This window comes from Mesoplodon densirostris, chromosome 1 (assembly GCF_025265405.1).
Source record: "Mesoplodon densirostris isolate mMesDen1 chromosome 1, mMesDen1 primary haplotype, whole genome shotgun sequence".
Lineage (NCBI taxonomy): Eukaryota > Metazoa > Chordata > Mammalia > Artiodactyla > Ziphiidae > Mesoplodon > Mesoplodon densirostris.
In genome coordinates, this window is record NC_082661.1 from 92643 (window position 1) to 163704 (window position 71062).

Below are 71062 nucleotides of genomic sequence, written 5' to 3' on the forward strand. Positions count from 1 at the left end.
CCCATTTCCACCCCATGATTTCTGGACCTTAGAGCGCTGGCCATGGGAGACAGCACCATATATTAGACACTGATTCAGAACATATGCAACCTTCTGGAGAACCCTGTCCCAGCCCTGCAAGATACTGCCACCTAGCTGGCATTGTAACTGAGTCTTCAAAAGACCAGTCCGCCATTCTGTCAAGCCAGCTGCTTCAGCATGATGGGAGCATGGTAAGACCAGTGAATTCCATCACAACTTGGGCCCACTGCATAACTTTTTTTTGTTGTTAAAGGAACTTCAATCAGAAGTAATGCTGTGTATGAGACCATGATAGTGAGTAGGAATTCTTAACTCTGCAGATGGCAGTTTGGGCCGAAGCACTGTGTACAGGGAAGGCAAATCCACATCCAGATTTAGCCCTACCCTCATTCCTTCTGGGGTTGCAGGCATTACTGATATTAACCAAGGCACATAGTTCACTTCTCAGAATACACAATGTTAGACTCTTTTAAAAGGTCTTCAATAGCACTTTTATCTTCCTGATAGGTTCTTGATAGCCGATTCAACTGAGAGAGATAATGGTCTCCTCAGACAATTTTTCAGATTCCACTCCAGCAAATGGACACCTTATATGGGTCTCTGTCTTGTCCCAGGCCTTAATCTCTTAATTCAAGGCCCCTTGTGAAACCATACCCTGTAATTTACAAGGTCCATGTAGTAGAAACAAAATGATACACCAAGAACACCAGGGAAGCCACAGATAGGGAAACAACTTGCTGATGCACAGGCACTTTGAGGGACGAGGGTGACTGATAGTGAACGTTAGATGTCACAGGCCAAAAATTCAACCCCTGTTACACACCAGACACCCTGAATTTGCACATATGACACATGAAGGGCAGAGCAGTAGTGCCTGGGCAGAGAACTCAATACTTCCATTGAAACTTACACTTACTTTCCACCAATCATTTCTGAGCTCCCTGCCCCTCTTTCTCCCTATTTCCAAGATAAATACACCACTTTGCCTCCTGTCTCCTTGCTTGGCCACCCTTCAAAAAAAGCCTTTTTTTTTTCTGCAAAAGACTTGTCTCAATATTTGGTCTTTTCTATTGTGTAGCAGGAAACAAGCCCACACGCTTGGTTACAAATTTGCTGACATCTCCATGTACTCCAGGACTGTTCTCACAGGCAGTGTGGACTATGGAAAAGATAAATAGAAAACTCCACTTAGTAAATGAAATTCACATTTGGAGATAATAAAATCAAAACCATATCCCATAAGGATAAAACCAGAAAACCTCTACCTGTTACTGATACATGCTGGAGGAAAATCAACATCAAGTGACAAAAGCCAGTCAAGTGAGCTGTACACCACTCTGTTGAATGTCTCCTTACTGTTAGTCTGGGTGTTTTCATTGGTTTTCAAACCAGAGTCCCAAACCTTCCAAGGAAGCCATGGTTTAAACCAACATGGTGAATGCAGGCCCACATGCCATCACTTTTGACTAATACAAGTTTTACAACCCAAAGACTCTGCAGGCTAGCCTGTCACCATCCAAACCAACAGCTGAGGCAAAGGGACCTAGTAATTGGCCAAATTAGAGGGCCTGTCTAGAGGGTAATGCCAAAGCTCCACAGCCACAGATATTTTCATTGTCAACCGGACACCCTGTTAACAACATACACCCAAATCAGGCCATATGATTTAAACCTATTTGCAACAGAATCCAACTCATCACCCATCTGGGAAAAACCCTGGAGAGTTAAAAACTCAGATTTGGCCATCTTTAATGGAGCCTTTAACTGTGCCAGTTGAGTGCTGGCACTTTGGTTCATGATGACAGTATCACAGGTGCCAACATCACCTTGGCTAGCTGCACACCCACAGCCCCTTAACTTAAAAGATATTTGCAAGGCCCAACGTTGCCTTCAAATTAGACAAGTTGTTCAGCATCTTTATAATGCCAAAGAGTCAGAAAAATAAGACTCATACCACTCCAAGTGGGTGTCCACTTGAAAAGGATCCCCCAGCCTCACATTCTAGACAATATTGCTCTATCCAGGAGCTCAGTGTTGGAGATGACATCGCCCCCTGAGGTGGAGACAACTCTGTCCTGGACACTAAAACCTCTGCTCCAGGGATGCCCAAGACTTGCCCCATCCAAGGTGCTGGCAAACTAAGTCCAGGACATTCATTGCTTTTCTTCCTGTGACATTAGGGATTCTATTGTGTTTCTTGAGCTCCCAGTCTGCTTATCCCATGATCCAAGTATACTCTCGCTCTCTGCAAAAACATACATCCCTACACTTGTACGCCTAAAGGGAAATCTGGGAGAGATTACGACTGTCTGTACCGTTCTACAAATTAATGGAGACTATTGCCTTTCCCAGGAGTTAACTGCCACATATCAGTCAATTCCTCAACCTGCTTGGGAAAGGACAACACACTCCCCAGTGCCTCTCCTACTCGCTGCCCCAGCTTTCCACCACTAATTCCCACCTGGAGTCTCCTACCATGAGCACCACGACCACTGCTTTCTACTAGTTAACACACAAATACAACGAATCTCTACACTGACTTCACTAACTCCATACTCTCCAACAACATAGTGGCCAGACCTGCCACACTGACCCGAGAAATTGACCCTATGCTGTTTAGGGCAATGTATGTCCTACACTCTAGAAGTCTCCTCATTTATTCAGGCCACTCCAAAACCCCAAATAATTGAGCTCAGTATTGACTCAATTTTGTGGCCCTAGCTAGATGAATTTACCCTCTTAAACAGCCAATTAAGTCCACACTCCCAAGCACCTGCTGAGTTGTACCCTCAGACTCTGCACTACTGTACACCTGCCCTAATTGCCCTAGGGCCAGGTAGCAGAACAGTCAGGGACAGCCTCAATGCCCCAAAGTCCACTGCAAATATTCACATTAGCCAATCCTAAGCCTGCTTGCAATGCCTATCCCCTTCCTTCTTGCTGAATCCACAGTACAGGCACTGGTCCACAGTTCCCCCTCTCCTCTGTCTACCTCTGAGTGGCCCTGCGTGGTGTGCTGTTTCTTCCCAGGAAATTGTAACTAAACTGTAAAACTCTTTCTGCATTCTCTCTCTTGTTCTGCAACCTCATGCAAGGCAATAGGATTAAAACAGGGTCAGAGTGATAACGGCCAATTGTTAGGCCACACACACACACGAGTGTCAGCCTCCCATGCCTATTGGGTCAGTTGAGATGTACATGACCCAGCTCCTTACGGAATACCCAACACGATGGATGTCAGCTTGTTCACACTGGTCACCAGCTCAGTAGCATACACCTTACTGGCTTTTCCTCCTCTCCTCTGTCATTTCCCCCACTACCTCATTCCTGCTTTTTGCAATCACTTCCCAAATAAACTGCTTACACAAGCTCGTGTCTCACCTGTGTTTTGGAATACAAAACGAAGACAACAGGAAAACCAAGCAAGGCAACCCAGCCCCTACTCTGATCAAGTCAAAGACAAATATAGGGACTCCATCCAAAAATAAATTGATACCCACCTTAACACTCCCACCAAGAATTAAGGAGTGGACAGCTCCCCAAGCTAGCAATCCCAACACAATCACCCAGCAGAATCAATTATCACCACCAGGAGAGTCAGTAGTACTTCTGTTGTGGTTTTCAGAACATCTGATTTGTCCATTGACAGCTATCACTTAATGCTGGGAACATCTGCTTGGTGGAACCTGAGTCAGATACAGGATTTTAGCTACAAGGGATACTGGTTTCCATTGCTGTGTAAGAAATTACTGCAAACATAATAGTTTAATAAAAAGAAATGTACTCCCTCACGTCTGGAAGACAAAAGTTCAAGATCAGTGTCACAGGGCTGAAACCAAAGTGTCAGCAGGGGCAATCTCCAGAGACTCTAGGGAATTATCTATTCCTTCCAGCCTCTGCTGACTGCTGGCATTCTTGTGGCCACATCACTCTATATAATCTATCCCTTGGTGGTTTCAGGAATTTCTTCTCTAAGTGTCAAATCTTCTTCTCTCATTTATAAGAACACTTGTGATTGCATTTAGAGTGTGCCTGGACAATCCAAGAAAATCTCATCAAACAATCCTTAATCTGTACAACTCTTTCCATATAAGGTAACATACACAGATACCAGAGATTGAGATCTGATATCTTTGGGGGCCATTATGCAGCCTTCCATATCTGGGAAAGAGCTTTTACCTTTCAAGCTTATTTAATGAGCAAAGGCCTGCTGCCACAGTGTTGGACTGGTTGCATGTTAAGTGAGCCAGTATATATTATCTACTATACTCCCCCAACAGCAAAATTAGTCCTCTGATAAACTCTCATCCACAGACCCAGAAGACAAAAAAAGGCATGGCAAGCCAGGAAGGGGCTCAGCCCTGACTTGGAAGAAACAAGAAGTTTAGCAACTCTTGGGACAAACACAAGGTAAGCTGAGAAGGAGGCTGAAACTGAGGGACAGGAGGTGGAAGGTGGTGGGGGGAGAAGGTATCAGAGAAATAAAAGAAGGAAAATAGGAGGAAGAAGACTCCAAAGTTTCCCAATGTGACAAGAGCTCCTGGGAAACCAAGGGCTGAGTGTTGGGGAGAAGTTGTTGAGGTGGAGGCAAGGGATCAGGACTGGGAGAAGAGATAGCTACCTGTAAGATGTGAGCATCTGCTTCAGTTCAAGGTGGAGGAAGGAAATGTGTTCCAGAGGAAATGTGGGTGTGGCTTTCATCTAATGGAATGGATCACAATTTGACATATCGTGAATCCCAAAACTTTTTTTTAAGGATTTCAATCAATTTGAAATAAAAGGTTTAAAAACAGTTCAAATGAAAAGAGCCCTCTGGGAATTCCTGGCTGTCCAGTGGTTAGGACTTGGCACTGTAACTGCCAGGGGCCAGGGTTCGATCCCTGGTTGGGGAACTAAGATCCCACAGCCTGTGTGGCATGGCCAAAAAAAAAGGAAAAAAAATTTTTTTAATTAAAAAAAATTTTTTTTAGAGAGGAAAAAACAAAAGAAAAGAGCCCTCTGGGCAGGAAGTAGGACTGAAGCAACTAGTTAGTTATAAAATCAGGCTTTGTCTCATGGAAAAGGGAAGATGACTTCACTCAGCACAGAGCCTTGGAAATCATCCCCTGAAACACTGTACCCTAATCAAGGAACTGATGGTGTGTCCTGCTAGGCTTAGCCAGTGATGGCTAAGTGCCTCCCCATCCCACTGCCCCTTGAACGGACTTGCTGTTGGTATCCCAACTCTGTGTTACCACTGCCTGTTGAGTGTTTGCAGGGCAGGTGACTGGTCACTTCAGGTCACACATCTTCAGATTCAGAGCAACCATGAACATGGAACTGTGCCCGAAGAGCCTATGTGTACCCAGACCTGATACAGATGACAAGATCCTAGATTTCTGAGCCAACGGCTTTATAAAATGAGATTTGGGGGAGACTTAGTAGAGTATGAGTATTCTTTGCATGTGGAAGCTATGTGAACTCTGTGGCCATACAGTGGACAGCATCATACTGTATTTTCCAAAGACGGTCGCATTAACATGTCCCATCCTGCACACTCTTCTGCAATGTGCCCTTGCAACATTTCCATCAAAGACGGAGAGTCTATCTCTCCACTCCTCAGAACTTTCATGGGCCTTGCAACTTCTCTGAATATGAAAAGGCAGAAGTGGCACTGTGCTGGTACCAGGAGTAGCACTGCCAAATGTTCCTTTGGAGGCAAAATCATCCCCATTAGAGAACGGTTCGTCTACAGTCTTAAAATTTTTTTTCAATACACTAATATTTCTATCTGAAAAATTGCATTCACATTACCTGATAGTTTTCGTTTCATTAGAAATTCTCTGATGTACATAAAGTTGTTTTATTGAAAACTCTGACACATTAAAGATATTTATAAGGCTTTATTTTATTCTCAGTGTTCGATGAGTTCTCTCTGATAAAGGCATTCCTACATTTCTTGCATTCTTTGTCTCTTCATATGACTTGATTTTTCCATCAATTGACTGGGGATGAAAGATGACACAAGAAATTGTGTTGAATTTTCTACACAAGGACTGGTAACTTCTCACAGAAGTCTGTCTCAAATTCATAAAATGAACTGGCCACAATGGACTGGTAGTGTTGTAAATAGATTACACATGGGAGGGCCCAACAGTGAATATTTATTTCTCACTCAGGTAAAGCACAAATGGACATTTCTTTTTGGTAGAGTTGGGAAAATTTCTGCTGTCCATCATCAAGTTTTTCTGTCTTAAGTCATGGTTGCCATCTCCACCCGGTGGCTCCAAGGCAAACTGGGGTGGGGGTGTGGGGAGCAGATTTGCGCTTCAGAACCACAGGGCATAAAAAGTCAGCAGGAATGCATGGAAGGTTTTTGTTTTTTTTTTTCTTCTGGCCTGGCCTAGCATTAATGTTTACTGCTTGTGTTCAAATTCTCCTGGCCACAGCTCAGTTATATGGTCCCACCCACAGTAAAGGAAGGCTGAGAAATGCAGGCTAACTGTGTGCCCCAAAGAAAAAGAAAGTGAGTTTGGGTGTATATACAGCCAGTCTCTGCCATACATGATTTCTCCTCTATGTGAGTCCTCTGATGTTTGCTGAGGTGTGATTTCTGGCAAAAGGTTTTTCCACATTCATTACATTCATAGGGCTTCTCTCCTGTGTGAGTTCTTTGATGTACAGTGAGGGCTGACTTCTGGAAGAAAGTTTTCCTACATTCTTTACATCCATAGGGCTTCTCTCCTGTGTGTGTTCTCTGATGTCTATTGAGGGTTGACTTTTCACAAAAGGTTTTCTGACATTCGTCACATTTATAAGGTTTCTCACCTGTGTGAGCTCTCTGGTGTACAGTGAGTTTTGACTTCTGGTAGAAAGTTTTACCACATTCTTTACATTCATAAGGTTTCTCACCTGTGTGAAGTCTCAGATGTACAGTGAGTTTTGGCTTCACACAGAACGATTTCCCACATTCATTACATTTATAAGGTTTATCTCTTGTGTGAGTTCTCTGATGTACAGTGAGGGCTGGCCGGTGTCCAAAGGATTTCCCACATTCTTTACATGCATAAGGTCTCTCTCCTGTGTGAGTTCTCCGATGTGCAGTGAGTACTGACTTCTTATGGAAGGTTTTACCACAATCATTGCATTCATGAGGCGTCTCCCTATTGTGAATCCTTTGATGGACAGTGAGGGCTGACTTCTGGCAGAAGGATTTCCCAAATTCATTACATTCATAGGGCTTTCCTCCAGGGTGGATTCTCTGATGAATAGTATGGTCTGATTTATGGCCGAAAGATTTCTCACATTCATCACATGCATAGGGTTTCTCTCCAGTGTGTACTTTCTGACGTTTAGTGAGATTAGACTTTTTATAGAAAGTTTTACTGCATACATCACATTCAAACGTTTTCTCTAACTGAATTCTCTGAAGCTGAGTGGAATGTAATTTCTGGCAGAAATTGTTCCCACTTTGATTACATTTATGCTGTTGCTCCTGGAGATCAGCTCTGTGAAGATTCAACTGTGTTGGTATCTTACAGAAGGTATTCCCCCATTTGTTACATCTATAGTGATTCTCCCCTATGTGAGTTCTCTCTTGGGCAATGAGAGCTGACTTACCACAGGCCTTCCAATATTTCTTATATTTGTAAGCCATCTCACCCATATGAAACATCCTATGTGTAAAGAATATTGCTTCCTTGATGAAGTCTCTCCCTTGTCTGTTGCATTCAAAAGGTTGCTGCAGAGTTTGATTCTTTTTCTGATGACTAGGGTACTTAGCATATCTGAGGGATTTCCCAGTTCTATTACTATCCTCCAGTTTCTCTCCAGCATGCATCTCATCAGGCTCACTAGGGAGAAATGTGTTCTTACACATATTCAACATTTTTGGCTTCATTTCTGAATAGTTACCATCATTTATCATCAGTTTTGAAATATGAATTGGGCTCAAATTAAATGTTTTTCCTAAGTCAGTTGTCCCCTTAGTTGATGTTTCATTGCTGGTGATTACAACTTGCCACAAACGTCTACCATGATTTTCTTGGCTGGTCTCAATCACGTCATCCACAATCTGGACATCTAAAAGGAGATAAAAATAATTACAGGTCATACCTTTGAATCACATATAAGTATTTCCTATGGAATGGTTTGTAAAGGTAAAGAAGTTTCTTTTCATCCTAGCAGGATATGATTCTTTAAAAAATCAATAACGGGGGCTTCGCTGGTGGCACAATGGTTAAGAATCAGCCTGCCGATGCAGGGGATACGGGTTCAAGGCCTGGTCCTGGAAGATTCCACGTGCCGCAGAGCAACTAAGATCCTACATGCTGTGCACCCCAACTACTGAGCCTGTGTTCTAAGGCCTGTGAGCCACAACTACTGAGCCTGCATGCCACAGCTATGAAGCCCACATGCCTAGAGCCCGAGCTCTACAACAAAGAGAAGCCACCACAGCGAGAAACCCACGCACCACAACGAAGAGTAGCCCCCGCTCGCCACAACTAGAGAAAGCCCGCGTTCAGCAACAAAGACCCAACGCAGCCAAAAATAAATAAATAAATATTTTTAAAATTCAATAATGGGTACTGATTTTATAAGTATGTGATTTTTCTCCCTAATGAATTAATGTAAGAAACTTCATTATAGGTTTTCTAATGTCAAATCATTGGGTTTTTTGTTTTTGTTTGGTTTTGCTTACTTTTTTTCCTTTCTTTTAAATTCTTTTCAATGAGGAAGTATTAGGTCAAAATATTTACTTTCTGTCTAAGTGTAGATTTCAGCTGACAGCTTTTCATCTACCATTGGCTTTCCATTCATTATCTCTACCTTTCTTCTTATAATTGTGGGTAACTTGTGCTAGCCCTTTTCTGATAGCTCAGCTTTGAAGATGGCATGATTTTCCTGTATAAGCTACTTACAGGATATGGGAGAGGGCCACTTGTCTGTCACCTAAACAAGAATACTGCTTAGAGACAAAAACTTTACAACTATGTTTGTTTAGTTTTTAGTTCTCCCTCGGGAACAGCTATAGGCACCTGTGGGTTTTTCAAAGGCTTAATCTTTTTTTCCATGCTAGACAAGGGAGCTTTCTGCAAATTCCTAACTTAACACTATACCCTTGGCTTCTCAGAACCCTAACAAGTTCACGAAACTCTAATTCATCACTTTGTGCAACTCCTTCCTGCTGGTCTGAAGGATTTAGGTTCTACAACCCAGCATGTGCCCACCATCTTCAAAAAGCTTTTTCTGGGTGCTTCTGAGACCAACAGCCAAGGCATTTTCACCTCACTTCATGGTGCGAGTGACTACTTGATAATTCACTGCTTCTGAAGATATTAACTTTACTGTACTTTACAGTTTCAGCTGTCCCTTAGTTGTATTTAAACTGGAGTCCCATGTACACTTCTCATTCTTTTTTTTTTTAACAATGATCTTCACAAGAGAAAGTAAAAAATGTTAATTTCAAACTCCACTCCCAAAGTACGAAATTCTTGGTTTCACTGGCCTTGGACCCACAGTCTCTAGTTTATCCTCCCGTGTCACAGGCCACCGCTTTCCACGGTGAACAGTTCTCTGGGTCCTTCTCAGCCTCATGGTTTCTGATGTAGTGATTCATGAGACCTGGACCTGGACCACTTCTCTCGTGGTCTTAACAGGTCCGTAGGCCACCCCCTCTACTCCTACCAGTCTTGAGTTAATGATTTCCTAATTTGCATCTCCAGCAGTGATGTCCACCTTCTACTCCAGATTTTACACGCATGCATATGTTCCATGTCAAAATGGAATACAGTAATCTCAAACGTAAGCTCTACCAACATAAACACTTAACCTCCCCTAAATGTGCCTCCTTAACACCCTTCTGGAAACACTATCCTCTTATCTTCCTCTCTCTCATCCTTGTTTAACACTTTTGTGGCTCTGATTTCACTACTAAACATGTACATTTGTTTCATTTTTCTCTTTCAACAAAATATAAGCTCTATATAAACAGGACATTTTGGGACTTCCCTGGTGGCACAGTGGTTAAGAATCCGCCTGCCAATGCAGGGGACATGGGTTCGATCCCTGGGCCAGGAAGATCCCACATGCCACAGAGCAACTAAGCCCATGTGCCACAGCTACTGAGCCTGCACTCTAGAGCCCGTGAGCCACAACTACTGAAACCTGTGTGCCTAGAGCCTGTGTTCCGCAACAAGAGAAACCATAGCAATGAGAAGCTCATGCACCACAACGAAAAGTAGCCCCCGCTCACCACAACTAGAGAAAGCCCGTGTGCAGCAACAAAAACCCAATGCAGCCAGAAATAAAAATAAATAAATTAATTTTGAAAAGGACATTTCTTTGATTACTGCTGTTATCCACACATTTACAAAATTTACCAGTGTGTAAAACTTCCCAATTAACATGTTAAAAGAATAAATGAATGTACTACTAAATGCCCAAAAGAAAACAGTCTCTGAGAATGAACAAAAAGGAAGCCTACTGGGACTTCCCTAGTGGTCCAGTGGTTAAGAATCCTTCTTGCAATGCAGGGGATGCCAGTTCAATTCCTGGTCGGGGAACTAAGATCCCACATGCTGTGGGACAACTAAGTCTGTGTGCCTCACCTAGAGAGAAGCCCATGCACCACAAGAAATCGAAGATCCCACGTGCTGCAACTAAGATCCAACACAGCCAAAAAATAAAAAAATATTTTTAAAAAACCAAAAAAGGCAGCCTACTGAGAATCTAGGGACAGTGACTAACCAAGAAAAAATTCCAAGAGGAGGCAGGTGGGCACCGGTTTTTGGTAAGTCTAAGAAAATATTCAGCAATTAACAAAAAGGGGGAGGTTTACATCTGAGAGCCATATTTGGAGACTGAACAATGCATGAGTCTGATACATGCAGGCTACAGTCTGTCCCAAGGTATGAACTTGGAGAAAACCACTGTTGAAAAATAGCTCAGCATGGCCAACATCTGCTGTGCTCTCCTCTTCCCAGCCTCCCTGCTCAGTATGCACTGACTGACCTGGGAAACCCTGGTCTGGGGTTTCTTTTACAGTCCATGGTGCTGCTCCTTGCTCCAACTTGATGATCACCTCAGGTTTGGTAATGCAATGCCCTGTTGATGAGAAATAATGTAGGACTTTCACCAAACTGTTCATGTTTCACGGGCTCTTAAAAAATGCCAACAGCACAGCTACAAGAGTCGTGCAATGAAGGGCCAATTCTGAACCTCTGACTGGAGGGGTGAACACACGTTCTTCCTGGCCCGGAATCTTAAACCTAAGTAGCATTTCATTTCACAAACTGTACATTTACCAATGAAGAAAAAAGTGCTTGCACTTGGCAGTTACTAGGGGAGTTTTGCTCACCCAGTGACACCAGGCTACTGTAGTTCTCCAGCATGATATCCCTGTATAGGGTCCTCTGAGCATCATCCAGGTCCTGCCACTCCTCCCAGGTGAAGTTCACAGCCACATCCTCAAATGACACCAACCCCTGTAATGGTACATTTTTCCTCAATTCAAGGCATCAGCCTGGGTCAAAAGAACAGGAAGTCTAGGAATTCATTCTTATGTGTGTGTTTTATCTTACACAGGATATACCATACCATGCTTTGTACTCTATATTGTGGGATAAGGAGAAATCACAGTAGAAATACCCTACGTCTGTGTTAATTTAGTAGTTCTTCAAAGTACTATCATAGTTTCCCTTATAAATCTGGAATGGTCCTCATTGCCAAAGATACAAGGAACATATGAGCTGGTATGGAGACATAAGTACACATACTTACCTGGAATAATGTGTTAGATGAACCAGGTTACACACATGTTTAAGGTAGCCTGGGGTATCAAGGGAGAAGAATAGTTGTACTTTGTACTGTCAGGTTGCACTTCACTGAAGAGCTAAACATGTCAGCTGTTCAGTGTGAACCACAGGTTCTCATGAACATGAGGCAAGAGCAGAAGTCAAGCTGAGAGGGCAGAAAGGACAGACGCCACTTTAATAGAAGTACAAGCAGCACCACATCCAGGTGGGTGCTCCTGGGCTGAGATAAGAGATAAAGACAGTAAAGGTATTCAAGGAACTGATCATAAAGTTACCCTGCATTTAAATATATGACCTAAGTCCATCAATAAAAAACCTTATGTGCTCACCATTTTTTTAAAAATGTACACATGCATCCTAGAATTTTCTTATTACCTAAGGAATTGCTTATGTCTACCCAAGAGTGAACATAACCCACTTCCTAAACAACAGGGAGTGAATAATGAGGGGCTGATAATGAGAGGTAAGCTACATAACCAGATGTGCCCTTTAACAGTCATCGTCCAGCAGGAGAATGGTGAAGGGCTTAAGGGAGAATCAGAGGAGGAAAAACCAGAAGGAGAAATGACCAACTATACTAGGTAACAGAGGTAACACAGGAAAATGAATACAGAACAGGGGACTGATTCCAAAACAGAAAAAAAGAAAAAGAATTTGGTACTCATTTGCTCTGAGAAGGTGAAGGGAAAGCTTTACTACCAGGCTGTCTGCACAAGCTGGTAGATACTAGCGCTATAAACTGATATTGGGATAAGGACAAATAATAGGATTTGCAGAACAGACACAGATCTTGGACATAGCATGTTTGAAGTTTGAAATTTCTGTGGTCAAATATGTGAAGATGTGCAACTAGCAAATGGATATATGCTCTTGAGCTCAGGAGAGAGATACAAGATGAAGAAAAGGATTTAGGAAACAGCAATATTTTAGTGGTAGCTGAAGCCATCAGAGTGAATAAAATTGCTCAAAGAGAACCTAAGAGATTGAAACGAGAAAACGAACAAGTATGGTGTTTTAGGAAACACTGATATTTACTGACAGAGAAAGAAAAACAGACCATGACAACGGAGAAGAAATTTTTAATTATTCTAGCAATAGAGAAAGCCTCAATATTAAGAAATCTATTAATACAATTCATCACATTTGTAGTTTGGTGGAGAAAATTCTAGATGCTAAGTAGACATCTATAAAAATATCCTCTCATTTGAAATAAAAAAAACGTAAAAGAGGATTCACGGGATTTTTCCTTAACATGATAAATGTGTATGTCTTAGCCACAAGTGAAAGCCAGCATCACACTTATGGGGAAACATGCAGAGCAAGGATACTTCATCACCATAGTTATTAACACTGTATTAGTAGTGTCAGTCAACACAATTAAAGAGAGAAAAACAGCACTGAAAATGATGATGGCTTCCATATAATTCATACTTGGAAAACTGAAGAGAATCACATGACATCCAAATGCTCCACATAGGAAGATTTAATAAATTAGTAGCTTATATAACTAGTATAAGGCTTTTATATAAACCTTCATATACATGAGGACACTCACACAACCACAATAACAAGAAGACAAAACACCTAGCAATACATTTAACAAAATAATGTACAAAATTTATGAGGCGGGGGAACCCTGAAGGATACAAAAAAAGAACTAAACAAATGAAAAGACATACCATGTTCACTGATGCAAATTAGTACACATCATGGCAAGCTGATTTAAAAGTTCATGTGGAAAATTAAGAATAAACATGTGGTAGGTTATATTTCTCTCCAGCTAAATTCAGTGCCATTGACTGGGTGGCTTAAACAACAGAAAACTCTTTTCTTACAATTCTAGAGGCAGGGAAGTCTAAGATCAAGGTGCCAGCCAATTCATTTCCTGGTAAGGGCTCCATTCCTAGCTTGCAGATGGTTGCGTTTCTGCTGAGTCCATATATGGCAGGGAGGGAGGGAGAAGGAAGGAAAAGATCTCTCTCTTCCTTTTCTTATAGGGCCACTAATTCTATTGGAGTAACGGCCCCACCCTACGACCTCATTTAAACTTGATTAAATGCATTGGGAGTTAAGGCTACAGCACATATATTTGGGGGAATATAATTCAGTTCATAGCACTCCTTGCAGTGCCTTTCTCTGAAAAAGGATGTATATATCCCCTTGCGCTGGAACTCACATAAACAGATTTGTAATTCCCCACCTGTCTTGCTTTGACCAATGACATATGAATGGAAGCATCACTCCTAAACAGAACCTATTTAAGAGTCACACAATGATCACCGTATCTCCCCTTTACCATGTTCATCCTCAGCAATATTACAGAAAGAAATACTCCTCTGTCCGGGATGCTGCATGATGCTGAAAGGAACAAAACTAAAGCTGACCCATGAAGGACAGGTAATAATAGCACTGAGAAAGAAACCTTTCTTCTTGACCGAACTGGTAACTGAACCAGCACCAAACCAAACAAAAACAAACACCACCAACAATGGCAACACGTAGTGCAAAGAAACTGTGAGGATGGTGTTATAATGGACCATGGTGTTACTTAAGATAACTGGTAGTTATATACTTACTGTTACTTAAGCCACATGAGTCATACTTCTTAAATCAAATAATGTTTACATCATGGACTTAAAATCTTAGAAAAAGAGGCAGGAAATCAAAGTGTTAATAGTAAATCTCAACTACTAGTCACCGCTTCTGATAAAGCAATATAGGAAAACGATGAGCTAAGGGGAGGAAAAAAAACAGATTACAAGGAGGGATGAAAGAAAATAAGCAGAAGCTAGAAATTTGGGGTCTTGTAGAGTAGGAAAACTCTCAAAAATTTTTTAGCTTTTATTGTGTTAAGGCATAAAAAGTTGCCTCTTTCAGTTCTTACAGAAAAAAATACAATGAGAAATACTTTAGGAATCAAAGGTAGTTATACTGAACTGTATGGCAAGTAACAAATGAAGAATATAACTATGATAGTCACTGTTAAAACTTAAGAATGGCTTGAGCTGGCCCACAATAAATCCCTTCTGTTGCACAAAATGGCACAGACTAAGGATGAAATACTTAAGAAAAAACAAAAACTTACAGTCTAAAAAATATATAGATACATGAATACCAAAAAAAAAGATAGAAAGGTATGTCTCAAAAAGCTCAAACTGGCTGAAATCAAAGATATAAATCCAACTACATTTTTTAGGGTTGTACTGTCAAAAACCAACCAAACTGAACTAAACAATACTGACAGTTGAAGATTTAAAGAGGCTGCTTGAGACTATCGACAAGAAGCATATCAAAAAAAGCAGCCCAGCTACTGAGGAAGGCATATTTATTTTTTATTTTATTAGTTTTTAATTTTATACCTAATCTTACATTATTCCATTTTTATTGAAGTATAATTGACAAATAAAATTATATATATTTAAAGTGTAGGGGGCTTCCCTGGTGGCACAGTGGTTGAGAATCTGCCTGCCAATGCAGGGGACACGGGTTCGAGCCCTGGTCTGGGAAGATCCCACATGCTGCGGAGCAACTAGGCCTGTGAGCCACAACTACTGAGCCTGTGCGTCTGGAGCCTGTGCTCCGCAACAAGAGAGGCCGCGACAGTGAGAGGCCTGCGCACGGCGATGCGCGATGAAGAGTGGCCCCCGCTCGCCACAACTAGAGAAAGCTCTCGCACAGAAACGAAGACCCAACACAGCCAAAAATAAATAAAATTAATTTAAAAATAAATAAATAAATAAAGTGTATAACCTGCTGATTTGATAAATGTATGCATTATGACCTGACTACAATCAAGTTACTTAACACACCCATCACCTCACAGTTACCCTCTTTGTGTGTATGTGTGAGAACACTTAAGATCAATTCTCATCTCCAAAGAAGATATACAGACTGCCAACAAACACATGAAAGAATGCTCAACATCATTAATCATTAGAGAAATGCAAATCAAAACTACAATGAGATATCATCTCACACCAGTCAGAATGGCCAGCATCAAGAAATCTAGAAACAATAAATGCTGGAGAGGGTGTGGAGAAAAGGGAACACTCTTGCACTGCTGGTGGGAATGTGAATTGGTACAGCCACTATGGAGAACGGTATGGAGGTTCCTTAAAAAGCTAAAAATAGAACTACCATATGACCCAGCAATCCCACTACTGGGCATAGACCCTGAGAAAACCATAATTCAAAAAGAGACATGTACCAAAATGTTCATTGCAGCTCTATTCACAATAGCCCGGAGCTGGAAACAACCTAAATGTCCATCATCGGATGAATGGGTAAAGAAGATGTGGCACATATATACAATGGAATATTACTCAGCCACAAAAAGAAACGAAACTGAGCTATTTTTAATGAGGTGGATAGACCTAGAGTCTGTCATACAGAGTGAAGTAAGTCAGAAAGAGAAAGACAAATACCGTATGCTAACACATATATATGGAATTAAAAAAAAATGACATGAAGAACCTAGGGGTAGGACAGGAATAAAGACACAGACCTACTAGAGAATGGATTTGAGGATGTGGGGAGGGGGAAGGGTAAGCTGTGACAAAGCGAGGGAGGGGCATGGACATGTATACACTACCAGGCGTGAGGTAGATAGATAGTGGGAAGCAGCCACAGAGCACGGGGAGATCAGCTCGGTGCTTTGTGACCGCCTGGAGGGGTGGGATGGGGAGGGTGGGAGGGAGGGAGATGCATGAGGGAAGGGATGTGGGAACGGATGTATATGTATGACTGATTCACTTTGTTATAAAGCAGAAACTAATAAAAAAAAATTTTTTAAAAAGATCAATTATCATGGCAAATTGCAACTAAACAATAAAGTATTATAAACTATGGTCTTATAGTCACCATACTGTACATTAGTTCCTCATAATTTATTCATCTTATAATTAGAAGTTTGTACCCTTTCACCAACCTTTACCATTTCCCCCATCCTGACAACCACCATTCTATTGTTTTCATGAACTCAACTTTTTCTATTTTTCCTTCCATAGTTAAGTGATACCATAATGTAGCCTTTCACTGTTTGGCTTATTTCACTTAGCATAATGCCCTCAGGTTCATCTATCTTGTTGCAAATGGCAGAATATCTTCCTTTTTAATGGATAAGTAACATTCCCCTAGATATATATACCACATTTGCTTTATCCATTCATCTGATGACTGACACTTAGGTTATTTCTGTATCTTGGCTGTTGTAACACTGCAAGGAACACGGGTGTTAAGATATTTCTTTGAGATACTGATTTCATTTCCGTCAGAAATATTCCCAGAAGCAGAATTCCTGGATCACACAGTAGTTCTATTTTTAAGGTTTCTTATTGTTTCTTTCTTCCTATCTATCTATCTATCATCTATTTGGCTGTGCTGGGTCTTAGTTGCAGCACGCGGGATCTTTGTTGCCGTGTGCGGGATCTTCACTGTGGCATGCGGGATCTTTAGTTGTGGCATGTGGGATCTAGTTCCCTGACCAGGGATTGAACCTGGGCCCCCTGCATTGATAGCACGGAGTATGAGCCACTGGACCACGAAGGAAGTCCCTATTTTTTAAGTTTTGAGAAAATCTCATATTGTCTTCTAAAATGGCTGTATAAATCCCCACCCTAGCATAAAAGGTTTCCTTTTAACTACATCCTCACCAACACTTGTGGTCTCGTCTTTTTGATACTAGCATTAAACAGGGGTGAGGTGATATCTCATTGTGGTTTTGATTTGCATTTTCCCAATGATTAGTGACATTGAGCACCTTTTCATGTACATGTTGGCTATCTGTATGTTTTCTTTGGAAAAATGTTTATTCAGGTCCTTTGCCCATTCTTGACTTGGTTATTTTTTCCTGTGAGTTGTAATAAATTCCTTGTATTTTGGATATTAACCTGTTATCATATATGACTTGCAAATTTTTCTCATCCCACGAGTTCCCTTCTCATTTGCTTGAGTGCTTTCTTTGCTGTACAAAAGCTTTTTAGTATGATGTAGTCCTACTTGTTTATTTTTGCTTTTGTTTCTTGTGCATCTGGTGCCATATCCAAAAAAAATATTGCCAAGTCTAATGTAGAAGCTTTTTCTGTTAGGAGTTTTATGGTTTCAGGTTTTACATATAAGCCCTGAAGTGTCTTGACTGATACAAATATCTTTGTTTAACCTGATAGCTTTGGGTCACACAGATATCCTATGCTAAAAATGTGATTAATGGTGGGAGGCCTTGTTATCAGCACATTTTATGAGCTCAATCTATGGAGGGACTAGAGATTAAGGTCAGCCACACAGATGGTCAACCAGGTCTACAGGACAGGGCCCCCATACAAGCTGGATATCAAGGCTCAAGTAAGCTTCCTTACTTCTCAACATTCCATGCACACCGTCAAACCCTGTTGCTGGGAGAAAAAGGCACTGTCCACGTGGCTCCACTGGCAGGTTTTTGGAACCTTGCACATGAAGACTCCTGGACGCTGCTTTATGTGCCTGATCCCTTAACTGATTTTAATCTGCATCCTTTCACTGTACAGAACCATAAACATGAGTACAACAGTTTTTTAAATTTTATTTACTCATTTATTTAATTTTTGGCCGCACTGGGTCTTCACTGCTGCACGGGGGTTTTCTCTAGTTGCTGAGAGTGGGGGCTACTCTTTGTTGCAGTGCACAGGCTTCTCATTGCAGTGGCTTCTCTTGTTGCGGAGCACAGGCTTCAGTAGTTGTGGCTCGTGGGCTCTAGAGTGCAGGCTCAGCAGTTGTGGCGCATGGGCTTAGTTGCTCCGCGGCATGTGGGATCTTCCCGGGCCAGGGCTCGAACCTGTGTCCCCTGCATTGGCAGGTGGACTCTTAACCACTGCGCCACCGGGGAAGCCCACAACGGCTTTTCTGAGTTCTGTTGAGTCCTGCTAGTGAATTACTGAATCTGAGGGTGATCATGGGGACTCCCAAAATTGCAGCTGGTAAAGGGCATGAGGGCACTCTGGGGACCACCAAAGTTTGTACAAGCAAGAAACATCAGGTAACTAACTATAACAAGGACCACTATAATCAAATTGCCTAAAATCTGAAGAAAAATGATATCAGATAGAAATCTGGGTATATATAAAGGAATAAAGAGCACTCGAAATGGTAAGTATATTAATAAATATATAATATATACTGTATTATGTACTATATATTGTATAATATAACATGATACAATATTATATTATTTTTATGTTCAAACTCCTTTCAAGGTAATTGACTGTATGAAGCAAAATAAGAATGCATGTGGGGGACTTCCCTAGTGGCGCAGTACTTAAAAATATGCCTGCTAGTTAGGGGACACAGGTTCGATCCCTGGTCCAGGAAGATCTCACATGCCATGGAACAACTAAGCCCATGCACCACAACTACTGAGCCTGTGCTCTAGAGCCCGCAAGCCACAACTACTGAGCCCACAGGTCACAACTACTGAAGCCCGCATGCCCTAGGGCCTGCGTGCTACAACTACTGAGCCCATGTGTTGCAACTACTGAAGCCTGCGCGCCTAGAGCCCAGGCTGTGCAACGAGAAGCCACTGTAATGAGAAGCCTGTGCACCACAATGAAGAGTAGACCCCGCTCACTGCAACTAGAGAAAGCCGGTGCGCAGCAACGAAGACCCAATGCAGCCAAAACAAAAGAATGCATGTGGGAGTAAAAGGTATGCCGACGATATCACAGAAGCTGGGAGGAGAAAACTTTTGAAGTATACTGTTTTAAGGTTCTTATATAAATGGTACCTTATTTTAAAGTAGACTATGATAAATTAAAGATGAATAGCACAAACCTTATAGTAACTGCTTACAAAAGGTGTAATAAGTCAAAAAACGAGCTCATAGGTCACACAAAAATAGGTAGTAGCCACGTCTGACCTGTATGCCATAATTTACTGACCCTTATCTTGGATGAATTATTCCCATGGAAGAAAGAACTGAGTTGGGATGGTAATAAGATTGGGAGACTTAAGAGAGCTGAACAATAGTCCAGTGGAGAGAAAATGACGCTATGATAAAGACAGGCCAGATAAACTAGTGAAGGTAGATTTAAAAATATAAACATCATAAATGTAGCATGGCTTGTATGTTAATGGCAAAGTAGCTTGACCAGACTAACAATGTGCAGGAAACTATTATAAAAGCTGGACAAAATTTATAACACAATCACCTAAAGGCACTGGAGAACAACTAAAAGTAGGCAGAAACTAGATTTGAATAATCCATTAAAGGACAAACTACTTTGCAAGTTTACGGCATTTTACCAGAGGGCAATCTTCAATCTGCAAATAGATCAAGAAACTGAAAGCTGAAGCTTTACTGGCTTAGGTGTCAGAGCGCATAGTTCAGGGCTGCCAACAAAACTGGAAAACTTAGTGGGGGTGGGGGGGTAGCCCTGGGAGAGAAGCAGCAAAAGAACATAATGTACCAAATTTCCACACAAAACCAACCACAGCTGTTGGCTGACTACTAAACTACACATATGTGGAAGACCTCAGAGGGCCCAACAAGAAAGCAGCCTCTCAAAGCTGAAGGAAATGAATGAAGAGTCAGTTGCTGGTCACTATAAGAAATGAAGTTTAGAATTTGAATCCAGCCAAGTTAACTGCCTTGCAGAACAAAATCACTCTTCAGAGAAATATAACAGAATCCAAAAACTCTTGCAACATATGATTTACAATGTTTAGTACATAATTCAGAATCTCAACACATGTAAAGTAAGAGGAAAATGTGACTCATATTCAAGAAGAAAAACAAAAAACGACAAAAAACAATCACTAGAAACTAATCCCAAGGAATCCCAGATGCTGCACGTAGCAGAAACATAGTTAACCCATCCATAAATACATTCAAGTACTTAAAGAAAGATAAAAAATAATGTATTGGCGGAGGGGGGGTTGGGGGGGAGGGGCAATATCAGTACAGAAAAACAAACTAGAAAAACAATTAAATGGAAATTGCAGAGCTACATACTACAGTAACAAAAAAGAAAAACTTTCTGATGAGTTGAACATCGGACTGGAAACAGCAAAAGAAAGCCAATGAACTGAAAGATAGATCAGTAGATATTTTCTTATCTTTTTAAGAGAGAAAAAAATAAAGAAAAATGAAAAGAGGCTAAGAAACAATTTAGCAAACAGTCTAACATATATGTAATTGTAGCACCAGACAGAAAGGAGAAAGAATGGAACATAATATGTATCTTTAGAAACGGTGGCTAAAACCTTCCCAAATTTTGTGAAAGACACGAATTTACAGATTGAAGCAGCTCAATGACCCACGATCAGCTTAGATTCAAAGAAAACTACTCTAGGGACTTCCCTGGTGGCTCAGTGGTTAAGAATCCGCCTGCCAACGCAGGGGACACGTGTTCGAGCCCTGGTCCAGGAAGATCCCACATGCCGCAGAGCAACTAAGCCCGTTCGCCACAACTACTGAGTCCGTGTGCCACAACTACTGAAGTCCACGCACCTAGAGCCCATGCTTCACAAGAGAAGCCGCTGCAATGAGAAGCCCGCGCACAACGAAGAGCAGCCCCCACTCGCCGCAACTAGAGAAAGCCCACGCGCAGCAACAAAGACCCAACGCAGCCAAAAATTAATTAATTAATTTATTTATAAAAAAAGAAAAGAAAACTACTGTAGGCACACCAGTCACACTGCCAGTATCCAAAGGTAAAGAGAAGATCTCGAAAGCAGCCAAAGGACAAGATCACATTCAGGTACATCTGCACATGAATGATAGATGACTTCTCATCAGAAACAGTGGGAACCGTCTTTAATATGCTGAATGGAAACATCCTTCAAGCTGTAATTCTATCCAGTGAAACTATGCTAAAAATAAAGATGAAATAAAGACATTTTCAGGTAAAGAAAAACTAAGCTAATTCATCATCAGAAGATAGCACTAAAAATGATAACGGACATTCTCCAGGATGAAAGAAAGATACCAGATGTTAACCTGAATCCATAGGAAAGAATCAGGATCATTGGAAATGGTAAATGTGTGGGTAAATATAAAGGATTTTATATATATATATATATATTTCTTCTCTTAATTCCTTTAAAATAGATATGATTGTTTAAAGAAAAATTATAATAACATACAGGAGACTCATAATGTATGTAGACTCAATATGTAAATACACATGTATAAAAACAAAAGTACAAATGATAGGGATTGTAAATGGAATACTACTACTCAAAGGTCTCTACATTTTATGTAAAGTAATGCACTGCTCCTCTAGTATATTCTGATAAAGACTCATATTGTAAGCCTTAGAGTAACCAATTATAAAGCAGTAGAATGAAGTACAGTGTATTAATTTGATAGGGCTGCCATAACAAAGTACCAAAATGGTAGAGCCACTCTAGAAGACAGTTTAGTACTGTCTTCAAAATTAAACACACACTTTGTTTTTTTTTTTTTTTTTCGGTATGCGGGCCTCTCACTGTTGTGGCCTCCCCCGTCGCGGAGCACAGGCTCCGGACGCACAGGCTCCGGACGCGCAGGCTCAGCGGCCATGGCTCACGGGCCCAGCCGCTCCGCGGCATATGGGATCCTCCCAGACCGGGGCACGAACCCGTATCCCCTGCATCGGCAGGCGGACTCTCAACCACTTGCGCCACCAGGGAGGCCCCTAAACACACACTTTTAACATATGATCCAGCAACTGCGTTTCTGGTATTTATCCAAAGGAACTGAAAACGTATGTCCACATAAAACCAGTACATGGATGTTTGTAATAGCTTTATTCAACAACTGCCAAACTTGGAAGCAACCAAAATGTCCTTCCGTAGATGAGTGGATAAACTGTGGTACAACCAGGAAATGGAATATTATTCAGTGCTAAAAATAAATGAGCTATCAAGTCATGAAAAGACACAGAGGAAACTTAAAAGCATGTTAACAAGTGCAAGAAGCCAATCTAAAAAACCTACATAACACGGTTCTAACTATATGACATTCTCTAATAGGCAAAACTATGCGGACAGTAAAAATACCAGTGGTTGCCAAGGGCTATGAATTACAGAAAGATGAACAGAAGGAGCACAGAGGATTCTTAGGGCAGTAAAACCACTCTGTATGACTATAATGGTGAATACATATCATTACACATTTGTCCAAACCCGTAAAAAGTACAGTACCAAGAGTGAATTATAATGTAAACCAAGGACTTTGGGTAATAATGATATGTCTGTGTAGGTTCATGAATTGTACCAAATGAATACCTGATACTGATTATGGGGAGGCAGCATCTGTGGGCAGAGAGCACACTGGAAATCACTGTAACTCCTGCTCAGTTTTGCTGGGAACCTAAAACTGCTATAAAAAGTAAAGGTCTATTTAAAAAATGTGCAAAGAGGATATACAAATGGCCCATACACACATAAAAACATGCTCAACATCGCTAGTCATTAGAGAAAAGCAAATCAAAAGCACAATGAGATATCGTCTTATGCCCATAAGGATGTGGCTCTTATTTAAAAAACAAAACAAAACAGGAAAGGACAAGTGTTGGCAAGAACGTGAGGAAACCGGAACCGTGTGCACTGCCGGCGGGAACGTAAAAGAGCGCAGCCACCATGGAAGACAACATGGTGATGCCTGAACAAATTAAATACAGAATTACAACGTGATCCTACAACTTTACTTCTGGGTGTATAAGAAACAAAGTAAAAGCGGGAACTAGAAAAGATATGTCTACACACATGGTCATAACAGCATTATCCTTTATAGCCTAAACGTCGAAGTAACCCATAAAACCATTGATGGATTAATGGATAAATAAAACGTGGACATACATATAATGGTAATATTATTGAGACTTTATAAGGAAGTGAATTTTGACATGCTACAATATGGATAAACCTTGAAGACACTACACTAGGTGAAATAAGTCAATCACTTAAGGACTGCATGATTCCACTTATATGAGGTTCTTAGTCATCAACTTCATAGACACAGAGATTAGAGTGGCTGCTGCCAAGGGCTGGGGGAGGGGAGAATAGGGAGTTAGGGTTTGATGAGTAAAGTGTTTTTGTTTTTTTTTTTGTTTTTGCCTGCGTTGGGTCTTCAGTGCTGTGTGCGGGCTTTCTCTAGTTGTGGTGACTGTTAGCTACTCTCTGTTGCGGTGCACGGGCTTCTCACTGCAGTGGTTTCTCTTGTTGCAGAGCATGGGAGAAGGTGCTCAGGCCTCAGTAGTTGCAGCATGCAGGCTTCAGTAGTTATGGCGCATGGGCTTAGTTGCTCCGTGGCATGTGGGATCTTCCTGGACCAGGGATTGAACCTGTGTCTCCTGCATTGGCAGGCAGATTCTTAACCACTACGCCACCAGGGAAGTCCCGAGTAAAGTTTTATCTGGGGAGGATGAATCTGGATATTCTTAGTGGTGATGATTACACAAGTGTGCATAAACTAAATGTACTACGAGTACTGAATTGTACTCTTAAAAATGGTGAAATTGCCAATATTAGCTTATGTATATTTTATCACAATAAAAAAAATTAACCAACATTAGGAGAGCTCTGCTCCATAGTCATAGTTATGAATAATGCACACATTCACTTCTCCCTATTCATTTTTAAGTGATTCACTGAAATAGCAGAAGATTAAATAGTCTTTAACAGGGTTTGGAAAAAGGTCGTTTTTGAACTAGCAATACACAATTATATCATAATAAAAGCGATAGAATCACTGACATTTATATAAATGAAAGTTAAAAATTACAAAAATCTGTAACCCTTGTTTTTAGACTTTGTGTAACTTTGTCCTGACCCTTGTTCACAATATGTCTGAATAACTCCTGAATTCTTTCTCCCACTGGACTCCTAAGGCTGTCACCACACATGCTGGCCAGTAGCACAGCTCGAGGGGAATCTAACCAGATCACAGCAAACACATCCTTCAGGTTTTGCCAAGGATGACAATTCCAACATAAGAAAGAAAGTTACTGCATTTGTTAGTGAGCAACAATGCAGACATCAGATGAAATTAAAAGCACAAACAGAAGTAGCAGGACTTTCCCTGAGATGAGATTAAAGCTGAGAGAGAGGGAGGGGTCCAGGAGAAATCCCATTTTGGTGGTCTGACTCACTGGCTGGATGAAAGCAGTATCATATGTACGGGAAGAAAGAAGAATGTGGTTTTCATTTTGGATTTGTTGAGCTTGTGGTACCTTCTGGATAGCTACAAGAAAGCATTCAACAAGGAGCTGAACCTATGGTCTAAAGGTAGGGAAGAGGCCCAAGCTGGAGAGAAACAGGACTGTCAAATCACAGAGGGCCAAACAGGTCAAGGAGAACTGCAGAGTGTGAAGAGTGGGGCCCACGTTTCAACACTTGGATGAGCAACGTCCAGGAGCAGAAGAAAAAGACAGAAGCATTCGGGAATAAACCATCAGAGGCCACAATAGAAGCTAATGGACAAGAATTTCCAGGAGATCATGGACAGTGGCTTCAATATGGCAGAAGGTTCAAGTAAGGCAAAGACTACAACATATTCATTGAACCTAACTATAATTTAGGTTATTGGCAAGCTTGAGAAGAAATGAATTAAGACCATGTTGAGTAGGTTAAGCTGCAAAAGAGCAGTAGAAACATTTGCCAGAAAATATAACCTTGAACAGTCTGCTATACAACCTGCATACATAGACTAGCTGAGAGAAATGAGTTATTTAAAGGACCTGCAGGGTCCGTGAGCCATGGCCGCTGAGCCTGCGCGCCCGGAGTCTGTGCTCTGCAACAGGAGAGGCCACAACAGTGAGAGGCCCGTGTACCGCAAAAAAATGAATAAATAAATAAATAAATAAAGGACCTGCAGTCAATTCAATCCTCCAGACATTCCACGTTTTATCCATGCATCAAGTAGGGCCTTCCAAAAGCTGTCTGGGACCACACTCTTTTAGCAACTCCAGAAAAACCTGATTAAGCAAGTTCTGCTTCAGCACTAGGTAAGCGTCACCATTGCAGAATGCATGAAGTGTTTATTTCCAGACTGGCAGTGAAACATGTCCACTCCATCATCTATGTGACCAATTAAGACACTGTTCAGACATCTGTGCATGCAAGTTCTCATGTCTCAAGGGAACGTAGCATGCTTTCTTCTAAGGGCCCATTCTGATCAGAGAACAGTTGTACCTGTGTTTTTGCCATTGCACTCACCTTGGACCACTCTAAAGTCATATTATGTGCCTATATCCACATGCCACCTTTATCTTGTTTATGTATATTGCCCTGAAGCTGAATCTTACTTAGTTTTACTTTTCCATTTTACTTTAAGGACCCTCATAAAGCTCATATAGTAAAATATAAAACAAGTTGAGGAAAAAAAACAACTCACCAGAGATGTATTCATTTCCTGCTGTTCTTAGAAACCCACAGAGGACTCTGGAAATAGAGCTGGGAGAGAAGGTGAATGGAGGGGCATCAATTTAAATTTTTAAAAATGCTTATTTAAATAATGGTTGTTGCTTTATTTAAACAATGGTTGCTTCTCTGATTTAAACAATGGCTGCTTCTCCGTATTTCCCTGTGAAGTTCCCTACAACTGATGTGGGCTCTGCCATTTGACCTGCTTTGGTTAAAAGGACATAGGATACAGCAGAAACTAACACGACACTGTAAAGCAATTATACTCTGAAAAAGATATTAAAAAAAATAAGGACATATGATGCAAACACAGATGAAAAGCACTTTCCACTACAGCTTGCCTTCTGGGGCTAGCCTGTTAGGGACACGTGGTTTAGCCAACAGCCAGCACAAACCACCAAAAAAGTAAATGAAGTCATCTTAAATCAAACAGCCTCAGTCAGGGCACCAGATGACTACAGCTTCATTTGTGAACCAGACAACACTAACATAGGAACTGACCAACTAAACCTAGCCCCAAAATGCTGAACCACAGACCTAGAGATTGTCATACTGAGTGAAGTAAGTCAGACAAAGACAAACATCATATGATATTGCTTATATGTAGAATCTTAAAAAATGGTACATATGAACCTATTTACAATACAGAAATAGAGTCCCAGATGTAGAAAACAAACTTATGGTTACCAAGGGGAAAAGGAGGGGGGGAGGAATAAATTGGGAGATTGGGATTGACATATACATACTACTATATATAAAAGACATAACTAATAAGAACCTACTGAAGGCACAGGGAACTCTACTCAATACTCTGTAATGACCTATACGGGAATAGAATCTAAAAAAGAGTGGATATATGTATAACTGATTCACTTTGCTGTACAGCAGAAACTAACACAACATTGTAAATCAACTATGCATCAATAAAATTTTAAAAAGTTAAAACAAAAATTTTTAAAAACCCAAAATGCTAAACTTTGAGCAAATCTTTTTTTAATATATTTGTTTATTTATTTATTTTTGGCCGCATTGGGTCTTCGTTGCTGCGCACCGGCTTTCTCCAGTTGCGGTGAGCGGGGGCTACGCTTCATTGCAGTGTGTGGGCTTCTCATTGCGGTGACTTCTCTTTGTTGTGGAGCACGGGCTCTAGGCGCATGGGCTTCAGTAGTTGTGACACGTGGGCTCAGTAGTTGTGGCTCACAGGCTCTAGAGCGAAGCTCAGTAGTTGTAGCACACGGGCTTAGCTGCTCCATGGCATGTGGGATCTTCCCAGACCAGGGCTCGAATCCGTGTCCCCTGCACTGGCAGGCAGATTCTCAACCACTGTGCCAGCAGGGAAACCCCCAATTTTTTTTATTACTTTTTATTTTTTAAGTCAGTAAATTTGGGTTGGTTCATTAATGAGCAAATGCTAAATGATATGTATAAGTCCCCAAACTCAATGTTTTTAACAAAATTACCTGGGGAAAAAAGTCTTACATTACATGCTGAAATACAATCAACAGAACTTCACAACCACATGTAGAACTTCTGAAAGGAAAACAAATGTCACCCGGATGGACCTCAGTAAGGTTGTTGCAACTAAGAGACCACATGAATTTTAAAAAGCAATTGTGTGCAGACCAGAAAACTATGTTTTAACTTTTTTACACCATAACATGAGTCTGTTAATTTTATGGGGGCATATGCTGTGTTTTATTTACATTTTAAAAAAATCAGTTTGGAGCCAATTAGAGTGAAGTGTGATTCACTCTAATTTTCCCATTTTAAACAGTGGAAAATAGGCTTCTGTTATTGTGCTGTGGAATTTATGATTATCAAGAACAGATTTCTGATGTTAAGTGGGAAACACTTGTATTATTAGTCCCCGGAGCTCACTCAGTCCACAGAAAGAATTAGGGAAAATAAGATAGGCATGTTTAAGTCAAGGTCTTCTAAAAATTATTTGTTCTTAAGTTGACTGCATTTCTCAAAAATGGTGTCAAAAGTAAACGTGTTTGACTTAATGGTGGCAGAGTGGATAATATAATCCAAAAGTCAAGATGCCTGATGTATACAAAAAATCACGTGAGCCTGGCACATCACTCATGTCCTCAAATCCTTTTTCCTCTCCTCCACCCACACCCTGCTCACTCCCCAATCTTTCTCATAAGGCAGACATACCCTGACAAACCCTTCCTGAACTAACAGAAAGAACTGCTAGGAAGAGCGAGCATCAGCATACCTCCAGATACCAAACTTGACGGTATAATAGGCTTGAGAGAGTTCAGATAACAGAAACAGTGGGAGTAGAATGAAGGAATGGGAATATTTAGGGAGCACCATAGACAGATTCTCTCAGCTGTGACAGGTTATCCCTCCACCCCAGACCACACCCTCGGGACCTCCCCAATAAGTAACATTTCTTTTGGTCTCTACCTACCCCTCTCAGCCTAGCTCAGGTCTCCTTCTGAAAGTCGATTCGGACCTCCCATTATCACCCAGTCTTTGACAACTTCGGGAGGAAGCAGCGTCACCCATATCTCGTTCACTCTGCACTGAAGCATCAGTAACTGCTTTGGCCATGCAAAGCTAGAATCTTCTCTTTTCTGTGACTTCTGCCTCTGCTCTGAAGCGCTAATAAGCGGGTTCAGGTTTCAGGGTTTGTCTTTGGTTCATAGGGCGCCTCCCCTTCGTGCTTCATAATAACTACCTTGTTCCAAGGAAAAGGGGTCAGTCATTCAGAGCCCAACGATCCCCCCTGGCACTCACGGTCCCTAGAAGCTAGGACTTATGTAAACTGTAAACGAAACCTGGTGCTCAGCAGGCTACACAGCGCAGGAGGGGACCTGACACTTCACCTGCTGAAAAGACTCCGAGAGACCCCAGTAACAACTACCACATAGTAAGACTCCTTCATGCACTTCACACTGATTTCTCCGGCAATCGGGGGCAACTCGCTAGTCCTTAAGGCGCTCGCGTCACAGGTGAGCAAACCGAGTGTCACAGAGGTTAATGACATCGCCCGGGAGGCTTGCTTCGGCGGAACAGCTGGACAATGCACGCAGCCCGCAGCCCACCCACGCTCGCTCGCGTGGTCTGCAGACCCGCCCCGGCCTCACAGTCACCTTGGACTCCACCCCCAGGTCGCGAAGCCTCCGGAGGCGGGTGCCCGGCTGTCCGCAGTGCACCGTCTTCTGACCAAGCAACACTCGAAGCACGGCCCGAGCCGGCCCTTTCCAGCCCTGGACCAGCGGGTCCTAAGGCCACAATCGCCTCCCGGCCCCTGCCCAGGCCGCGGCTCGCACCTGCGCCTCAGGCCGCGCCGCTCACACCCGCCGACCTTTACGCTCCCACCGAGTGGAGCAGCATCCCCGCCCCGCCCTGCGTCCCCGCGCCGCGGCCGCCTTCCACCCTTGCACCCACCTTCAGGGACCCAGAATCCCAGCCAGCGCGCGAGCGCAGCTGCCGTAGGGCGGTGGGGCCCGGAAGTTCCGGACGGAAGAGGGTGAGGTGGGCAGGACCGCACACGCGCAGGAGAAACCCGGAAGACTCCATCCCAGAGGCTGCTGCGCGTCCTTGTGTGGGGAGAGTGCGTGTCCCACACGCGTCTCCGTCCGTAGGGGCCGTCGGGGGACGTTTTGTGTATCGAGGGGTAATGGGTCTTACTGCCCTGAGCCCCGGATGTGATGGATGAGACTGTGTCTCGACCCACGTGCAACCACGTGGAATTCTGGTTTGTTATTAAGTCCTAGTTTAAGAAGCTGAAAGAGATGTTGTGAGACGAATGGGTAAATTCTTATGGGGGCCAAGAATCCGATGATACTATAAGTTAGCTTTAATGTTTTTGTTTCCTATAATGGCATTGCGGTTATGGATCCCACGTCCTTTCTTTTCTTTTTTTTTTAACACTTGCATACTACAGCATGAATCGTGAAATATCACAATGTCTGTCCTTATTAAAGTACTTAAACCAATATTGCGACTGTTGTGACTTTGTTAAATTAACAGTTTAAGTGTATATCCTGTGTGCGCGATGGTAAACCACTGTCAACAAAGACCACGAGGAAACGTGAAATAGAAAATTTTATTACACGTAGGTCTATGCGTGCCTGTATGTGCCACAGAGGAGTTCAAGGCAGGCGGTGTGGATGGGAAAGGGACAGGGCATGCTGCTTGGGAGGGCTCTGGGACATTGCAATGGTCGCAATGTGACATAGTGATAAAAGTCCTGTAACCCTTTGTTCTGGCAATGCTGGCCCTTAGAGTTTATCTTGTTCTTTGTCCTTGGAGCGCCAAATTTCCCCCTCTCTTTATTTATAGGGACAATCCTTTGGCCCTGTTGGACACCCTGCTCATGTCTACCTATCTGCCTAGCTCCTTCTCAGGCGTTCGGGAACCCTTTTTGTTAGGAGAAGAGGCAGGGGCGTCGTAGGGGCCCTGGGTTCCTGATGCCTGCTCTCTGTCAGAGTATTCCTAGAGAGGGGGTGGGGGCTCCATGGAATGTGATGGAGGCTTGTTCAAGTGTTGTCTGGGTGTTGACTGGCCGGTATTCTTGTCACCTTACCGTCTGGAGGTTCATTTGTTGTATTCTAGAAGAGACAAACTTAGCAAGGAAGTTAAAAATGCATGGCCTGAAGATAAATAGAGTAGGAAGGCTGCTATAGGACCTAGAAAAGGAGTTAGCCAAGAGAACCAGGACCAGATATTAGTCTTGAAATCCCACCAGTCGAATCCCTCTGAGGCTCCCTTCATATAAAACCCTTTAGCTGTTTCGATAATATTCCGAAGTTTAGTTTGAATTTTGCCCAAATGGTTGACAAAAAAACAGCAATCCTCCTTTAACATTGCACAGGTCCCACCTTGTTTAGCCGTTGGTAAGTATAAAGCTCTCCTATTCTGTAAAACCACTGCTGCTAGAGAATTTATTTGTTCTTGTAGAGTGTTAATTTGAGCTGCTGGGTAGTCAATCTGTTGTGTAAGTTCAAGAAAAAGCTGTCGGGCAGTGAAAATAAAGTTTAAAAGTCCAGATGAGCCTGTTTCTATCCCAATGATAATCTCTAGGACTGATATTACAGTGAGGGCTGCCCGCTTTTGTTTACGTGATTGAGAGTATAAGGGAAGTGGGATGCTGTCATTTATAAGGGTAATATTAGGAATAATGTATGCAAGGGTACAGGTCCCCATCCAGTTGGCTGGAAGGCATAAATAGGCATTGGATCCACAAAGGAAATAGGTGCGATTTGTAGGGGCTAGGCAGACGTCTAAAGTGATGTTGAAGTAGGGTTTTCCTAAATGGGTGCGGGAATGTTCTATGCCCTCACAGGTAGTAGCTAAAGTCATTCCAGCTAAAGGAGAGAGGCAAACAACCTTTGAGGGATGAGAGGAAAAGTTATAAGCCCAGTTGAAAGAAGGAATAGTAAGTTTCCACCCAATGTCATAATCCTCAGGTATCTTGAGTTTTTTGCAGTCTTCTTGCTTAATATTTGAGGGTTGGAACCAAAAATTGTGGTTCTGTTAGGGACAACTTGGGGATGGGGTGGACTTTAGCTAGAGTAGTCTTCGTGGTGGCTGTTAAGGCCATATTTACTGGTGTAAATGATAAAGTCGCTTTAAGTTTTGTTAAAAGGTCCCAGCCTAACAGGTGTAGGACAGGCCAGGAGGACTAGGAAACAGTGTGTGAATAAAGTATTTTCAAGAGACAGGGTAAGGGAGGTGTAAAATGGCCATAAGAGGGTTGTCCGTCTATCCCTGTTAGGAGGATCGAGGAATGGGACCAGAGAAGGAGGTCAGAGCTGAATAAGTAGCCCCAGTGTCAATCAGACACTGATAGTAGCCCCTGCCACATCCAGGGTTACCCGGGGCTCCTCCAGTCTTATGGAGAACATAGGGGCCTGGAGGTTGAGCCCCAGGCACCTTAAGTCGTCCGCATCCAGGAGCCCCAGATCCAGAGCACAGTCCGCTTCTTCTTCCTGATGGTCACTTACCACCGACAGGGAAAATTGGCCTTGACTTTGGCCCAGGGGGCCGGGACCCAAAATACCCTGGAAGTTGGGTGGTCATGCTGTTGGCCTACCCGCTTGAGGACGGAAGGGACAACTCCTTTTCCAATGGCCCTTTTGGTGACAGTAAGGGCATGGGGTATGGGGTGGCAGGGTGCAGCATTTCCTGACAGTGTGCCCCTGCTGACTGCACTGGTAGTAGGTCAGCGGTGGTCTTTGAGAAGGAGAGGGGATTCCTGTAGGTCCCTGTTGTGGGGGACTGAGCAATGGCAACGGCCATGTATTGAGCGAGTCGCTTTAATTTTTCCTCCTCTCTTACTTCTCGCCCATTCCTGGAAATTTCCTCCCTGTCGCTGAAGATCTTAAAGGCCGTGTCAAGTAGGACAAAGAGTGGAGTTTGCGGGCCCTGTTCTAGTTTTTGCAATTTTTGTCTGATATCGGGGGATGCTTGGCTTATAAAATGAACTGCAAGTATGGCCTGACTTTCAATGATCCAAAGAGGATCATTCTCAGGCTTTAAGGTCTTGTCATTTGCTCTGCTAGGTTTTGGATTTGCTTGGGACCTGACACCCCTTCCTTCTTTCTAATCTGTGAATGTTACCTAACATGGTAGATGGGACTTTGAATATGTGATAGGGTAAGGATCCTGAGAAGGGGAGGGATTCCAGGGTTACCTGTGTGAGCTCGATGTTATCACAGGACCTTATAAGTGAGAAGCAGGAAGGTCAGTGAGAGCTGGAAGATGCTGCACTGCTGGCTGTGAAAACTTACTCACTTTACTAAGGAACATGGGGCTTATATGCTGCACAGTGTTCCAAAGCTCTGCATCTTACCCGTTCAGCCCTCACACTCTATGCTGTGGAGAGGGGCTGCTGACATGCCCATTTTACTGACGGGGAAGTCAAAGCAGGAAGTCTGGGCATACAGTGGGTTTCCTGGTGTGTGCCCTCTGGGTGGGAACAGGGTTCTTGTCCCAAATTCTTCTTCTGTTTCACAACATTGAGGTTTAGTTCACAGAGCTGATTAATGATTTCCTCGTTTCTGCCTCATTCTGCACTAGGGTCCCCATATCCTTATGAGTTCCCCTTCCAGGCACAAAGACTTAAGAGATAAGAAGAGATCTCTATGCTGACTTTTCAGACATATTTTAATCTTAAAATATAGCACAGGATAACGCTATTAGTGAGCCCAAAGGAATGACTTCACATCCTAGGGAAGGATGTCAGGGGACACATTCAGGACATGGCTAACAAATCCTCCGAAGGTATATTATTTTTATTTTTTCCAAACAGCAAAATAGTGTCTGTACTCCTTTTTGTGAGTCCTTTACAGGAGATGCTGACTCTGGTGACTGGGTAGCTCTACTTTCGCAGAAGAGTTTAGTTTAACCTACACTGATATGTTCTTACTTCTCATGGTTTCTAGGAACTCCAACACAAACTAAGTCATAGTTTGCTTTAATTACTTTAATTAGTTTGACACAATCTTTTATGGACTTTGTTTCAAATTCTATCTGAAGAACGTGCTTGGCCTGGAAAGCAGCCTCTCTGGCCCAGTTGGTTCCCTGTGGAGCCCTGGCTAGCCTTGCTGAGGGGGTGCAGGGAAGCAGGAGGCCTCCAGGCCAGCATCAAGGGACCCGCGGTCTACAGAGAACGTGTGCCTCACACTTGTGAGCGGGGAATGACACAGAGTTTGTAATGGGGGGGGACCTTGGCAAACCCAATTGCGATGGGGCTGAGGTCGATATCCATGGTGTCTACTAGCGACTTCAAGTTAAAGTGCTGCAGGATGGAGGCCAAGAGCAGGAACAGTTCCATGCGAGCCAGGCCTTCTCCAACACACACCCGCTTTCCTGGAGGGGACAACAGCACTAAGACCCCGCCCTGGGCGAGACAGCAGGGGCAGAGCTGGGTGGGAGGAGACTGTGCGTCAACAGCCACCCGAAGCAGAATTGACCCCCGTCTGCCTGTTGAAAGGGAGCCCAGAGTGGATTTCAGTGTAAGGGTATCAGCGACAGGTGGGCTCAGGGACCAGCCTTCACACAGCCTCAACCACCAGGACTCAGGTGCATGAACCTGTGTTAGGTTGGGAGAATGGGCTCTGCCCCGTGCTCAGCCTGATGTCCTACAGGAAAGAAGAGCGGCCCCAGGTGGAAGCCAAAGCCCTCGTGTTGGTGTTAAAGTTATCGAGTTGGTTTCAGGTCTTCCATCATACCCACACCAAGGGCAGGCCCTGGAAAGGCAGCCAAGGGCTGGAAAGGTTAGATGGTCCTATGATGAGTCCAGGTAACCGAACGTTAAAATTTGCTTAGTAACCCTTGTTTAAAATTATGGAGAGTCAGGTAATATAGTTTTGAAAGATTTTCACTAAGTTCTATTAAATGAAGAGTTTTAGCACTGAATGAAGTGAAGTATCTAAGGAAAAAAGAACTCGTCTCAACTCATTCCCAGGACTTCTGGTGAGAAGATGTCAGTTAACCTCTCTGAACAGGGAAGAACACACTTGGGTCATGTTGCGGACAGAAATCAGGGGCACGATGCTGATCACACATGGAACAGCAGGAATTAGGGACAATCCCCAGGGAAGGTGCTACACATGACCTCTTCTTACCTGTGGAAAATGGCTTGAAATGGTCACTGTACTTGAACTTTCCATTTTCATTCAGAAAGTGCTCTGGCTTAAACTTCTCTGGTTCAGGGAATTCTTGGCTGTCATACAAGAGGGAGTCCAGTGTCGGAATTATGACTGTGCCCTGGAAGGAACAGAGGCTGCCTTGGTCAGTCAAGTTAACACAACACAGGCTTTCGCCTGGGAGCCAGCAGTTGAATTTTACGTTGGACACGATGGTATGTTCCCAACCCGGGGAGGTGTTGGCCTGAGGGCAGACAGAGAGCAGGTGGAGGCCACGACCAAATGACAATGACAGCTCTCATCTTTTCAGGGAAGTAGCTCCTCGGACCTACTCATCCAGGGCTGGATGTTACTGTTGTTGTCTGTTTCTGCTGCTGGAACACACCTCAACCCCAGGCACCGTCTGAGGAGCCCCTTTCCCAGATTGCCTCCCTTTCTGTGGTCACCAGGTCCCCACAAGGCCTGCTGGGGGAGCAGCACTCTGCAGGGTAGGGATGCTGGCCCAGCCCCCAGTGTTCAGCCGCATCTGCCAAGAGGAGGTGTCCTCGGTCCCCGTCCTGTTCCCTGGCAGGCGGCTGATCTGCAGGGTGGTGCTCAGGGATGCACTGCAGGCTCACATCTGACCTTGGGGATGACGTATCCTCTGAACACTGTGTCCCGGGTTGCTTCGTGGGACAGGTTGGAGGGAATGATGTCAATGAATCGCTGAATCTCATGCACCACGGCATCCAGGTAGGGCATATCCAGCCTGTCCTTGATGGCAGGGATTCGGCTTGGCCCAATCACCCTGTCAATTTCTTCATGAAGTTTCTCTGCCAAGATATGCATGGAATAAATGCGTGAGTCCAGGCTGGCGACACATTCATGCTCCCATCCATATACCCAGTAGATGCTCATGGAGCTTTGGATTATTGGATAATTCATCTACACGCGTCAGTAAGAACAGGGCTCAGCGAGGTTAGGGACCGTCTACAGCATTTATGCAGCTGTTTATTTATGGCCTCCATTACCTTAGCTGGTCATGGCTAGTCCCGTTCTGGTCTTCATGCCAGGAGTAGAGAATAAGAAAGGGTCTTGGGGATCTCTAGTTGGAGGGAAGCTCTGTGTTAATGGTTACCCCAGGCTGGTTTGTTGCAGGCTTGTAAGGAGTATGGAGGCGAATGGAGACCGGAAACTACATGCACACTGTGCTCCTGAGCAGCCTCTGGCAGTTGCTTGGCCTCTCTGGGTTTGAGGTTGCCCATGGGCCTTGTAATCTGTTGAGTGAACTGCAAAGCCCCTGCATCATGGTGACCAAGTAACAATTTTAAACACATGTAACAAGATGGATGGTATGCTGATATCTACTAGATGGTAAATATAAGAAGTAATGCACAGGGATCTCACATAGCAGTCCAGGGATACTGTGGAGTTTGGGGTGGGTGGAAGGCAGGGAGGCGAGGAGGGGCCTGGGCTGGCTCGGCAACCTGCTTTCCTTCCAAGAGCTCTGAGCCAGGACTGAAAAATGTCAACACATGTTAAATTTGGCAATGGATGTGTGGGTGTCAGTCATATTTACTTTCTGTCTTTTTCTCTGCATTGGAAATTCCTCATAGTCCATAATTAAAACAGCCTTGGAGTCTGTGGCTCCCCTAGTACAGAGTGGTCAGAAGTTCCCTCAGAACTGCCACAGATGCGTGGAGCCTTCGCTCCCTGGACCTCCGGCTCTTTCGCCTCACCTTTCTGTCAGGTAGAAAAGCAAAGGCTTTGGAGTCGGACCAGGTCTGACCCTGGACAGGTCACATATACACATTCCTACGGGAAATAACCTCATGCCCTTTCCATCAGCCCTCAAGAATACAGTGTATTAAAGGGCGAATCCCCATACCCGGCACACAGCAGGAGCCAAATTATCATCATTAGCAGCAGCCAGCATGGCTCAAGTCGTGAGGAGCTCCTTGCTGTGGGGACCCCCCCACCCCAGCTCTGTGCCCAGCCCAGTGAAGGGCGGGGGCTCCAGGCCTGAGCACCGCCGGGGAGGGCACCCTGGCCCCAGGCGACGGCTCCTTTACCTCCTCTTTCCTTGGAGGTTGGCACCGATTGGCCTGTGGATATATGGTGTTGCTCACATCGCCTCCACTGGCCCATGTGGGTGATTCTAGCACCTCGTGCTCTGTGCATGCGGCCCCCAAAGCCATGCCTGATCCACCCTGGGTCCCACCCGGTCCAGTGCTGGGGAGGAGCCCCGGGAGGGAAGGCTGGGTCCAGGGCAGCAGGCAGACTTGCGGTGCTTTTCCTGGGGTTCCTCCTCTGAGGCCCACTCTTCCAGTCGGGTGAGACATGCCAGGAGGCCTTGCTCCTGCCCCCTCCTCCCTCTCAGCTCTGCCTGGAAGGCTGGGTCTGACTCAGGGGCGATGTGCACATTTTTTCTCTGTCATAAACAGATCATGGCCTGGAGTGGATGCAGAGAGCATATGGCATTTCTCCACTGGGCTTTCTTCCTGCAACCTGGGCTTTGTCAGTGGGTGTGGGAGGGCTGAGTGCCGGGGCCTGTCATGTACAAGAACGCTTCCCCTAAAGCATTCATCCAGCGATCCCAGTGTCGCAGCTGCAAGGGTTAACAAGCAGTGCCAGTCCCCGTTTTGCCGACGGGAAGCTGAAGCCTAAATGCTCCAGGCTGACCGTGCAGGTGCGACGGCCACATGATCCAGTGTCCTTGCCTGTCACTTGTCCTACCTTCGACCTCCGGGTATTTCATGAGAATCAGGAGCCCGTATCTCAGGGTGGTGCTGGTGGTCTCTGTCCCTGCAAAGAGCAGATCAGCCACGGTCACAGCAATGTTTTCCAAGGTGTACACGGGGTCTGTACTGTGTTTTTCCTGCAATGTGAGGAAGGTCTTCAGGTGGATGAGAAAGAGACCCTGTGTCCCTCAGCAGAAGAGCTCCTGGCAGCCCCGCCAGCTCCACAGGGGGCCCGTCCTGCACAGACACCATCGTCTCCATTGCAAGGCTAGGGAACAGAGGCTCCCAGAAAACCGACCACGGGTGGGACTGTGCCCTCACCTGGCCGTGGGGTCCGTGCTCCTTCTATGGCACCGAGGGCCCTCCTGGGGGCGGGGCCCTCCCTGGCCCTGTGCCACAACCTCCAGCAGCTCAGGGCTGAGCTGTGGGGCCTCTGCAGGGCTGCCCTCGGCCTCATTCCGCCCCACGGCCGCTGCCTTAGGTCCCAGGAGGCAGGAAGGTCACAGGGGAGCTGGGCATAGGGTGGGAGGTGGGAGGGGTGGGAGGAGGCCCAAGTGATAGAGGAGACTCTCAGACACCCAGGGAAGTCTTCCAGGAAACCAGGTGTGTGGCTCTAGAGCCATATGTGATGCCAAGGAAAGAAGAGAAGCTTGACTGATTTGGGTGGGTGACCCAGAGGGGTGCCAGAGAGGTGGTGCTGGGAAGGCCTGGGCCCCCTTGAGTTCGTGCACGATGTGGGGGTTATGTGCTGCTGAGGAACACTGAGGGCCTCTCCCCAGGTGAGATGTGGTCATTAGTCAGTTGATCAGAAGCGGTTAAGAGGCTGGGCTGGAGGAAGCCAACGTGAGGGTCCCACTCACCCAGTCCCACAGCCCCTGATGGCTTCCCCAAGAAAGGCCATCCTGTTGGCCGGCACAGTGGACAGTACAGTGGAGCATAGGGCGGCCAGGCAGGCTGGCTGTGTGTCGACATGTGGTGGTCACACTCAAGCCAGTGTATTTGTATAAAACTAAGAGCATCAGAATGTACACAATGTGGGCAGTGTGGACACTGCAGTGCAGGTCATAATATAAATCTGAAAAATGCACCCTGCCCCCAAAAACCCATCTCCTAATGGCTGAGGGCTCAGCTCCGCCTGGTCTGGAAGCTGCAAGCTGTGAGGGTACCTTCTGCATTTCCATCAGCATGGTGTCAGTGAAGTCTCGGGGGCAGCTGGGCTCCAGCGACTTCTGGTGGTCCTTCACTCCTTCTAGAGCATACTCTTTTATTTCAGACACATTTTTCATTAGTTTTCTATGGCTTCCAGGCAGGTAACGTATGTAGCCTGGGAAATTATTATAAAGCTAGAGAGAGAGTGAGGGAGGGAGAGAATTTTCTTACTATATATATATATTTTTTCTGGATGCAATAGCATTTGGCGTACTAGGCTGGCAACCTTCTCCAAACCTGAATTTATGGCTGTCACTATTGTATTATTTAGAATATTTTGGCTGAAAGTATCTTTCTGGGCACCACTCTACGAGGTCGTGTGAGTTCCGTGGTGGGAATGTGAGCACATAGGCAGAGGTACCGTGTGTCCGGTGAGGACTCATTTTAAAGAGTGAAATGGTTAAGTGTCCTGAGGTTAGCAAGGGGGAAAGGTGGGCCCCATGGAAGTGTCCAGAAGGAGTGTTCAGGCTCTCTAGTCTTGTGTGTCTGTCTGTCCACACACAAGTGCCCCTTCTTATCCTTTCCCTGCTGTAAACCCTCGACTGAAGCCGGGTGCAGACCAGGCAAGAGGGAGGAACGTGCTTCACCTGGATCCAGGGGGTACTGAGCAGGTAGAAGTTCTCATTGAACAGACTCAGCATCTTCAGAGCCGCCTTGTCATTGTAGTCAAAGCGTTTGTGGAAGAGGATGTCGGAGATGACGTTGTAGGGCGCGAAGCCGATGACAAAGGTGGGGTCGAAGGGCTGGCCTGGAAAACAGGGGAGCCATCAGAGTGCTTCGCTCGTGGGTGTGGCAGGAGGGCCGTTTCCAGGGCTTGTGAAGAGACACCCTAGGACTGGGAGAATTCTCGGGAGGTGGTGACTGTGAGCCACTCGGGTTTTCTCCACTTCTCAGTTATTCAGGACACACCAGCTGCACCCTCGATGACCACGCCCGCTCCCTGGGTTACAGAGGAAACTGGCTTGTGAAGTGGTGTCTGGGGCTAACATGGGGAGCTGCCTTGTCGTCAGGGGCCGTGGGGCCCAGGCCAGGCTGTACGCACCATGGGTCTTCCGGAGCGCCCCCAGCAGGACCTGGGCCTCCCTCTGGATCCGCTGCTCATTGCCCTGTTTCCCCATCCCGAAGTCACGGAGTGTGGTCAGGGAGAACCGCCGGGTGTCCTGCCAGGTCGGTCCATTATTGAAAATAATCCCTAAGGAAGAGGGAGCAGCAGGCTGTCACTGCAGACTCTCCTCTCAGGAGAAAGGGGCAGGAGTGATGGGCGCCCGGCGATCTGCTCTGCTCTGCGTGGGAGGGACCGAGGGGCCGCACTGACCGGCGCAGTGACAGATGCTTGGGTTTGGAGAGAAGCCGTTGGGGTCGGCTGGCTCTCTCCGTTGCCCCTGTAAGCTCTGCAACCACCAGCCTGCTTGCTTTCCCCACTCTGCCTTGTGTCCTCCCCACAGGAGGGAAACCACACCTGACCACTGAGAAAAACCTCTGCCTCTTTCCTGTTTACTGACGAATTTCCTTGAAGCCATTCTGTTTCCAATGATTTTTTACCCTCACACTATAGACACCTCAGCTCGCACTCCGTGGCTTCACAGCAAGTTCTTACTAAAATCTGAGGTCACAGGGCCCCCGGACCACAGAGACCTCTGGATCCGGGAAGATCTTGATCTGGTTCCCTCCTGCATGTGGAGGCCTGAGGAAAGCCATGGCCCCGGACATTCCAGAAGGAAGTCTGGCCGGACCTGAGAGGTATAGCAGAGGAGGGCTTCATTCTACCCCAAAAGGACACCTGGACGGCCTGCAGGGGAAGCACAAGGCAGGGGTGGGAGCAGAGGGATGTGACCCAAGGAGGCTGCCATGGAGTCAAGCCCGGGGATGGACAGCATGACCACTGATGGGTGTGTGGGCACCGAGGAGACCCATTTACAGGTGCCGTTCACCAGGTTAAAAGCACAGGTGACACTGAGTTCAGGGTCCTGTGTTCAGGTGTCCTGGTGCTGATTCCTGTGGGACATTGCATAACGGGCCAAGTGGATGCTGGGTACATGGCACAGCAGCCCAAGAGGGAACCTAGGGGAGGGATGGTCCAAACTCGCGGGTGTCTATGCCATCAGCCCGGCCAGGCCTCGGGCAGCTCCAGCCTTCCAAGTTACTGACCCAGGACACAGGGCGGACAAGCAAGGGGCAGCAGGGACCAGGGAGTGTGTGCTGAGGAGGCCAGAGGACAGAACAGAGGCTGTGCCCCTAGCCCTGAGGACCAGAGAAGCCAGAAGGAGGGCAGGAGGAGAGATGCTGGGGGACCACCCTGCACGGCATGTGATGAGGGGAAGAGGTGGTTGGGGAGGGAGGGGCAGAGGCGCAGGTGATTTTAAAATGTTCCGGCGAGAACTGTGTAGACAGAACAGATGGAAGACACGGAAAACTGTGAGAAGAGACAGAGAGAGACAGACAGAGATGGAGACGGAGAGCGAAAGAGACAGAGTCAGAGAGACACAGAGAAGGAGGAAGAGACAGAACCCAGAGGCGCGCCATCGTTTGGGATCCAAACAGGCTGAAGCGGGGCAACAAATCTCTTCTCCCAGAGCTCTGTGAAGACTCACTGAAAGGACGGGCGCGGCCCCCTCGGCACCTTAATACACAGCCGCTGCCCCGCACGATGGTAATCTCCAACGTCCACATCATTATTCCTGGGGACGGTCCAGGGCCTGGCTGAGGTCCAGGGGCAGCCCTGGGCCGTGTGGGACGTACAGAAACAGCACCTTGGAGCCCTCGGGCAGGAGGCAGGCAAGCCCCTCGTGTCCCACCTGCAGGATGTGGATGCCGGCCCCTGCCTGACTGCTCTCAGGGGCCCAGGACTCGGACCAGGGCTGGCAGGTAAAGGGTCCCCAGAGCCAGGATGGAGCTCCTTGACCCCAGAACTCCTGCCCTCCTGGGTCCCTCCTCCAGTTAGTCTCCTCTTGTGTTAATGACAAAGATTAGGGTGGTTAATTTTGCTTTGAGCCGCCGCCAATAACAAACCCACCCACAATATCTAAGAGGGACAATCAAATGCCATTGGTTGTGGCAGGACATAACCTCAGAAATGTCGACTGGAAAAATAAGGCAAGAAGCCCGTACACAACTGTAAACACATCAATTTGAAAATTCTACATAAAATGAATAAAAGTTTTCTAGAGGCTCATCACCAAAGTTGACTCAGGAAGAGCTAGAGGCTTCCAAGTTTTGCTGGGTTGGTGGGACACTGTTTCCTTCTCATCTGCTTTGGATCTCAAACACCAGTGAGCAAACGATAAAGGCCAAACAGGTGAGGTCGGAGGACAGCAGGTGGGGCAGGGAGCTTTCAGAGATGAGAGGTGGGGGAGGGGCGCCCCCACCCAGGCTCCAGGACCTCCTTGGAGACGCGGAAGATGGAGTCTGAAGTCAGGAGTCTGGAAAACACTCAGATAAAGACCAGTTAGACCCCACCCCACCCCTGCCCCGCCCAGGCCTCCTCCACCTGCAGGAGGGGAACTCGGGGCTCTGGAGACACCGGAGGGAGGAGGGGCAGAGGAAAGAAGTGAGGCTGGGGAGACGGGGTCACTGGGAGGTCTCAACACCCCCTTCCTGGTCTAAGAACAGCCCCAGGTAGGACATCGGGAGGCCCCCTCGATGGAGAAGCAGGGTGCCCATAGTGGGTGAGGGGCCCTCGGTGGATGGAGCCCCAACACCACGAGTAGTTGAAGCTGTGAGTGGAAAGAGCTCCCAGGGGAGACTGAGGGCCCAGGGAGGCGGGAAGGTCTGCGGGGGGAGGCCCGGCCCAGCCGTCAGAAGCAGCTCCCTGTGTCCTATTTCTCCATGAACACGTCTGTCCTGATGGTCGGAGGGTGGGTGCTCCAGGTCTTGTCCACTCTGGGTCCATCAAATGGCACAGAGCAATGACTGAGTGGGTGAATGCACCAGCCTTCACCTGAGTTGTCTGCGATCGCTTCACCTTTCTGTCTTTAGCACGTTGTTACTGTTATTTCAGTACCTCCCCCCAACATCTTCCCCCACCCCACATGCACCCCCCCCAAGTAGGACACACCTTTGTCCTGGTGCACCTGGAACGCGGGGGTTTCTCCTCTGCCAGAAAACTCATTCCTGTAGTCAAGCAGGACCTCCTTCACGGCCTTGTAGCCGTGCAGGACCACGAAGCGTCGTGAGCCCAGGTACAGGGTGAACACAGGGCCGAAACGCTCTGCCAGCTGCGGAGACCACCAGGCCGGGGAGTGAGCCACCGCGGACGTGGGGAAGATGCCTCGCTTTAAAGTGCCCCCCAGGGTCGCTGTTGTTGGCCAGGAGAACCCAGAGTGATCTGGGGAAGACCTCCCCAGAGGCTTCTTCTGCCGGGAGCGCATCCAGCGCACGGCGCACCTGGGTGTGCCTAGCTGCCCTCCCTCCGGGGAACAAGTAACTGGGAGGGCCGATTCCTCTGGTTCCCCCTGAGGCCCCTTTGCCCATATCCGCCCCACCACCCCGCGTCTGCTGTCCCCAGTCAAGGTCCCGGACCCCAGGACGCTACTGGAGGCCCCGGAGCCATACTGTTCAGAGGCCCACGAGCACGTCTTCCTCTGCCGGAAGCTCGTCAACGCCTTTCAGAGCGGCTCTGTGCCCCGTGGCGCTCTTTTATTAACTCATTTAATAGACTCATTAACGCGTTTCGTTTTTAGATTTGTTAGCGTAGTGGGATTTGTGGGGTGGGGGTGGGGGGTCAAACACTTCACGTTCCCCCTGTTCTTTGGCGTCTACGGGGAGCTGCAGGTCGACACGCAGCCAGTGCGTCTGGTCTCAGTGCGCGTCCCTCCTTGCATCCCGGTGGCAAACAGCAGCAGCCCCGGCCACACTGCCCTGGCCAAGCCACCCAACGACAGCACGGCAGTTAACGCTTTGCTCAAGCGAGGGCCTTCGGGGCCAGCCATGGCCAAGGCCCACTGTGCTCCGTCCCCAAGCAATAACACTAGCTAAATATTTTGAATATCACCCTTGGGTGCTACTGGTAATTCAGCTAATTCATAACAAGCTGGTATTGAATTACAATTTGTCTGAGAGTGAATTGAACGCACACATATTACATCTAATTCCTGAAAGCTCCTCCCTCAAATCAACAATATTTCTCTTACCCTGGTGAAGGATTTGGGAATATTCTTAATTTCCAACTGGAAAATGTTCCCAACGATGGGCAGTGGGAAAGGGCCAGGGGGCAGTTTCCAGTTGCTGTAGATGTGTTTCCAGATGGAGATGAGCAGCAGGGTGGCCATCCACACCAGCAGGGCGACCATGATGCCCAGGGCGGCCATGGTGCCTTCTGGGGATCTGCCGACTCATGCGGACGCTCCTGGGGAGAGGCAAAGCTTTTATAATGCATCCTTGAGAAGGAGGGTGACCAGCCAGCCAATGTCACCTTCCTTTTCCTCTGGACCAAGATATTAGTTTATTATTAGCTGCTGTTGGCCATCATTTCAAAGGCTGATCCCTTCAGTGTTTGCCGCTTAGAACTCCATCCAGACACCCACCTGGCCACGCCTGGGCTCTGCCAGCACTGGCTACTGACACCTGCACCAATGTCGGTAAACTTGGCATCCAGGGGAGCTCCACCAACCCACACATCAGAACATGGGGTGATGGCCTGTCCTCCCTTTGACACTGGTTGGACAAGAAGGAGTACGGTCCTGTTTACATGGGTTTGTTTGGGGTAGGATTTACGTAAGGCAACATCAATTATGTGCTGACAGTCTCCATGGCAGAGTGCCTGATCTCCAGGTCTCACCTCTGAGCAGGTTTGTCTGAGCAGTCCCAGTGGCACTGAATCACCAGCAGCCAAATTCATAGGCCAGAGAAGGAAAATTCAGCATCTGACATTTATTCCACTTTGTCAAATCAACTGGCAAATTCAGTAGAAGAAAAAAAAGAAAGAAAAAGAAAAGAGTTGACCAATTTTGAAAAACTTAACTACATTTTTAATGTAGAAAATTAGGGGATAATCACTGTTTAGAATCATTTCTTCAAATTAAAAAAATACATTAGGATTTTTATTGTGTTTGTTTAAATCAATGAACTATTTTGGTAGACTTTATGTTTTAAAATGTCTTATCTTGGTGCACAAAAATCACCTTCTGTATATTTACCTATGTAAAACCGAGGCTGCATTCCACATACTGAATTCTAACCCACTTTCCCTCCCAGTTTACTAGCAGTGTGATTTTTCTGTGTCTAGACCTGCAGCCACGTCACTGGTGTTGGACTTGTTAACTTATTGTGCCATGTAGGGGCGTTGGCCTTGGCAGGAGTCTCGGGCCTGTTGTGTGCCCGTGAGCTGCTGGGCTGCAGGCCCTGCCAACTTGCGTGGGCTCGGGTCTTTCCTCCCAGGGGCTGGTGTGGGGCTGCAGGGCGCATTCCCCAGGATGGAGACTGAGCCACCTTGACCCCCTCCTCTGCCCTCTTCTTCCACCCTGCCAGGCCTGCCAGACAGACATCCAGGTCCACGCGGCACTTTTCTTCTTGGTTTGTCCCTCTTGCTGGTGTTGAGGGTTGGGCAGGGCCAGCCTTCCCTGGGGCTCCAATTCAAGCCCTGACTGGCGGGCGTGAGGACAGCAGACGTTTGAGGCAGAGAAGGCCCTCTGCTCCCCCCCATTGGCCGAGAATAACTACATCTGGCAGCTTATCTGAGCGTGTGCGTCCTGCAAAGGGGCCCAAGGGCAGGCGCAGGTGAAACTAGACCTCACAGGGGTGCAGCCTGGGTGGTCTGGGGCCAGGCCCTACTATTCTAGGTGGTTACTTTTGCTTTGAGCCGCCGCCAATAACAAACCCACCCACAATCTCTAAGAGGGACAATCAAATGCCATTGGTTGTGGCAGGATATAACCTCGGAAATGTAGACTGGAAAAATAAGGCAAAAAGCCCATACATAACTGTAAAGACATCAATTTGAAAATTCTACATAAAATGAATAAAAGTTTTCTAGAGGCTCATCACCAAAGTTGACTCAGGAAGAGCTAGAGGCTTCCAAGTTTTGTGGAAATGCCGTTGGAGGGCCAAACAACAACAAATTCTAAACGCAGGTACAGATGTCTTTTGAAAGTAAGGACATTGTTGAGTACTTCCTTTCAGAAGCAAGACCTTCTTATTCGTCTTGGATCTTATTCAGTAGCTTGCACCTTCTCGGACAATGCTGATTAATTGGGATGACAGAGGTGGCCTTGCCTTGTGCCTGGCGGGAATGGGTACTTCTCCATCAAGTCTATTGTTGTTTGGTTGTAGCAAAGAGATAATCACATTGGGACGATTTTCTTCTTTCTCTAGTTAGAAAGGAGTATTTAGCAGGGATGAGTGCTGAGGTAATGAAATATCTTTTTTTTTTTTTTTTTCTGTACGCGGGCCTCTCACTGTTGTGGCCTCTCCCGTTGTGGAGCACAGGCTCCGGACGTGCAGGCTCAGCGGCCATGGCTCACAGGCCTAGCTGCTCCACGGCATGTGGGATCTTCCCGGACCGGGGCATGAACCCGTGTCCCCTGCATCGGCAGGCGGACTCTCAACCACTGTGCCACCAGGGAAGCCCTAGATTTTTATGTAGTTAAGAATTTCAGAACTTTTCCTTTATGGCTTTCAGAATTTAGATCGTGCTTAAAAAGACTTTCTCGGACTTTCCTGGTAGGCCAGTGGTTAAGACCCTGCGCTCCCAATGCAGGGGGCCCAGTTTCCATCCCTGGTCAGGAAACTAGATCATGCATGTATGCTGCAACTAAGACACAGTGCAGCCGAAATAAATATTTTAAAAAAAAGACCTCTATCTTGAGATTACAAAACACTTCTGTTATATTTTTGTCTCTGTTAATTACTATTTAATCATGTAATTTAACACTTGTCTTAAATCAATGTGATCTTGTCATTTCTAAGTAAGATGTGCTGATTTCTCACATTATAATCATGTTTTGTTAAATGCTGCTTTATTTTAAAAGTTACTTTGATATATTCAATGCACGTTAAGACTGGTGATTTATCTTTTAACGAATTGTACCTTTTAGCAGCAGAAACATATTTTTGTCCCCTTTGATAATTGTTGACATGTATTTTCTTTTGTTCATCCCAGCATTTTAAGATCTCTATGCCATTTTGTCCTTGAGAAATGCCTGGTAACATCCTATAGCTTTGACATAATTAAAAATTCTTTCTTTTTAACAGGAGAATTATGTCACATTTATTGTGACTGCTGGTAAATATGGCTTTATGACATATATCCTTTCCTTATTATTTGCTGGATTTGTCATATTCTGTTTGTTCCTTTTCTTCTGTGATGCTTTGGTGTCTTTATGTTCTGTTGTTATTCTACTAATGATTACCCTTAAGTCTCTAAGTACACTTAGACTTATTAACCTGAAGAGTTTAATCAATATCTTTTGATCTGAGCAAAAAGAGACCTTTAGGATACTTTTCTTCTCCACTTTCCATGCAATATACCACTCTGCCCCAACTCAGGAATTTTAGTTTCATAATATTAGTTTTAAGTATGTTTAAATGTATTTTCTTCTGTTTTTTAAAAATATTTATTTATTTGGCTGTACCGTGTCTTTGTTGCAGCACGCGGGATCTAGTTCCCTGACCAGGGATTGAACCTGGCTGGGCCCCCTGCACTGCGAGTGTGGAGTCTTAACCACTGGACCACCAGGGAAATTCCTATTTTCTTCTATTTTTGAAAGTCAACTTTTGCAACTGCATGAATATTTATAGCCATCTTATCATTACTTTCATTTAAATATACGCTTTACTGGTCTCTTTGCCTGTTAATTTTACATTATATCTTTTTCTTTGATTCCGGCTCCTAGAAGTGTAAAATCTACACTCAAACAGGTCTTACAGGGAGAGGATGGACTACATGTTTGGAATATCCAGTGAGCCTTTTCCCCTCAAGACTGCTGCTGGGCTGTAACCCCCACAGGATCCTTGACCTCCTTCCATGGGCCAAGCTCTCCTTAGCGGTAGATTCTGTGGTAACAGTATTTGCTATCAGGTTGATTTTGTGCACTGACTTCCCCTCCCTTCTTACTCACAAGAAGGACACACAACTATCCCAGAAGTTCCTTAAGAGGCAACCCATTAGCCATGAATCCTTAGACCACAGACGTAAAAAGTATTACTTCTCTGGGCACCCAAAAGGCTGTGGATAAGCAAGAAGGAGTGGAGTAAAGTTGAAGCTGAAAATAGGATGCTCTCCTGGAAATTCCCTCTTCCTTTGTAGGTAAAAGGTTTACGAACAGCCACATAGAAATATGGGCAGGTAAGTATGTGACATTTAATGCACTCTGGGCTAAAAAGAATGACCTTGACAAAGCCAAAATCTCTTCCAAGTAAAACAAAAGCACAGAACACACAACCTCCCAGTGTCCAAAGGGCAAGCTGGCTTGGCCCAGGAACAGAATTTTTCACATCAAAGGGACTGGGGAATTACAAGTGTGTGTTCTCTCATCTGTCCCCTGGCTCTACATTCATCTCAGAGCTGCTGTTTAAAATTCCGGGAGCAAGCAACACAGTTTCCCTACGTGCAGAAGAGTTAGCCCTGCGTGGTGGAGGAAGGGGCTCTCCTGAATTCCAGGGGCGTGGCTTCCGCTTACCGAGACTCCAAAGGAGATGCCAGCACAGAGCGGTGGTGGGGCTTGGCAACAGAAGGGTCCCCCAAAGGGCAGTGATGCCTGTGGTGGATGGACCCAGAGAGAGGACCAGCCACTGCAGGACCCACCAGAGAGCCCAGAGGAGAGGAAAAAGGAAAAAGCCTAAAGCAAACTTGTCCTTTATTATCTTTCATATCATCCTTGGTATGTTGAAAAGAATGTATGAGGAATTCCTCATGTAAATCAAGGTATAAGAACAGTGAACACCAAGCAATCCACGGCTAATCCCAGAACGACCACCTCACTTCCAGCTGCACCTGCCTGCCTCTGTCCTGTCCCTGTGCCTCCAGAGGTGACCACTGCCCTGAATTTCCCTTCTGATATTCTCGGTGGTTTTCTTGCCAATGTTTTCACATTGTTTCATTTTTCTCATTTTTGAATTTCTAGAAGTGATTCCATCATTACCTCTAGGCACCCTGTGAGCTGTGGCTGGGGGTCAGTGACCAGGACTGTCCACTACCCATCAGATTATTCCCACGTTTCTGCTGCTGCAAAGAGTGGTGCTCATGCCATTTTCATGCATGCTTCCTGGAACACCTTGCAGGAACATCTCTAGGCCAGCAGTCTCAAGGGCTACGTGATACATGACACCATGTCACTTCTTAAGTGTTTGAACCCATTTAACTCTTACCAGGATGTCCGAGTGTTCCTGTCCATTCACAACACTTAATACTAACGGAGTTCTTAATTTTTACCCGACTAATGGACATAAAATGGTATTTAATTCTGGTCCCAATTTGCATTTCTCTGATTATGAATGAAGTAGAGAATCTCTTTATATATGTTTATTCATCAGACTTGTATCTTCTTCTGTAAAATGCCTACTCATGTACTTGCTCTTCTCTTGCGGTTTCTTATTCTCATGGTTTGTAGGTCTGCTTTATGTATTGTAGCTAATGACCCTTTTTCAGTTTTATGTGTTTCAATGATATTTTTCCTCTTTTTGGGCTTCCTTTTCACACTATCACATTTTTTAAAAATAAGTGGATACTTGAAAATGATCGATCCTATGTTTTGGAGCACTTTTTTGGGCTTAAAAATCTGTCCTTGCCCTGGAAAGATCAGAAAGATAGTTGCCCATATCTAAAGTTTTACTTTTCACATTTACATCTTAAATCCATGTGGAACTGATTTTTGTGCACGGTAAGGGCTAAGGATAAAATCTGTTTTCCCCGTATAGATATTAATCATCCCAGGACAATTAACTAGGCTTTATGGCTCGTACATGCAATTTAAGTGTGGCGCACAGACTGGTGCTCTCTGTGAACGGTCTGCCCTGTCTGTGCTGAGACCAGGATGGAAACTGAGAGGAAGCAGTGACATAGAAACTTTGACATTGCTGTGCTTACCAAGCACATGATTTTTTTTCCAGTAAGTTACTTCTATTATGTTTTGAAAAAATATTGACTCATAATAGGTTGCAAAATAACAAAAACCATGCAATACACCAACTCTTTACTACAGATAGTCAGAGAAGCACTGGCCCGAATGAGGCCCATTTATGTAAATGTTCAGGTAATGTTTGAAAAGTTACATGTGCTGTGATGGTGAGGTTATTCAAATGTCTTTCTTGCTATTAAAACTATTTACTTGTTGACTTGACTTCATGATGGACAGAGCACTATTAATAGCTTCAGATCTCTCCCCGGAGGCCTGTCAGTTTTTATTTTAGAGACTTGGCAACTATTTTATCAGGTACACTGACGTTACTATGCCTGATAATACCTTCTGCCTCATATTTTGTTTGACATTGACGTCTCTATGCTGGTTTCCTGTATAACGTATTAAAGACCAACTGGCAGAGACCAAAGGGTCACTTGTGAGACCAAAGGGTCACTGGTGGGGCTGCTGTTGGCTTACATACACCTGAAGCCTATTTCAGGGATGGGGGATTTGGGAACGAGACTTACATGTCTCACAAGAGACTATGGCCCAGTCTAACAATACACAATCTTCTTTAAATTTCACACCCCTCCACTGAATGGGGGGACGTCAGCTAACCATCCAAGGAAACATGGGGTAATGAACTTGTCAGGGCCGTGCTGTTCATCATCCAGAAGAGTGACCCAACTTGCTGGCAATCCGTCTTCTCTCTTCCATCTCTGGCACACAAAACGACGTTCAGTTTTTTCAAAGATTAGGTAAGAAACAATGGAAACATTAAGAGGATTGGGAGAAATCTTGGCCACAAAGGAAAATTCACGTTGGGAGAAGTGATATGGTGAAAATAATGTATATGAGCAAAAAACTAATTGATGAATCAAATCTTCATTGGATATTTAAATGAAGAAACTAATATAGAGGAAGCCCATTTGAGTAAAATTAAATGGAAAAAAGTTAGACATAGTTTATACAGGAAATTGACCAACATATTAGACCATAGTAAATGAGTTCTAATGAAAAGTCATCAATGTTGGCACAATTCTGTTTTAAAAGTGCATATTTATGACAAAATGTCCTCTGAATTAAAATATCCTTACAGTGAAAATGCAGAGAATAAACATTCTGGCCCAAAGGTCTCTGGCCTTCCTTCCTTTTAAGTGTGGTCAGGGAGGAGAGCTTCAGCTGCAGTTGTGGGCTCCCTGGTTAAACAGCGAGGAGTGGGAGACCACTCATGGTTACACCGTGTTTCAGCTCTACAGCCTGCATTTTTCTAATCTAGTAAGTAGAGTTGTCTGGCACTTATCTAATCCCAGGTGCAATTAAATTTGCCCAAACACAGTGTTATCAATCCCAGAGGCACATCAGAATCAAGAGAGCTTTCAAAAAATACTGATTCCAGAACGCCCTAAAACGATCGCACTGGACTCTCTGGGGTAGGGGGCATGGGCACGAGGGAGAAGCCATGTGCAGCCAGGATGAAGAGCCCTGCCTCATAGACGACACCTGCCAGTGCTCTTCAATGGAGAGGATGGAGAGGTTGTACAAATGGCCCAAAGGAAATGGAAAGGATGAAGGAAAGGCACAGTGGGAGGGTCCCTGATGAAAGAAAAAAGGAAAGAGGAGCAATGGGTCCAGAGAATACAAAGAAGCATGAAGGAAGAGTGTGACTGAGAGGTGGAAACAGTCCATGCAAAGCCCATCTCAGTCGAAGCGGAAAAGGAAGAGCAGAGCACACCCAAGTCATTATTTCCTTTGCTATGACAGTGATGATAACAGTGACAGTGACAATAGTGATGATGGTGATGGTGGTGACGGTGTTGGTGATGGTGATGAAGATAACAATGACGATGATCACTAAGATCATAAGAGGCATCCATCTCAGGAAACTAGGCATTATTTTCTGGGCTTAAACCATGTTGGGGTCCAGACGCTTTCAATATGTTTAACGTATTGGGAGGGTTCATAAGCAGAAAGGCTGACTGTTTTATCAATAGCACCAGAAATAAAACTCTACCTAAAGTGCCAGAGTTTATATCTTGCTTTTTCTTTAACACTGTGGTTATTTATGAGGATAATCTGTAATACACTTTGTAAGCTAATGTGTGCCAAGAGACAACCCTGCACAGTTTAGACTCCTGGGGAGCATGTCAGGAGGCAACTTTTGCAGGGAGCTGAATAAGGAACTATCTCAAGAGTTAGGTCAACCTGCCAAAGTCCACATTTAAGCGATGCTGATTCTGTGTAAAGCTAGTGATACGGTGCTTCTGATAGTAAGGTTGGGAATGTCATCAACAGATATGTCTCAAAAGTTCTGCTTTGTCATTAATTTTATTTCAGTTCCTAACTAAAGAAGATTGGAGGAATTATCTTTTAACTACTTCTAACTCTTGATTTTTGAAAGAATGTGGAGTACAACGTGTTTATATTTTATAATTTGCTAAGATTTACTTTGTTATTTTATTTTTCAAAATTCTCATATGTAAAATCGGCTTCTCTTTCTTTTGCTGTACAAGTCTATGAATTTTAATACCAGTAGTTTTGTGTAACCACCACCGCTATGACCAGGTACAGAGCAGTTGTATCATCTCAAAAACTTCATCCTGATATTCCTTTACAGTCCGACAAGCGCCCGCCTCCTTCTCATAACTCCAGCCAACAGCTGCTCGGCTCTTGGTCACTATAGTTTTTCTTTTGATGGATGTCATATAAATGGGCTCACTGAATGTAACCTTTTGGGACTGGATTATTTCACATAACAAAATGCCTTTGAGATCCATGCAAGTGGTTGTTAGTGTCAATAGCTCATATAATATATATATAATTTTTCATTTTATGTTTTCTTACTTTATGTATAATACTTCATGTTTCTGCATTTAAATAATTTGAATTAAAATGACAAGAGTTAAGAGTTGTATCTTTATAAATCAACATTTTATTTGATGTTACTTATTATATTTATACTTTTTCTATTTGAGTTGTATTAAATATTTAGCTTCACTGATTTTTTAAAAAGTTTTGTGAATTCAGAACTTAAAAATTTTAAATGTTAATATTGTTATTTTGGTATTACTCAAAATAAATACAGAAACAAAACACTGTTATTGCTATTTTGCTTGGGAATTTCATTCTTTACAAGAAACCGTGACCCTAAAGGTAGTCTCTTAAAAATTAATTCAGATCAGAAATTCTCCAGATTTCATCTGTATTGACCTTTTTCAATATTCTGAGCTATAAGTGAGAACCCAAGCAACCAACATGACGGTAGAGACAGAATATTCTGTTCAGCACGCCCAAGTATACCCAGGCTCGGAGAGCCTTCAGCAAGTTCACTGGGAAGAGTCTCAACTGGCTACAAGCTGAGTGATAAAATGACAATTTATTGAGTATGCTATCTGTCCAGAGAAGCAAGGGGGTGTGGGTCCCCCGAGGACCTTCTGATCCTGTAGTGCTGGAGGGACCTTGTGAAGTGGGCTGTGCCCTGGCCTGCTGGGCCCTGCATGGGGCACATGGACCCTCCTCCACCTACCCCTGGAAGGGGAGTCTTTGGAAAAATGAGGAAAAGAGGCAGTGATTGGTGAGCATAAAATACCGTTGTGACATTCAATATCAGTGCAGCACAGGCAGTATTTAGACCTGAATCTAGGTGATCATTTTCTCCATCATCGAACCTTATTTCTACTGTGAACCCACTTTACCTGCCTTAGGGTGATCATGGCCACATCTGTTTTCCTTCCTCCTGGGCATTTCTGCGGTGTCATGTGTGGGTCCCAGGTGTCAGCATCAACCCCCCGCTGGTCTTGGCAAGTGATGCTTGCAGGTGAGTCCCCTCAACTTGGGAACAAGACCTCTCAGGTCTCCAGCCTTCTCTGTTATTTTCCACCCCCTCCTTAGAAGGTGTTGTTTCTCCATTGCTAAGTCTAAGTGGTGGAAAGCACTGCCACAGTCACTTTTACTGTTGGACAGAGTGGGTCCGGGTGGGGCTGACTGCACAGGCTGCCCTTCTCTGGGGGCAAACCACGGGCCTCGCCAGCCTCGTGTCCCCGAGGTGTGAGGCAGCAGGCAGGGCCGGGGCCCTGCTAAGTGACCCCCCCCCACCTGCGTGTCTGCTCTGCTCCCCGAGGCTTCCAATCTTCCTGGGGGTGGAGGGAAGCATCTCCTGTCTGGGCACCAGCCTCAGATCCCCTGGTGATTTGCCTTTGGCCTCACAAAGCTCTGACGTTTTGTTGTTGATACAAGTAGCAGATTTGTATTTTAATTCCAAGCTGCATGCTGACACTTTTCATTTTTTGCTAGTTTGCTTCTTTCGTGATAACGGACCACTTCACGACTTACTGACTGTTGCCTAAATGGTAAAAGGGTTAGAATAAAAGAAACACTGGGAATGAAACATCAGTCTCCCTACATTCTCTGAAGGAAGTTTTATTTGATTGAACATGTTTATCTGAAGGGACCCATTATTCATCTGTGAATCACCAGGAACGAGATCCAAGTTGTGGTCAAAGAGACAGTTGACAAGATGAAAAGACAACCCTCAGAATGGGAGAAAATATTTGCAAATGAAGCCACTGACAAAGGATTAATCTCCAAAATTTACAAGCAGCTCATGCAGCTCAATGTCAAAAAAACCAACAACCCAATCCAAAAAGGGGCAGAAGACCTAAAGAGACATTTCTCCAAAGAACACATACAGATGGCCAACAAACACATGAAAAGATGGTCACATCACTAATCATTAGAGAAATGCAAATCAAAACCACAATGAAGTCTCACCTCACACCGGTCAGAATGGCCATCATCAAAAAATCTACAAACAATAAATGCTGGAGAGGGTGTGGAGAAAAGGGAACACTCTTGCACTGTTGGTGGGAATGTAAATTGATGCAGACACTATGGAGAACAGTATGGAGGTTCCTTAAAAAACTAAAACTAGAACTACCATACGACCCAGCAATCCCACTACTGGGCATATACCCTGAGAAAACCATAATTCAAAAAGAGTCATGTACCAAAATATTCATTGCAGCTCTATTTACAATAGCCAGGAGATGGAAGCAACCTAAGTGTCCATCGACAGATGAATGGATAAAGAAGATGTGGCACATATATACAATGGAATATTATTCAGCCATAAGAAGAAATGAAACTGAGTTATTTGTAATGAGGTGGATGGAACTAGAGTCTGTCATACAGACTGAAGTAAGTCAGAAAGAGAAAAACAAATACTGTATGCTAACACACATATATGGAATCCGAAAAAAAGGTACTGATGAACCTAGTGGCAGGGTGGGAATAAAGACGCAGTTATAAAGAATGGACTTGAGGACACGGGTGGGGGAGGGGAAGGTGGGACGAAGTGAAAGAGTGGCATGGACATATATACACTACCAAATGTAAAATACATAGCTAGTGGGAAGCAGCCGCATAGCATAGGGAGATCAGCTCAGTGCTTTGTGACCACCTAGAGGGGTGGGATAGGGAGGGTGGGAGGGAGATGCAAGAGGGAGGAGATATGGTGGTATATGTATATGTATAGCTGATTCACTTTGTTGAACAGCAGAAACTAACACAACATTGTAAAGCAATTATACTCCAATAAAGATGTAAAAAAAAAAAACTAACAAAAAAAAAACCCTTAAAAACATGACTCTCTACGAGGGTGGCGTCCTTGAGAAGCAGCCAGACGTCCGACAGCAGAGGAGTGAATGAGCGATGGAAGAACACATGAAGGACACCAAGCGGCCACTGAGAGCCATAGCGTGGACGAGCCAGCACGCTAGCTGCATGTTTTAGGTGGGAAACCCACAGGAACACAGAACGCGCACTGGTGCGCTGCTGTCGAGCATGCTCACATCTCTGCATGTGTGCAAAGAAAAGCTCTCAGTGGATATAAGCCAAGCTGCTCAGGCAGCCTTTTCTGAGTGATAGAATAAGTGATTTTCATTTTCTTTCTTTGTTCTCCAAGTTTTTGAATGTGTATTATGTTGTAAGCAGAATAAGATCAATAAAGGTTGCTTTCCAAAAGATTTGCCACAGAACCAGTTTTACAAAGAGCAGCTCTGGTTTTCAGATGAGTGTGGAGGAGACGAGGGGTTTCCAGAGGAGGCAGGGCCCCTGCAGGACCCTCTGCGCAGCAGCTCCAGCTCCCCCCAAACCACAGCCTGCACCGTGCACTGAGCCACACCCCCAGCTAGGACCTCAGGGACACGGGACCTGCAGCAGCATCGGTGGTATCCCCAGTGCACTTCACTCCCAAGATGCCTAATCAATACCCTCCAAATGGACTGAGAGGGCTGGGAGCCCTCAGGAAAGAGCTCAGCACTCAGCTCTGGATGGGGATGCAGCCGGGGTGCCGGGGGTAGGCGAAGGGAAAGCCACGCCGAGGGAGGGGAGGTGCATCCTTCCCGAAGTCCCAGCCCTCTCTGACGGCTGGGCTGACACCCTTATTCTGCTCAGACCCTCATCACCTCATTTCCTGCCAGCTCACTCTTTCCTCCAACCCCAGGGACACCCCCGCCCCCCGCACACTTTCCCCCATTCCAGGCCCCCGAGGAGGTCCAGCGGGCAGCAGCAAGCCAAGCTGGCCAACTCTTGGGAGCCAGTGGGCAGGCCCTGAACATGCACAGGGGTGCAGCGTGGGCTCAGACGTCCAGGAAAGCCGTCTGTCCCCCAAGGCTCTGTCAGGAGTTGCTCCAGAACCTGGTGACGTGCCCTCCTCACTCCACTTCGCCCCAGAGGCCCCGTCCAGCCTCTCTGCACGTTACCCTGGTCATCTCCCTCATCAGCGCTTCCTGTCCAAGAGAGACCTTCACATTCAACTTCTCCAGCCTCATGGTCCTTGAGACCACAAGCAGCATCTCTCCTACAGGCCAGGGAAGTGGGGCACAGGGGAAGGGCTGGGAGGCGAGAGGCAGTGCTCAGAGAGACTCCAAGGGCCCAGCACCAGAGGTGGCCGCAACAGGCTGGCCAGACCCTGAGGGTAAACATGGAGGGGTAGGTGGTAATCAATGGCAGCGCTGGATGGACCCTGTAGAGGAGGGAATCACAGGAGAATTAAACCTGGTCTTTCCCAGGATGCTGAGATGGGAGAGTGGGAGTCCAGAAAGATCCAGATATGGGTGGGTCTGGTCATTTGCAAATGGATACCAGATCCACACAGGGAAGAGGACGCAGGGAAACTTATTTCCCAGAGAGAATGTGGGCATGGGGGATGTGGTCAGGGAGGTGTGGTCACAACGGGCTTGGTGGGGGCATCAGGGCAGGACAGCTGTGAGTGTTGGGGATCCTGGCACAATACCTGAGCCAGGCCGAGCACTGTCTGCAGATGAAAGGACAGGTGGCCAGGAGGTGGTTCATCAGGGACCGCCCACACATACACACGCACACACCAGGAGAACTGTGCGGGCAAGAGGCCATGGGTGAAGACAGCTGAAGACACTCAGAGCCCACCTCGGGCCAGGGCAAGGCAGAGAGAGGACCAGAAACAGAACCTGGACCATGGTGGGCATCTGATAAATGTCTGAGATGAATTATGGATGAAAGATTTAATAACTCTCTTTAAGAAACGAAGAAAATGAAAGTCCCCAGGCACACTGGCCTCTCCCCCGTCCCGGTCTCGCTGATGTCCCCCCATGGTCGGTTCGCGGTCAGCACATCCCAGGGCAGAGGCCGCCAGGGTCTTCCTTCCCAGACTGAGCTGCAAGGAGCCCTGCCCACAGTCTCCGCGTCCCCATGGCTCCATAGGGCAGCCCCACAGGGACGCCTCGCTGCCCCGGCACCCCACCTCGTCCAGCCACACAGGCCCAGAGCCCGGCCAGAAGGCGGCCCCTGTCAGGGCACCCACAACCCAGCCGCAGCCCAGCTGGTGGCACACGACCTCGGCGTCTGCCAGGTCCCAGGAGTCGTTGCACACGGTGCCCCAGGAGCCGGCGTGCCAGAGCTCCACACGGCCTGAGCAGTGGTCCTCACCCCCGCGCACGTGCAGTGCCCCCTCCTCTGCAAATGGGGCTGTGGTCACCACGGGGCAGGACCCGATGCGGAGCGGACAGGGAAGTGATGGGAGGGTTACCTGGGCAGCTGTCAGTCGAGGAGGAATTGAGGGCCTCCCCAGAATCCTGCGTCGATATCTCTGACAATCCTACTGGAATAAACAGTGGCCCTCCCAGTGTAAATGCCCTGAGAAGCCTCAGAATGAAGCTTGTGGAGCCCAAGTGACCCCATGGGTCAATGGCAGCCCCTGCGGATGATTTGTTGGGCCCCCCAGAGACCACCAGAGCCCACCTGCACAGGTGATCCAGACCTCCTCCCCACGGGTGCAGGAGCGTGGGTGCCACGGGGCCGAGGGGCACTGCCACAGCGTAGAGTTTTGCAGCCTGCGGCACTGGATGTTATCCACCCAAGAGGTGCCCAGGTTAGTGTGGATGGGCCTGTTCTCCAGCCAGCCCTGCTCCCCACAGCCCAGCTGCTTGCAGATGATGGACAAGGAGGTGTCCTTCAGGGCATTACTGCACACGGTGCCCCACGTCCCATTGTAAAACACGTCCAGCCACCCAGCACAGCGCCACCTCGCAGCCTCAGGGCCACTGACCCTGGAAAACAATCACACTCAGGCCAGGGAAATCTCTGAAAGAGGAGGCCGAAACCAGGGGTGTCCCAGCACCAAGACCGATGCCAAGCAAGGGCATCTGACCCAGCGGGCCCCTGGCATCCACCTCACAGCGACTCCACATTCTCATCCATTTCCACCCCAAAGATGGGAGCAGTTGACCACAGGTAACCAGATTTAATCCCCAGCTGTAACACCTTAGTCAGCAGGCATCAGCTGATTGTCCAGAAATCTATCCTTGGAAATCACTCGAAATACAGAATAACCCTTTTGCACAACATGATCAATTTAGCAGTGATTATAAATATTCAAAAATTCAAAAACAGGAAACAGCCCAATCTCTGAGTTTGGACACAGCACTGGCCCTGGCTGGTCAGCACCTAAGTAGTGTCTTGTTACCCTTGAGCAGTGTGAGTCCAACAAAAGAGTGACATAGCAAGTAGACTATAACGTCACCACGTAGTGGAGCATGAGACGACCCTCTAAAATTATGTCACAGGGCCTGTAATTCATCAAAAAAAATACATATACGGGGATACATCGAGGAATTTGGATATGAATTGCATCTGACAGGACCGTAACTAATTAAAACAAACTTTAAAAAACAACAGAAGGAACTACATCTCTGATAGATTACAAAAGTGGCCACTAAGATCCCTGCCTGTATCCATGCCTCCGGCACTGAGTCTATTTCCCAGCCTTGCATCTGGGCTGGGCTTGGGACTTCGGCCAACCAAATGAGTGCGGTAAGAGTGACCAGCGGCTTCCACTCCCGGGCCTCAAGAGTGCCTTGCCTGCCTCTGCTCCCACCTGTGGAACCCTGCTGCCAGGCTGAATCGTGACGACAGAGCATCCCCACCCCTGCCAACAGCCAGTCCCCCAGTAGAGGCCTGTCAGCCAGCAAGTGCCCACAGCACAGAGGAAGGAGCAACTTCAAGGAAACTGAAAACAGAGTGGAAGTTAAAATGTACATCTAGGAACAGGAAGACCAGAAATGACAGCAAAACAAAGCAGCCATGTGGACAGCACCTAGAGACGCCTTCTCAGGAAGCGTGAGAAAAGAGCAGAGCCCCGCCCCCCTGCCCCCAATAAATTAAAAGGATGGGAAGAGCCAAAATAATGAGCCTGTTACCAAAAAAAGAAATGGGATGATTGAAATAGACACAGTCATCTAAGACAGCTGAGAAAGTTGAAGAAAACTTTCCTAAAGCAAAAATAGGAGCCAAAATCAATGAGAAGAGGCCACACTGGGCTGCCCACCCCGCCCCGGAGGGCCACCTGGAGATGCCAGAGGAGGCAGGACTGGCCAGACGCCCCCAGCATGTGACGAAATCCCATCATCAAGAATAATCACACCCAGACAAGATCCACCGAAAAAGCCTCAGATATGTATGAGCTGAAACACCAGCAACCTTCGTGCACTGCCTTAAAAATACTCCGGAAAAAGTCATCCAGCACACTAAAATATGGATCAAAATTAAGAATTCAAGACAGGGAAACCTCAAGCACAGATGTGAGATGAGCTTGTGAGGAGGGGAGCAGAGACCCCGTCACACCCCAGGGCCCCTCCCGACCCCCCAGCGCAGCGCAAAGAAGAGGGTGCTAGTCACGCAGCATCCCTGCAGCAAGAGGGCACTGTAGCAGTGAAGTGAGAAGTTTCCCAAACCAGGAAGGGAACAGCCCTGGAGATTTCCGTGGAATCCGAGGAAAGCACGTGGGCATTATTTTACTCACTAACACAGCGCTGCCACTGGAAACCCAGCCGCCCTGGGAGGGGACTCGGGTCTCAGCACCCACCTGAGCAGAAGACGCCGGCGTCCTCCTTGTGCCCGCAGCCGTTCCTGCCCCAACCCCCCGACGGGCACCGCCACAGCGCAGACTCTTGGCCCTCACAGCCCAGCTCGTCCATCCAGATGCGCCCGGCCCGGCCCCGAAGTGCACGGCCCCTGGGGCGCTGAGCGCGTGGCCGCAGCCCAGCTGCCGGCAGACCACGTGGGCATCCCGCAGGTTCCAGCCGTCATCACACACGGTGCCCCACGCGCCCCGCTGAAGCACCTCCACGAGCCCGGCACAGTGGCCCAGCCCCGTGGCCAGCCGAACCCGGCGGCTCCCTGCGGAGGGAGAGACCAAGTCAGGGCGGCCGCGCCCCACGGAAGAGGGGGATGGGGGACCGGGCCCGCACTCACCGGAGCACACGACTCCCGCGTCCCACGATGCCCCCGCGGACACCAGCGGGGACGCGGACACGTTGCACTGCGTCAGGCGGGTCTCGGTGCCCAGACAGCGCGCGCGGCTCAGCCCCAGCCGGACAGCCCCGCGCCGGGGCGCCGGCGCCTCGTAGGCTCGCTCAGGCCCTCCGCACTCCAGCTGCCGGCACACGACAGCCGCGCCGCGCAGATCCCACGCGTCGTCCAGGACGCAGCCCCACACCCCATCCAGGGACACCTCCACGCGGCCATCACAGCGGCTCTGTCCGTCCCTCAGCCGCAGGGTGTCAGGGAGACCTGGGGAGGGAGGCAGGACACTGCGGGGGCCAGCGAGGTGCCAGAGGGAGGGATCCCGGCCTGTACAGGGGAGAAGACGGCCCCTCCCAGCACAGCCCCGTCCACTCTCAGCCTCCCTCTCTGTCCCACGCTCTTGCTGACCCACCTGAGCAGACCGTGGTGGCTGCGTTGCCAGGGACACAGGCCGGGGCGCCCAGGGTGCTCATTGGGCAATTCCACAAATAGGGCTCTGTCCCCACACAGTGAAACACGTCGGGCCAGATGGTTGAGTCCCCGTCCCCAAAATGGCCTCCTGGGTGTGTGGACACCGCGTTGCCACAGTTGAGCTGGCAGCAGAGGACCGTGGCATCTGCTAAGTCCCAGTGGGCGGCACAGGGGGGTGCCCAGGCCCCCTGAACCTGGAGCTCCACACGCCCCTCGCAGGCGCTGCTGCCATTGACCAGCTGGAGCTCTGGGGACAGGAGAGAGTGTCAGCGACTCCCCACCTGCAGGCCCACCACATGGCGGTTTCTTCCTTTCACACCCGGTGTGAGGGTCTGCGAGAGCCCTAGCTCTGGCCAGCTTCCCACACACCTCAGCCTCAGCTTCCCGCTCATACGTCTCTGAGGGGGCCAGGCTCTGTGGTGCAGCCTTGGGGGTCCCACCCCTCTATGACCAGAAGTCCTCCCTCCCCCTCCTCCCTCCCTCAACGCGCAGAAGCAACCCTTCCTTCAGTGGGAACATGCACACCCTCCTGGCGGGCGGCACCTTAGGAGCTGGGAGAGAGCACCTCCCGGGGTGGGGGAGAGTCACAGAGGGAGGCTGGCAGGAAGGAGGAAGGGCCCAGCCTCAGAGCCCACCCTTCTGACCTCACCTGAGCACCTGAGCCCAGCGTCCTGGCCATGCCTACACTGGTGCCCGGGCCCCCGAGGGCAGTGGAACAGCAGAGACTCGTTGCCCACACAGCAGAAGGCCTCCATACACATGAGCCCCGAGCCCCAGCCGAAGTGGGCGCCCCCGGGTGTGGACACCGCCACGCCACACTGCAGCTCCCGGCACACCACATGGGCCGTAAACAGGTCCAGGTCGGCGTCACAGACACTGCCCCAGGTCAGGCCGTGCCTCACCTCCAGGCGCCCAGCGCAGGGGTGGTCGCCGCCCGCCCGCAAGCCGGGCCTCCGTGTGTCCTGGGGGAGGAGACAAACCCTGTTAGGGACAGGTGTCTCAGGTAACAGCTCAGCCTGGAGCCCCACCCGTGGACCCTGAGAGGCGCCAGCCAGAGTGGACCATCTGCACCCAAAAGTGGATCTGCCAATCAGTGGGCAGGAACTGATGGCTGGAGGCCCGCCATGTCCCCACCCAGAACAGAGCTCACAGGGGCCACACAACCTCTGCCTGCCCAGGCGGTGGCATCAAGGCCCTCCAGGTCCCAGAGGCAAGGTCAATCACCCTTCAGGCCACAGAGCACTGCCCCCTTGGGGCACCAAGGAGAGCGGACAGTATACCTCATTTTCACCCAGAAAATAGCCACAGGGTCTAAGAGGCCCGATTCACTCTCACAGACTAGAGATGCGGCTGAGAAGGAAACTCATTACCCAACCCTGACTTGCGTTAAGACACACAACAGTCACAGCCAGAACAGCACAGACGCTGCAGACGGCCAGGGCCCCACCCGCCCGGGGCTTCTGAGCCCACACCTCAGGGTCCTGCTCACCTGGAGCTGCTGGTGGGGCACCTGCTGTGAGCGCCCACCCCACCCCATGCTGTGCTCTCAGAACCTCTAGGTCTCTGTCCAAAGTTGGTATGAGCTACAGAGAGTCAGGCCTTCGGGAGACCCTCGCAGGGCGCCACCTCGCTGCTGCAGCCCTCCCCCCCAACTCCGCTCCCTGCTGTCCCTGAACCCCCGCAGCGTGGAGGAACGGCCTCACCTGAGCAGATCACCTGGGCATCTCGCCGGAAGTCGCAGCCACTGCGGAACTTGTTCAGTCTGCAGTTCCGGATGGTCTGCTCAGTGCCCCCGCAGGCCATGTACTCCCTGGCAACGCCCCCCATCTCGGCGGGGGGCCTGCAGCGCCGGGCCGCACCCCAGCTCCCGGCAGAACACCGTGGCCTCCTCCTGGTGCAGGCCACAGAGGCGGTCCACCGCGCTCACATTCCTGATTTCAGGGAGCCCCGCACAGGGGCTTCAGCCCTTCACCAGCCGGACCTCCTGGAAAGTGCCGTCTGCAAAGCACACGCGGCATTGCGCAGGGTGCACGCTCCGTTGGCCACGCGGCCTCGGTGACCAGCCACGCCCACCAGGCGCCGGCCCTGGGCCCAGGCCCGCCCTGCGCCTCCCCTGAGGGGGTCAGCGCTGGGCAGGCTCAGAGGCCCTGCCTGGGTCAGCGCCCTCTGGAACATCCTCATTGGTTTTCAACACAGGCACCTGCATCCCTGCTTTGCTCTGGGGCCCACAGACCACGCTGCCGGTCAGCTCAGAGACAGGACGTAAAGCGCCCAGACACAGCTGAAGACCCTCCAGACCTCCAGGGAAAGTATTTGCGTTGGCAACGGTGATGAGATGCCTGCGCGGCCGCTGGGGCCCCACCCTTCTGCCTGCTTCTCCATCCCCTCACCGCTCTTCTACCTGCTCCTTCGTTCCCTCTCAGTCTCTCCCTGGACAGCAGACCCCATGCAGCAGGGTTTTGTACGGTTTACTCACAGCTACATCCCCAGTACCCAGAGCACTGCTTTGTAAATAAGGTATTTGCCGAGCAAAAAACAGGACTCCTAACACAGGAGGAATGGAGAGATGAGAGGTGGCCTGTCTTAAGGGGTCAGATGGTTCTGGGGCCCCCACCAGAGAGCCCCACCCCCGACCCTCCCTTCTCCTCCCCCCACCCCCCACCCGTGGCTTACTGGAACACAGAGCGACCACCACCCACTCGTAGGGGCACTGGCTCCACGCCCACGCCCCCAGGCTGCACCCCCAGAGAGAGGACTCATCGCCCCTGCAGGACACGTTGTGGAGCCAGGGCCGCACCACCTCTCCAGGCAGCGGGACGTATTTGGGGGCACCCACGGCACGGCCTCAGCCCAGCTGCCTGCAGACCGGCGTCCACTCCTGGTTGCACACTTGTCCCCACTCCCCTTCATGCCGGACCACACCACCCCGTCACACAGACCGTGCCTATAGGCCAGCTTCAGGTCGCTGGGTCCACCTGCAGACGGAACAGGCCAGGGGCAGGAGTCAGCAACAGCCGTGAGTGGGTGGCAAGGATGCCTGGGTTTGCCTGGGGCTGCCTCCGAGGAAGCCCTTGCTCCGAGGCCTCAGCGCAAAGCCAGGCACCCCAACCCCCAGCAGGGTGGCCCAGAAAGGTGATGGGGCGGGGCCCCTGTGTGCCCTGTACAGCCCCAAGTGTCCTCTCCTACCCTCCTCGGCCCACTGGAGCCCCCATGTCGTGGGTGACCTCACCCCCCAGGCATGGAAGTCCCCTTGTCCTCCTCTGCCTGAAGCTGCAGGCTCCCCCTACCACCCACCCCAGCCTCCAGCCAAAGGTCATTTCCCAGCTTCCACCAGAGGCCCTGCAGCCCCCCGTCTTCCTCGTTCACTCCTACCCCACCCCCGTGGCTGCCCACCACCCATCCAGCTCGCTTTCCTCGGGGCCACCTCCTGGGTCTCTGAGGGTCTCAGCTGCCCCCTGACCTTCCTGTCTCAACGGGATGATCAGGGACGCATCCCCCTAACCACGTCCCTTCTAGGCTTCTGCACCTGGGTCTTTCCGGCACAGCCCCAGGCAGGCCCCGCCCATCACAGCCCCGGGGCAGGCCCCGCCCATCAGCCCCTGGACCCTCTGTCCTCGCCACCGCATCCTGGGCTGATGCAGGGAAATAAAACACCTCCACGGGGACAGGTATGTCCCAGCCTGGACCACCCCAGACCACCTCCAGGGCCTGTCTTGGACTCATGGGGGGAGGAGAGAGAGGGAAGACACCCCACTCCCCCAGGACAGAGGAAGGCACATTCCTCACACCTCCCACCCAGGGCCCTCATCCATCACTGCCGCCCCTCCCCCCAAACCCCCTCATCCCCCCACCCCTTCTTCTCTGGACGTAAATGTGCACGGCATCTGCCATTTTAACACAAAACAGGACCCCTCCCACCAGCCCGCATCACTGTCTTCTTCAGAACTCAGCCCTTCACGCCCTCCATCATCACCACCCAGATCCTCACCCCAACCCCAATGCACCCCTTCTGTCCAGCTCGTGGTCACCTCCTTGCTGGACCCTGGATCAACCTGCCCAGTGACGTTTCCTTCCATCAGCTTCCAAAGCACTGCATGCTGCTACTCGCGCCTGCACCACCCCCAGCCCCAACACAACTGGCATGTGTATGAACACGATTGCTCACACTTTCTCTCACACGCATAGCTGCCCACGCTCCACATTCACACACTCACCCACTCATCACGGCGCCCATGCCACCACATGCAGATCCCTGGGGCTCACTCTCACCTCCAGCCTCTCCATGCGGTTCCTCTGGCAGGACCCCTCTCTATAGCTTCCTGCCCGTGACAGCCTCTTGGCTTCTAGACCCAGCTGCCCCCCCAACCACCCCCACCCTGATGTGGCATCTCTGGGACTGTGGCTCTCCTCTATGGCCCAGCACCAAGCTCTGTGCTCACCCTCATGTCCAGGTGCTGCCAGCTTTCACACTCCCCCACCCACCCCCTGCCCTGCCCCAGGGGAAGGAGAGGGGGCAGTCCCCTGCAGAATCCATCAGCACCCCCTGTCGATCTGGGTCGTTGGGACTAGTTGCTGGCCATATCCCCTCATTCCATCTGGGCTCTGGCCCAGCCCTGCACTCTGGACTCTGAGCGGTGGGGCTGGGGGCTCTGGGCTCACCCTGGCACTGAACCTGTTCAATCAGTGTAGGGACAAGCGTCTCCAGGGGTCTGCATTTGGAGCCCACGTACCCTCCTGCCCTAGGATGTGCCCCTGCTTTTGGCTGAGCAAGACCCCGGCAGACAGCTGGTCACAACAGGGGGTACTCAAACCCCAGGGCCTCAGCATCTATGAAGTCTCTGCCTCCAGAAGGTTCCATGGATGAAGGAAGGAGAAACTTACCAGTGGGGACTGCCCTGACAGTGAAGAGAAGGATGCTGAGCCCCAAAGCCCAGAGAGCTGCCCTCGTGGCCCCGCAGTCCCAGGGCCTCAGCCAGCTCCCACCACTCAGCTGGGACAAAGGTAGAGGTCATGGTCCAGAGCCAAATATACAGAAGCAGAGCTGCCAGTGGCCTCCCGGGACCAATGAGACAGCAAGGGCCTTTCCAGAGTGTATCCGTGGCTCTCTCTCTCCGTCTGGGTGCTGAGCAGCCAATGGCCTTGGTGGCCCTGAGCGCCACCAGACATGAGCGAGGGGCCCAGGCTGTGGGTTTCCTCCTGGCTGATAACTGCTGATGGGTAGCTTCACTCAGACCCCACAGTCAGGCAGGTGGTCTGATCAGCCCATAGCCACAGCAGCAGCGAAGCCCTGCCCTCCACCCAGGCCATTGGCTTCAGCTCCCCACTGTGGGTGGTGACACAGTGACACCAGACATCATGGGGACCAGCAGGGAAGATGTAGGAGCCCCACAGCACAGAAGAACAAGACAGGCCAGGACAGCTTTGCATGGGCTCTGAGATCTAAACTATCATTGCAACTAAAGCCACGAAAGAAGCCCAGAACCTACACCCTGAACCTAAAAACGGTGACCACCTGCTGAAATAGAAGATTTAAATAGAATCAAGAGTCTCCTGACATCACAACCGGTATGCCCAGGATACAACTGAAAATCACTCACCATGTGAAGAACCAGGGAAAACATACTTTGATGGTAAAAGACAATCAGCTGATGGCGATACCAAGAATTAGATGTCGAAGTTATCTGACAAGGATTTCAAAACAGCCATCATAAAAATGCTTCTACTCTAAATTGCAAATTCTTTTTAAACAACTGAAAAAAAATTCTCACAAAGAAATAGAAGTTATAAAAATGAACAAATGGTGAGGATGTGGAGAAACTGAAACGCTCATACTTTGCTGGTCGGATTGGAAAATAGTGCGACCACTTTGGAAAACAGTCTAGCAGTTCTTCCAAATGTTACACAGAGAGGTACCCTATGACCCAGAAACTCTGTATATCAAAGAGAAATGAAAAGTTATGTCCAAGATAAGCAACAACGATATATTGTACAGATCAGGGAATTACAGCCATTATCTTGTAATAATTTATAATGGAGTATAATCTGCAAAAATACTGAATCACTATACTGTATACCTGAAACTAATATAATATTGTAAATCTACTGTACTTAAATTTTTAAAAGTTATGTCCATATTAAAACCTGTACATAAATGTTCATGTAAAACCTGTACATAAATATTAGCATTATTCATAATAGAAAAAATAGAAACAACCTAAATGTACATCAGTTGATGAATGGATAAACAAAATGTGGTACATCCATACCATGAAATATTATTCAGCAATGAATAATAGGCATGGAGTACTGGTACTTGCCTGGTGGTCCAGCAGCTAAGACTTCACACTCCCAATGCAGGGGGACCAGGTTCGATCCCTGGTCAGGGAACTATATCCCACGTGCATGCCTCAACTAAGAGTTTGAATGCCACAACTAAAAGATCCCTCATGCCACAGCTAAAGATCCTGCATGCCACAACTAAGACCCAGCACAGCCAAATAAATAAATAAATAAATAAATAAATATTTTTTAAAAAAGAAAGGCATGGAGTACTGATGAACACTGCAGTGGGAGGAACCTTGAAAACATCATGCTGAGTGAAATAAGTCAGCCACAAAAGACCACATACATGATTCTATTTATATGAAGTGTCCAGAATAGGTAAATCCATAGAATAGAAAGTGGGTTGGTTGTTGCCAGGGGCTGGAAAGATGAGGAAATGGAAAATACCACTGATGGGGACAGGATTTCCCTTGAGGGATCATGAAAATGTTCTGAAATTAACCAGTGGTTATTGTTGCATGATTCTGAATACACTACAAACCACTGGATTATACACTTTTAAAGGATGCATTTGTGGTATATGAATTGTATCTCAATAAAGCTGTTATATTTTTTAAAGAACCAAATGGAAATTATAGAACTGAAAATACAATGTGAACTCTTTTTTAGAAACTCACTTAGTGGACTCAATAGTAGAATGGACACAACAAATGATAGCATCAGTGAGCTTGAAGACTAATAAATAGAATTTACTCAGTGTAAACAACAGAGAAAAATGGGAAAAAATTAATAGAGACTCAGAGAGCTCTGGGACAATAACTAAAGATCTAACGTTTATATCATTGGAGAACTGGGAAGGAGAGGAAAGAGGGTGTGAGGCTAAAGAAAGAATTTGAAGAAATAATGGCTGAAAACTTCCCAAATTTGATTGAAGACATAAACTTACAGGTTCAAGAAACTGAGTAAACCCCAAATAGGATAAACTCAAAGAAATTCACATGAAAACACATAATAATTAACTTTTTGAAAACTAAGGACAAAGAAAAAAATTCTAAAACCAGCCAGAGAAAAATGATTCATTATCTACAAAGGAAAACCAATTTGAATGAAAGCAGATTTCTCATCTGAGTGGAGGCCAGTAGGTAGTGGAACAGCAGTCTCTAAGTGCTAAAAGAAAAGATGCACCTAGCCTGAGTCCTATATCTGTGAAACTATACTACAGAAATTCAGGAGAAATAAAGACATCTTCAAATGAAGGAAAACTAGGATAATTTGTTGTTAGCAGATCTACCCCTAAATAATGGCTAAAGAAAACCCTCCAAACAGAAGGAAAATGATAATAGTAAGATGGGGCTTTCTGAAAGGAAAGAAGAACAATGAAATGGGTAAAAGTAGAAGTGAACATAATAGACTTTCACTTCGTGAGTTTCTTTAATCATATTCTATGATTGAAGCAAAAGTTATAACATCTGAAGTGGTGCTTAATGTATACAGAAAAAATACTTAGGAAATTATATATATATATATATATTTTTTTTTTTTTCGCGGTACGTAGGCCTCTCACTGTTGTGGCCTCTCCCGTTGCAGAGCACAGGCTCCGGACGCGCAGGCTCAGCGGCCATGGCTCACAGGCCTAGCCGCTCCACAGCACGTGGGATCTTCCCAGACCAGGGCACGAACCCGCGTCCCCTGCATCAGCAGGCGGACTCTCAACCACTGCGCCACCAGGGAAGCCCTGATTTCCTCTTTGATTTCTCCACTGACCCATTGGTTTTCTAGTAGCATGTCGTTTGGTCTCCACATGTTTGTTTTTTTTCCCATTTTCTTTCTATAGCTGATTTCTAGTTTCATACAGTTGCAGTCAGAAAAAATGCTTGAGTATGTGTGCATCTTTCTTACAACTTTGGTTGTACAGGAGTCTTTCTGTTTCCAGTCAGTTTTTAGTGAGAATTTTTCCACATTTAGATGTATTTTTGATGTATTCCTGGAGGGAGATGAGATCCACATCCTCTTACTGCACCATCTTGATATATCCCCCTGAGTTTTGTATAGTTTTCTTATTGGTTACTATAGCTATTATACACATAAGTAACTTATCACCATTACAGGTGTTGACATTTCACCAAGTAAAGTGAAATATAGAAACCTTACTTACATTTAGGTTCCTTTAAAACTCAACCAGGATGAAATAGATAACCTGAATAGTCCCATAACTATTAAGGAAGTTAAGCTCTTGTAACCAAAATGCTCCTAAAGCCAAGGTTCTCCATGTTGGAATGGACATTTGCAGATTAGCAAGGGAGGAGGTTAGAATGAGTCATGTAGTGATGGACTAGACTTGGAGACATCAGTAAGATCTCATGTATAGCTTAATATAGATACAGATGCTTATGTATGGAAATATTTATAGATATGTGTATATATCTATAGACATGTCTATAGACATGTGTGCAGGTATGTGTCAGCTGAGAGGGCCTAGGAGCAAAGACACTCCAGTAGCAAAGAGCACACCTAGGGTCCACATCTAGGTTTCTAATGCCATTATCCGATGAAAGGAACCATAGCTCCTTGGAGAAATGGCTGATTCTAAAACTGGGGTAGACAAAAATACAAGATGAGCTGGGAGCATCTTTTAGTGCCAAAAAGCAAAGAAGTGATCAAAAACAAATGATAAAAAAAATTTTTTTTGAAGGAAGTATGCCAAAGGTACACAGGGGAAAGCGGAAAGAGCTCCCAAAGGCCAAAGGTGGAACAATGTGAACAACAAAATAAATAAAACAACAATGGTTACAACCCGAAGTGTAAAATAAATATCCCTGAGCCATACCTATATAAATATTGAATAAATCAATCAATAGTAAATAACAATAAATAAATCAAATGTGGCAGAAGAGGTAAATGTCCCATGCAGAAGAATTCCAAATATTTTGTGTGGAGTATGCTTTCAAGCAGGGAGAGCATAATCTCCCTTAAGTGTGGGCCACACATAGTGTCTTCCTTCCAAAGAGTAAAACATAGAATAGAATCGGGGGGAAAAGAGTAACCTGACAATGGAGAAACCTGACAAATACGACCACAGCCACGTGTTCAAGGTCAATATTGAAAGTGACATGTCATGTTGAGGGTATATGCCCTTAATATGATGTGACAAGTAGGGCATTTTACCTCTGTCATCTCCCTCCCAAAAACCCTCCCAATAACCACAATCCAATGAAACAAAGATCAGACAAATTCCAATAAAGGGGCATCCTACAAAATACCTGAACAGCACTCCTCACAACAGTCAAAGTCATCAAAAACAAGGAAAGTATAAGAAACTGTCACATCCAGGATGAGCCTAAGGAGACAGGCCAACTAAGTGTCATGTGGTGTCCTAGATGGGATCCTGGGAGAAAAAGGACATCAGGTAAAAACTAAGGAAATCTGGATAAACTATGGACTTTAGTTTATAATACTGTATCAATATTGTTCCATTAATTGTAGCAAATATACCACACTAATGTAAGATGTTAATAATGATAAAACTGGTGGTGGAATATATGATGACTCACTGTACTATCTTCTCCATTTTTGTGTAAATCTAAAACTGTTCTAAAAAAAATAAAGTCTAAATACTGCTGAAAAAGAAATGTCTAGGCCCAGATGGTTTCAAAGAGAATTTTACCAAAAATTTAAATAAGAAT

At 46.9% G+C, this 71062-nt stretch overlaps 3 protein-coding genes across 5 annotated transcripts in view; all 3 read right to left on the reverse strand.

Moving 5' to 3' along the window:
• Positions 1-5888: 5888 nt before the first annotated feature.
• On the reverse strand, positions 5889-29668 carry LOC132484278 (zinc finger protein 717-like). Of its 3 annotated transcripts, none has more exons than XM_060090862.1 (6): positions 29598-29668; positions 26164-26222; positions 11360-11486; positions 11014-11106; positions 7915-8082; positions 5889-6005 (listed from the first exon to the last, which is right to left on the reverse strand). In XM_060090862.1, exons 2-6 carry the CDS (start codon positions 26176-26178, stop codon positions 5998-6000), a joined length of 411 nt encoding a protein of 136 aa, XP_059946845.1. In that variant the 5' UTR covers positions 26179-26222; positions 29598-29668; the 3' UTR covers positions 5889-5997. The 3 variants fall into 3 exon arrangements, with proteins under 3 accessions (XP_059946845.1, XP_059946764.1, XP_059946676.1); XM_060090781.1 differs by adding an exon at positions 28615-28884 and having other exon boundaries at positions 5889-8082; positions 29598-29618; XM_060090693.1 differs by having other exon boundaries at positions 5889-8082.
• Positions 29669-33834: 4166 nt separating this feature from the next.
• LOC132484420 (cytochrome P450 2E1) lies at positions 33835-44039 on the reverse strand. The gene is made up of 9 exons (XM_060090960.1): positions 43863-44039; positions 42788-42947; positions 39776-39925; positions 39321-39481; positions 38691-38867; positions 37520-37661; positions 35429-35616; positions 34784-34925; positions 33835-34025 (listed from the first exon to the last, which is right to left on the reverse strand). The coding sequence occupies exons 1-9, from the start codon at positions 44037-44039 to the stop codon at positions 33835-33837; spliced, it is 1488 nt and encodes a 495-aa protein (XP_059946943.1).
• Positions 44040-51192: 7153 nt separating this feature from the next.
• The window catches only part of SCART1 (scavenger receptor family member expressed on T cells 1), a 25329-nt gene continuing 5459 nt past the window's right edge, over positions 51193-71062 (reverse strand). The window contains 22 exon segments of the mRNA XM_060089396.1: positions 51193-51301; positions 56311-56396; positions 56549-56646; positions 56757-56811; positions 57082-57180; positions 57376-57779; positions 57853-57921; positions 58084-58239; positions 58242-58343; positions 58346-58372; positions 60187-60312; positions 60315-60444; positions 60446-60541; positions 60544-60893; positions 61039-61344; positions 61747-62035; positions 62037-62059; positions 62801-62921; positions 62923-63095; positions 63771-64016; positions 64019-64072; positions 65979-66087. Coding sequence (XP_059945379.1) covers positions 51193-51301; positions 56311-56396; positions 56549-56646; positions 56757-56811; positions 57082-57180; positions 57376-57779; positions 57853-57921; positions 58084-58239; positions 58242-58343; positions 58346-58372; positions 60187-60312; positions 60315-60444; positions 60446-60541; positions 60544-60893; positions 61039-61344; positions 61747-62035; positions 62037-62059; positions 62801-62921; positions 62923-63095; positions 63771-64016; positions 64019-64072; positions 65979-66087 — 3228 coding nt within the window.

Excerpts from the sequence above, each read along its gene's own strand:
- LOC132484278 (XM_060090693.1), bottom strand. Across the intron at positions 11,107-11,359 it reads CAGTAGCCTGGTGTCACTGG|GGCATTGCATTACCAAACCT; the intron begins GTGAGCAAAACT and ends TCTCATCAACAG. Across the intron at positions 8,083-11,013 it reads CCCAGACCAGGGTTTCCCAG|ATGTCCAGATTGTGGATGAC; the intron begins GTCAGTCAGTGC and ends ATCTCCTTTTAG.
- LOC132484420 (XM_060090960.1), bottom strand. The coding sequence starts at position 44,039 with ATGGCCGCCCTGGGCATCATGGTCGCCCTGCTGGTGTGGATGGCCACC. Across the intron at positions 39,482-39,775 it reads GGCGCTCCGGAAGACCCATG|GCCAGCCCTTCGACCCCACC; the intron begins GTGCGTACAGCC and ends CCTGTTTTCCAG. Across the intron at positions 34,926-35,428 it reads GAGGATACGTCATCCCCAAG|GGCACAGTCATAATTCCGAC; the intron begins GTCAGATGTGAG and ends TGTTCCTTCCAG.